Below are 72089 nucleotides of genomic sequence, written 5' to 3'. Positions count from 1 at the left end.
GTGTAAATTTGTATCAATGGCAAAATTTCCTCTCACTTCAACAGGGCCAGGATTTTCCTGTCATGTGAGTTTCTGGAAATTTAAACTAAACCTCTCTTGTTTCAGAACTGCCTAAAAGAAACCCCAAAGGAGTTGGAAATTCCCCTCTGGAGAGTGTCAGCAGATGCCCAGAAGAGATCTCCAGGGTCACTTAATTCTCTGGATCCTACCCAACTTCTATTGAAGTTAATTGAAAAAACTCCCATTGACTTGAAGAGGTTTTGGATCTGGCTCAAACAGCTCTTAGTGGCAGCAGATTACAAGAAGGAACCCCACTGTGCAATTCCAGCCATCTGCCTATGGGTAAGCATTTGATGATACAAATGTATTTGCTTGGAATACATCATGAGGCACTTTGTTTCCAATTAGGCAGTATTTCAGACTGAAGGAGATCTCTTCCTCTCACCTGAGACTTTTGTTATTGGAGATCTATTCTGAGCTGGTGATCTATAAAGTAGCAATACAAGCTTATGTACAGCAATGTCACAAGTTTCTTCTCTCTGTTCTGCATAGTACTAACTTAGTACATAGCTAGTACTAAGTTAAGCTAGTGTTCATATTCCTGTGTCTCTGCTGGATGTAGCGCTGTTTGTATGAGACAAGACAAAATGTCATTTCCATCTCAAACCCATGCTCAGTGATACCATTGTCATTATCAGTCTTTTTACTCTATCAACTCTGGGGTTACATAAGATAACTGTTTAGGAAACAAAGCAGAGAAATATGCAGAGTGTAATATATAAGGACTGTCTTAATTAGCACACACAGCTGTGTGTTGCCCTTTTCATCTAAAACTGGTAGAGAAGGGGAATGATGTGTGTAGAAAGCGTATTTGAAGGATGGTTGTCTTTAGTAGTATTGCAACATACCAGAGAATCAAATGAGGTTTGATGTAAAACACAGCCAGAGACTATGTAAATTGCCCCAGCTGATTAGGAAACAGAGAAGCTGTGAGCATCCTGGAACATGATGCGTGTAACAAAATTGCTCAATGGTGTGAATTTGGAGGAGAGCAACTGAGCAGCCTTATTGCGTGCCAGGCCTCAGCGGTGTCCTGTGCCTGCTTTAATCATCAATTACTGTAATGCTGGGGCAACCCACCAACAACTTAATTACTGTCTGGAGCACCAGGCCACAGGTGGCTCCTCTTAGGCTATGTTACATAGTAAAGCAAATCAACCAGTGTGTGGGCTAGAAGGGACTGTGCTGTAGCCTCTGTCTCAGGGTATAGGCACTCCTTGAGCTTGTGCTGAAAGTGTCTCAAGGTCTTACTCTGTCAGAGTCTGTGCACATGAGGAAGAGACATTCCCTAGTCAGGGAACTCATAGCACAAGGATAAAAAGATGGGTAGTGATATATTTTATAGACTTGGGGCAGCTGTGTACTACCAGTGCAGGCAGATGTAGCAGAAGGCACTTCTGGTTATGGAAGTAATTTTTTTGCTCAGGACAGCAAGTCTGAGAGCAGCCTAGATTTTGCACCATGATGAAAATCAGAGCAGGAAGCTAGCAATGGAGTCTCACCCAAGCTCACAGAGGCTCCCAAGACTTTTGTGATTGCTTTCAGTCAGTTTAGTCAAGTCTTTGGGCTCTTCTCCAACCAAGTGTTTGTCTGCCTCCAGGCATGAGAGTCTGCTACTAATCTCCTTTCTGCGCTGGGCTAGATTGTGCCGTTGATAGGAATTTCATATACAGATAATACAGATCTTTTGTTGCTTAGGGGTTTTTTCTTATATTGGTCAGAAACATATTCCAACATCCATGGTTTTAACCAACAGACTTTTCAGTAAACATGCATATAAGCAAGAGGAAACTTCTTTGCAGCAGAGAGCCTTTAGCTCAGCTCAAAAAAACTGTTATGATCACAAAGCCAGCGATATAATAGTTTCAATTTTTCTCTGGAGTGTAGTTGCCCTACAGTAGCAGGGCTCATAGTTCATAGGTGGGTGTCATTTAAGAAAATCACTTTACAGATGACATACACTACAATACCCTGACGTGGAGTGAAATGTTAGATTTCACCCTGTGCAGACTGTTCTTCTGGGCAGGGACAGTGTGCTCCCAGCAAGCCCTTGCCCACTCTTGAAAAGAGTTCATTAGTTTACAAAGCTCTATCTACTTTTTATTTAAATATTCTTAAGAACTTGATGTGCCATGCACAAGGTATTGACTAAAGGTGCCATTAAGATGGGCACTTGTGAAAGAGTGGCGTTGATACTGCCCCGTGGAAATGGAGTTGAACTAACTAAGGTTGAGCCAGTCTATGAAAGAGCTGAGTTCATGGGATGCAAACGAGATTGGCCAAGAGGCCCTCTGAATACACTGAGGTGGTGCTAACTGGAAAGAATAGGCTTAATTTGGAGTAATAAGACTGTGCTGCCCCAATAGGGTGCTGCTACTTGACATGTGTATTGGATAGGGACATGCACATCCTGAAATCTCATGGTAGTCCCCATGTGTGGCATGCAGCAGGTTGTTTTGTAGAGAACTGTAGCAAACTGCAGAAAACTAAGAGTTAATATGCAGACCAGCAAGTCTAAGTTATTAAAATTCCCTTCAAGATAATAGATTGGAGAAGCTTGCCCATTGTGCTAAAATGCCCAGTTAATTTGAGAGCCAAACAGATGGGAAGTTTTGAGAAGGTAGGAGAGAAAAGGAGATAACAGAAGCTGCAGTTACATACACAAGATCTGCTCTGAAATAACAGCTATATGTGGAAATGATTTGCAGGATATTGCCCATATGCTTCCCAAACTTGCGTCCTGGCTGCAGAGTTTTCGATTACATCCCCAAATGCTGTCACATCTTTTGTAGCGCTGTAGCTGACAGGGATTTTGAATGTGAAGCTGGGCAAACAACAAGATTAATTTCAATATTAAAAGCTGATAATCTTTCACAAGGTGTGCAGCAGCACCAAGCCACCATGGCTGCAGATCTCTCTGTGAGCAGGCTGCGGGAAGAGGTTGCCTGTCCATTTGTAGCTGGGTGGCTCATACCAGCCTACAGCAGTCTTGCCAGGGAGGTTGCACAATGCACACACCTGCTCTCCTAGTGGCAGAAGAAACATCAAGCCCCCATCTTCAGGGCCTTGTGCTGGTCTCCCCATCCCAGCTACATCTCCTTCCTGACACCCGAGTGACTCCATACTCCCTATTCCAGAGTCATCAGCTAGCTGATTATGAAATATCAAGATTTTAGGTGGTTGTTTAGATTTAGCTTGACTAATTGCTTTGACAGATGCTTTTGAACATCTTGGCATAAAGGACATAAACCACACCTCCTTGTAGCTGATTTGTGGCACTTTAAGGACTTGTGGCTGTTCTTCCATCCTTAAAATCTCTCGGATCTCATCTTCCATTCCCATGTTCAGTTGTGGGACTTCTTTCTTTCTGATTACATGCTCCCCACTTCCGGAAGCAAAGGGAAATGGCTGCTTTTTTGTGGACCCCCTCAAACACTGTGGGTATACAAGAACACTAAAGCAGCTTTAGAAGGAACATGTTTTCTCACATGAGGGAAAAGTGAGGATGCAACAGAACCATCTTTTGTCCTCTGCTCTGTTGAAATTCCTGTATAAGTCTTCATTCTGTTTCTTATCTGTGAACAGCAGGGGAATGTCATTAAACTCAGTATTCTGGGTGGTTGGATAATAAAATATCAAATCAAATTCAGTGCAGAAAAAACCTAGAGTGGTTCACATTGGGGAAAAAAATCAGTCCTAACTGTATACTCAGCAATGGGTCACCAGCTACCTGTTAGTCTTTCAAGAGGAAGATGTTGGAGTTAAAATAGATAGTTCTGCCACAACATTGGCTTAATGATCAGTAGCAGTCCTAAAAGCAGGTGTAAGGTTAGGAATTATTATGAAGGAAGAGACAACAGGGTAGAAGTCATTATTATAGCACTGTATAAATCCATGACTCCCACCTCTTGAGCGCTCTGTATTTCTGGCAGCCTTACCTTTGAATAACGTTACTGGTAAAGATCCAAAGGACATATCAAGGACAATCAAAATATGGAAGAGCTTCAGCACAGGGAGTGATCAAGCAGCTAAGGACTTTTCAAGCTGGAAAAGCAATGGCTGGAGGACTGTGAAATGAGTTCATGTATAGAGAACACTTGTTCAGTGTTTCTTCCAGGATTTGAAGTACTAGACTTCAGAGAGGAAATACTATCACACAGAGACTTAAAGCAATTGAAGGAAGCATTTTGTTACAAACCGTATAGTTCAGCCATGAAAAGTCTTCATGCAGAATGTTGTAACCACTGAAAGTTTACAAGCATTAAAAAAACCAAACCAAACCAAAAAACAAACCATGTGAAAAATCCACACAAGAGATGTGAAAAGCTAGCTGTTCAAACAATCATAACACTTCTGTGTCTGAGGTCTCCTGAGCTTCAAGTACTGTGCAGGGAAGGAGTGTTATGAAAGTCTGTATCTTCTAGTTGAATTTCATGTGAACCCTTTTACCCTTACTCAGGTCTGTAAGACAGCTTTTCCTTCTTCCTGTCAGCATTATGGAGAGATGGCTAGACTGGTCTTTTCACTCTGGGAAGGTCTATGTGAGGACTATCTCTCAGAGAATGACTGTCACTACCTGTTTGCAGGGTGGGTGGCAATTTCTTTACTTTGTGAAGGACTTTGTCTCTTGAAACCTTGTCCTACAGTTCATAACATGTGAAATTGATTTTTTCTGAAGGAGTTTTTTTTTTCCTATGGTTCTTGCATCTTTGAAAGGAAAGTTAAGAAGAAAAATACAAGAGATCACAAAACACTTATTACTCATAGTGTGATTCAGCAGGAAACAGAAGGGCATGAAAAGAAAGTAAAATAGACACCTCTTGAGAAAAGACTGAGGAGAGGAGGCAGGAGAGAAGCCTCATGTCTTGCAGGAAAGCCAGAATCACTCGCTTGTTTATTGATCTTATTATAACCTGAAAAGGTGAACTGTGAAGTTGGAAGTAACAAATGCCCAAGCACTCTTTGAAAACATATCAAATCAAGCTCATCTCATGCAACTTGGAACCAAATGGAGGCTCTTTCAGACTAAGGGAGTTGCAGATCCCTCATTGGCAATAGTAGCCAGTCTCCACCAAGTAGATTATGGCTTCATTCCCTCTTCTCTCTCAGATGAGTTTTATCCGATACTTCCTAGCCGCAATGTAGTATAATTAGGTTTCTGGCTGCTTTTTAGCCTGGTCTTGTTAATAAAACCCTGGGCTAGGAGTCTAGAGAACTCATTTATATGCTGAGTTCTGCAGCTGAGAGGCAGGAGGTCAATCAGTTTCTCATGGCTGTGTCTCAGTTTCTCCAGCTGCTAAACAGAAAAGAAAATGCAGATGTTTTAAAAGTGCTTTGAGATCAATGAGAGCAAAGAAGTGCTAGTCTCTGAGCTATCCCCCTGCACAACTATGTGCCCCTGTTGTTTTAGGGTCTAGACAAGGTGCTCCTGTGGGTCTGCTGGGAGTTACTGAAGATATTGTACCAGTGTCTGCTCCTTATTTTCCCTTTCTCATCCATCCAGGAGGGATGCCTGTCCTCACAGTTGTGGTGTCTCCCAAACATGTGCAAGATTTCTGATCTGCTTCACTGCTGGGAATGATTGAAATGAATCTCTGTTACTTTGCACTAAAATGAATTGGGAGCACTTGCATGAGCCCCTCAGGTTTGTTAGCTGTGATGTGTTATAGCCAGTCAGAACAGTGAGATCTTAAACTACTCTGGTGAGGTCTGCCAGAGAACATTTGCCTCAGCTTTTTTTTCCATATATCTGTTTCATTAGTTGTATGGCAGACCTCTCAGCTGATGGTGGAACAGGTTTCAGCTCTCACAGCTTTAACCCTCTACACTCAGCCATGTATCTCCAATGACAGTCCTTTTGGGGGCCTCTAGCTAACTCTTTTTGAACTTGCCTGTGCTCGTTCTATGGCAAATTCATATTTGTCCTACATATTTGACCTGCTTCCTATTTAGAAGGAGGAGAAACAGTCAAGGAGCTGCTTAGCAGTGTAGGAAGCTTTGTGAAAAGCCATCGTGTGAAGTAGCTCAGAGGAGGAGAGCTGACAAAACACAAACCTGAAATTTGCTGATGCTTCCAAATACATCCAAGAAGCTGTGGAAGCTCAGAGTTGAGTCCTCTCAAAGTGAGGGTGCTGGGACCATGGTCCAACCATAAGGTGCCAGAGCTGTCTTGAAATGTTTTTGCCTGGAGAACTAGCAGCAAAGCAGCATAGAGGTTGGTCCAGGCTGCTGCATGAGCCTGGAAACACAGGCTGCTTCTCCCTCCTCCAAGTCAGAGCATGGGGGAAGACTGAGCTTCTTGGGTCTGTTCTTCCCTCATTTGAAACTGCAAATGTCAGGGTGCAGTGGTGAGTGACAGGCATGGCAATGCCAGCACGTGGCTTCTTGGCTGTGAAGACAAAACTGGACTTTGCTGCTCCCTAGAAGAGGGATGATGGCAGACCTCACCTATAACAGACTTTTTTCTCTGCAAGAACTCAAAGGCCCATCTTGTACAATTGTTTGAGGAGACCTGCTTCATTATATGAGTGCAGCCTTGGCTTGAGGAAAATGCCTGTGATAGGCAGAGGGGGATACCTTTTGTAGCTCCCCTGGATGCTTTCTCAGTTAAAAAAGAAATTGGCTTACTCTGTCATTTATAGTCATCTACTGGAATCAGAAAAGATGAAGCTCAGTGATGAGAGCAGAAGACTGGGATTGAGGTTCCAAATGTTTTCCTGAAGATATCAGTGTCCAGTTACTGTTCAAACCTGGGAGAAGTCTTGCACAACTTGTCCATGTTGATGGGCATGCATGATATTTCTTCAAGTGTGGTATGTTCAGTGAATGATTATTGTGTCTCTGGTATTTATATAACTTCTTTTTCAACATTGGAGCTTCCTTAAATTTTTCTACACAATTATCTTTGTACCTCCCTGTGTTAAAGCTCCTATTATTTAGAGGGTAACTGAGACAGGGAGGCTAAGCAGCTTAGTATTATTCTGTACAACGTACAGCTTTCAAACATATTCTTCTGAAGTCATATATGAACACCCACCAAGCTGTCTTCATCTTCCTCTGCAAAAGAAAGAAACTACCGCTGAGAAGTGATGAGAAGCGATCCTTGCAAAGAGACAGGCTGAGTAAAATGCAGCAGGACAGGGGAGTGTGCTCACTGCTCCTCATTAGTAGAGGAATCTGTACGGCATATCACAGCACACACAGGCTCATGTGACAGCTAGTGAACCTCCACGCTATAATACAGTCAAGCTGGGAGGACACAAAAGCAAGAAATTTGCCTTTATTCTTCTAATATTGTTTTCAGCAGGTTTTAACATACGCAGTCTCTCAGAATATACTGACAACTGCTTTCAGAGATGAAATTTTAAGTGAGATCAAATTGCTTTGTGCAGGAAGATTTTGTGGCTACATTTTCAAGTCAGAATTTGAAAAATCCAAAGCCAAAAAGCATTTCTTTCCAAGTTATCTATGTTAATGTAAAAAAACCCCAACCCACCCACCAACAAACCCAACCCTGTTCTCTCTTTTCTACTGAAAGTAATAAATACTCACTTTGAGCTAGTATTTTATTTTTTCTAAGAATCAGCAGTGATTTATTCAGTTACAGGAAAGCATAAAGCTGCTGTTATTTACAGAAAAGCAAAACAAATGTTTGTAGTAGAATCATAGATTTTTGTGCTCAGAAATGTGTCCAGTAAACACTGTTATAAAGCATTGATACATACACCAAAACAAGAAAAGAATACAGGCTTACAGAGTGTATGGTATAGCTGCTAAAAAGCTTGTAAAGGGTTTTGCATAGTATACATTTGACCTTAGTAAATACATAAATAAAAATGCAATATGAAAACCTAGGAAGAATAAAACATCTACATCTTGTCTGCTCTGTTACCATGGACCTTTATCAAAAAAACCTGTGTGTTTATCACAGATTCCAATTCCTAATGATTTCCTTGGTACAAAGGACCAGCAATTCCATTCTTCAAAACAGTTGTCATCTTTCCAGTGAAATCCATAGGGATTTTACCTTTGCAAGACAGATAAGCCAATAATTAGTTCTACTAGAGTCTGCATAAGCTGTGTATCATGAGCCAGTGAAATGAGAGAAATGTAGACTGAAGTAAACTGCACTATATTTCTCTTAAAATTGGTAAGATTGACCCCAAGTGGTAAATTTGTCCCTGTATTGCATGCTTTAAAAAGTGGAATTTCTTTACCTGAACTGTGAAAGAGAGTTTTGAAAGGTTTCAGACCACTGAAGTCAAGGAATTAGTTGCCACTGACTTTACTCCGACAGGTGAAGGATGCCCCATGGTCCAAAGGGCTTCAACTTGGAAATTACTACTCAATCAGATTCTTGCCCAGAGAAATGCACTAATCAAAAAATACTTGAAGCTCTGTCTCACTAATGCTTCTCTGTGAGTACCAAGTCAGAAAGCACTACTGATTTTCATCATTAAAGATTGCCTCAGATCAGGAGGTGACAGTTCCGCTGTCAGAGTGCCAAGAAGCATTGATGACATACATATTTATCTTCCTACAAATGGAGGAAACTACAGTGGAGTCATGTTTTCCCATTTATAGGTGGGTATCAAGGTTTCCAAAACACACCGGAGAGTAAATGTGATGCATTTAAGCTACAGAGTTGAAGGTTAGTCAAGGCTAGTAAGACATAGCTTAGGCAGGAACAGAAGAGTAAGCACATTCCCAAGCAGAAAAAAGAACCCCAGCCTCATGCCTCATAAATAGGCTGTCAGTGGCCTTTGTGTGTGCGAGTCTCAGGGACCACTAAACGGGAATCCAAGCTCATATAATTTAAAAAAAAAAAAAAAAACGCAAACCCTTATGATATTTTCATGCTGTAACTCAAATGTTTTCTTCCTGATTTTTATTTTCATTTGAAGTGTGAAGCTGAAATCTGTTTTCTAATACCCTCTTGAAAAACAAAACAAAACAAACCCAAACAAAACAAAAAAATCACTCTCTCTCCAAAAAAGTAGTTCACTTTGTTTTCTCTTGAGGCTATTGCCTGGCTTGGACTTCATTCGGTGCCCTGGATTTTAACACCAAAATGCCCTGCCATTCGTTTTGATTGTTTCTGGATCAGGCTCTCAGATGAAGACTTTCAAATTGTTTTCACTGCTGGAGTTCAACCATTACATATTCGGAAACTCCACTGTGCTATTAGCTGTGAGACTAGGATTCCTGATCTATGGCTGCACAGTTATGGTGATAAATTAGCCAGTTGAGATCTATGCCTGAGAAAAAAAGGAAATGGGGTTTTGTTGGGCAACCTGCCAGTTCCAGAAAAGGATGGGGGGGGAAGGAAATAATGTTAAAAAAAAATAAAATGTTTTCTATCTCACTTCTCCCTGACATATGTTTTGCCAAAGCCCATATTGATCTACCGTGCTTTAAATAAGACTTCTGAAATATTTAAAAAGAAGAAAATTTCAAGGATATTTCCAAATGAGTAACTGTTTCAAAAGGAAAAATTTAAATGTTTTGTCACAGATTCTGAGACATATTCAGAGCAAGCAGTCTGGTTCAGAGGAAGGATTTGTGACATGCTTGCTGATACTGTGAAATCTGCAGTCTTGTGGCTGAAAAAAACCCTTTGCTTGGCCTGGCTGGAAACAGAAGCACCCTGATTTCTTGTCACTAACGGCAGGAACATTTTATTTTGTTCACATGTTCACATGTCTGTTAATGATACATGCACAGAGCTCTCAGAGGACTTACTCTTCATAGAGTATTTCTGTTACTTCTACATAGAGTTAGATTTAGATACCAGCATCCTAATATCTTACTAAACTTGGAGGTCAGTGGCAGAGTAATTTATTATTACTTAATAATTAGCATTGGGTACTTTCTTGCCAGAAGTGTTTAGAATCATACATTGGTTCAACTGAACTGTAGTCTCAGTGCATCCCAAACTGGGATGTGGCCAGCCATAGTAGCACATTTTTCAGTCCCCATTAATGCACAAAATCTATAAAAATGGAGCTCCTGTTAATACAGGTGTTCCCCTTAGGTATGATATATGAATGTGTTTGAGGAGTTGGGGTGTAGGGATGTATCTTCTGCAAACAAGTAATTTTGTTAATTTTAAAAATTTTTTAATTACACTTTTGCTTAACTTCAACTTCTGAAAATCAGCACTGGCAGATGTAGCAGTGGATGTGAAGAGTACATCTAGGTCTCTTGCCATTGCTCAGGTTTCAGAGTTGTTTGGTTTATTGGCAGGAACGGCTAGAAGGTACAGTATTTTGATAACTTTCCACTGCACTATTATCATGTTGAACCTGCCGCAAGAAAACAGGTAATAGAAATGAGATTGTAATGACAGCATAAGTGCACAAAATTGAAGAATTAATTTTTATTTGACTTAGCAGATATAGGGGTATCCCCTGAAGATGACAATTATTTTTAGCTGAGATGTTTGGACTGGATTGGTTTATTTACAGGGTTTTCTACTAAGCAAACTTAATGGGTTTAGGCCTAATATCTGCCTTAGGCTTTGGCCCATGAGTAAATTCCCCCCTAATTCTTGGCTCTGCCCCAGTACTGACATCTGGGGGGAAGTCTCTCTGTCACAGAGACACAGAGGAACAACAGTGCTAGTTATGAGTTTCAATTTGCCTGTTTACATACTGGTACTAAACTAGCCCCCATTAAACTGATTAAGTTTTTAACAAATTGTTCAGCATGCTGAAATGTAGCTACATATTAGTCACTTTTCAAATCATTAACAAGCTATTTATGACACTTTCATGTGCAGGTACAAAGCCTTCTGGAGGATTCCTCCGATTTAATTTCTCTAGCTTAAAGCCGAATGGAGAGAACAAAGGCAGAGCTTTGAGTCACTAATTAAGAGGATGAAGGAAGGCAGAGGGGATGCTGACAGGAGGTGACAGGCTCATTGAAAAGAAAAAGCTACATCCTGAGAATGGGAAGATATTATAGACAATTCTTTGTGGCTGGCTGAAGTGCAAAACTAATCCATGAGTATCTCCCTCTTCTTGTTAAAAACTGCTTTGCCCTTAACTATTTACTTAATACTGCACAAAAGCAGCTTATAATTTCACATCTGAAATAATACTGAGTACAAATCCTGTTTTTCTTTGCCAAAGGACTTTGGTAGGACATGTAGTCCCTTGATTACCAAATGCTTCATGAGAAGCTGTCAAAGTAGCCAGGCTGGGAAACAGGATTTCCCCGGTCCCATGAGCATGCTGTCTGAAGTTGACATACCACGCGTGTCAAAGTCTCAGCAAACCTTGCTGTCCAGGTGGCCTGAGTGTCCTGGCCAAGTCCTCTAGCAGAAAGAGATTTCACTGGAGCAGAGTTGGCAATGAGAGATTTTGGATGGGCTTTTCTGTCGGTGCCCAGGGGCTCTCTAGCATCAAGGGCAGGAAGACGGGAGGAATTTCTGTGGTTTTGGCAAAACTTCTTGCCAGTGTGGTGTCACCTTCTCGTATAAAAAGCCCAAATCAAAAAACCCCAAAGTAATAAAATTTAAACAATCCCCACTCTCCTAAAACAAGAAAGAAAATGGAGAATCACTGATCATTTACTTTGGCATAAACTCATTGCCAGACTTTCTACTGCCCTCAACTGCTGTTCATTTTCTCTGTGATTACTTGGCCTTTTAATTCCCCAGTTTTCCATCCTTCTTTTCCCTTCTCCCTTACTCCCCTGTTTTTGTAAATATTAAATTGCTGGGATCTGTGCAGCTGTAATATTCACCAAAACAATTTTCTCAGCTGTAGACAAGGGAGTGATTCCCTGCTCTGAAGACACATTTGTTCAGGGAGTCACCAGGGGCTTTACAGCCACAATGCAAATGTATATTCTTCAATTTAATTTTCCCCTCATTGTCTTTGCTTCCTCAGACCTGTGGCCATGATGACTTTGGTGTCAACACCAACAGAAATGGCTTGAAGCACCCAATTCCTACTTGGGAGGCTGAAATGGCCAGTGCCCCAACCTGTGTCATTTGGGGGCAATTACTGCCTTCCTAGAAGTGTTGGCAGAACAGGATACACACTGACTACTTGGCTGCTTCTCTTCTCACTGCCCTTTGAAGTGTAAATGAAAATGATAGTTTGTCAAACTACAAAAAGCACAAGGATAGGTGCCCATAAGGCAGCTAGGAGGTAGGTAATCCTACATCTCTAGAGCTGTCTTGGATGGGCTATGAGCACCCCAGTTTGATCTGACTGCCCTCCATCCTGCCGTGGGGTGCTCCGTTGTCAGCACTGCCACGCACAAGTGAGTCACCATAAAGCATGGACTCTCAGTGTCCGAAGTGAGGCCTCTTGTTGTGTGTTCGTGCACTTTGCGACACAGCAGGCTCTGTTCTCAACTGGGGCTTGGGCTCTTCAGGTGTGACTTTATTATAGTAATAGCCATAGGACTGACTTGGTTGTTCTTGGTAAATTCCTGTAACACTTCTAATTGGTTCATGATCCTGGGGAGAAAGAAATCAACAGTTGAAGTAGTAAAGCTTAAGCACTGCTGAAGTGCTGTTTTGTGGCACTTGAGTTGAATGGGAGCTGTAGCTGAAGAGGAGGGCTCATTTGTAAAGCTGTCTCTTTCTTTGCCACTTTCTAAAAATTTTTATTAACAGAACAACTGTTTCATTAGCACACTGATTAGCTGCAGAATTTCTCTGCTGTCGGAGACGTGTGAAGGACAAGCTCTTAACACAAAAGGAGCAATCAAGGGGAAGCAACTGGTTACAGAATGCATAACTTATTGCTAAATGCTCTTACACCATCCTGTTCTACTTACTCATGTACAGAGATCCTGGGCTCCACCGTACAAGGGGGACAGGACAAATAGTACAAACAGCTGAGCAAAGAGGTAGAGAGCTCTGTGAAACACATCTGCTGAATATCACCAGGCTGAGGAGGCAAATGCAACAGGGAGAATAGAGGATAACATACACTGAAAGATCCTCATTGTAGGAACCGTGGAGGCGGATGGAAAATGGACTGGAAAGGGATACAAAGGTTGGTTGTGCTTGGGCTCATTAAGGAGACAGACTCCAACAAGTATTTTTGCCCTTGTGGGAAAAGCATTCAGTCTCCAGTTAAGGAAGCCCTAGCTCCTTATTTCTGGGGTGATGCTGACTCTGACCACTGTCAGCTAAGATCATCCATGCTGGAACCCTGTGTAATGAAAGACATACCTGAGGTAGTTTTTTCCTTGCATTCACCTTCAAGTGATGACCATTGATGAGGAGCTTGGGGTCCTGCAGAACAAGCTGTACCTACTGTTCTGGTTTGAGCCCCAGAGGGAAACTGGGCACCACGCAGCTGCTCACTCACCCCTTCCCCCTCAGGAATGGGAAGGAGAAAGTAAAGCAAAAAGTTCGGGAATCAAGGTAAGGTCAGGGAGGGATGACTCACCCATTATGGTCATGGGCAAAAGACAGACTTGTTAAGGGAAGAAAAAAAATAACATCAATTTAATTTAAACACTAACAACAACAACACTTAACAGACAGAATGGGACAGTGAGAAGCATTGCCACATCTTAAAAACACCTTCCCCCACCTCTCCCTTCTTCCTGGGCTCAGTTTTGTTCTTGATCTCTACCTCCCCCCCAGCAGCACAGGGGGCAGGGAATGGGGGTTATGGTCAGTCCACCACTCCTTCCTCTTCAAGTGAGAGGACTCCTTGCATTCTCCCCTGCTCCAGTGTGGTGCTCCTCTCACGGGAGACAGTCCTCCATGAACCTTTTCCGACTCCATGAGTCCTTCCCACGGGCCACAGCGTTTCACTAGCTGCTCCGGCATGGGTCACCCCAGCGTACTGCAGTACTCCCAGTGCCGAACTACAACAGCGGGGGCTTCTTGCCACAGAGTCCCGGCCGCCTTTGGGCACAGTCACCTGCTCTGGTGTGGGGTCCTCCATGGGCTGCAGGTGGGCATCTGCTCCACTGTGGACCTCAATGGTGGCAGGGGGGTGACCATCATGGGATACAGGGGAGGTTCTCTGCTCCGGTGCACCTCCCCCCCTTTCTTCTGTTTTCTTCCACTGACCTCAGTCTTCACATAGGTGTCCTTCTCGTAACTTCTCCTCATAACCCCCCCTCCCAGGTTCCCCTCCTTAAATATGTTATCGCAGAGGTGCAGACACTGTTTCTAATTGGCTCAGCCTTGGCCAGGTGTGGGTCTGACTTGGAGCCGGGGGAGCTTCAAGAAGCTCCTCACAGGGGGCCACCACTGTAGCCACCTCTCCTGCTACCAAAAACCTGCCACACAAACCCAGCACAGTACCCACTGAGAGCAGTGGGTATGAGCCCTGGCTGGCACATCTACGGGTGTTCAGGCCAGGTGTCCATGCCCAAGCTTTAGACAGTATAGACAAACCAGGGCCTGGCACTATTCATAGCTGCTGGCCATCCTCGCTTATGCATTTGACAAATAAAATGAGTGTGCTGCGGATATTGAGAAGCTCATAATGTGACAGAGACAATATTTATGTTTACTTTTCTTATCTATCAGGCTTAGTGTAGAAGGACTATCCCAAAAGGTGCGATTTAATGCTCATTGAATTCAGTGGGATATTTTTTTTGTTCAATATGAAGTTTTTTCACAGCTTTTGAGTAATCAAAAGGGACATTTTCGATTTAATTTTTTTACAGCAGCAACTAATGCCTAATTTTCACGTTATGCAGGCGCTTCATTTTTGAAAGTCCTTTGAATTTTTTTCAGAAAAATCAACTTTGAAAAGTCATTCATTTCAAATTAGTTTGATCTTTATTTTCCAAAACTGAAATTAGATAAAAATTTTGCCCAGAGGCTATACTACATTAATTTCAGTTTTTCATAGTAAAATAACATTCTCTAAAATGATGCTGCTTATTTCTGTTACAGAATGAAGGTCAGATTCTCCATCCACCCATGTCTGCAGTGTCTTGACATAAGAGTTAATGTTATTCCTGTTCAGTACCTGTTACTTTCATTATCTATCCAATCTTTTTTTTAACACAATAACTGACTTTTCTAGTGTGTGATTAATGTCCTCAAAAAGGTACAGCTATCAGCTGGCATGTATGGGCTAGAGTTATTACATGAATTATGCAGACTGCTGGATGAAGTTGGCATTTGAATACAATTCCCTTTATAAAAATTGATCTCTCGTTTTCTCCCCTAATCAGTCATTTGTACTCTTTTTTTTTTTTACTCTGATCCTTCCTTTCTAATTAACTCTTTCATCCTCCTCTGAGAGCTTTTACTGCTAGAAGCAGATCTGCTGAGAAGGCCTCTCTACTTCTGTCATTAATAATAACTCCAAAACAGGTATCTGTATTAAGAAAATGATAAATGGGGGAGTTTGTTTCAATTAACACTCACAAGAAATGCTACATTTTGTAGGCCACAGATTTAGAAGAAATCGTAAATGCAGAAAAGTACCATTCCAGGAAATTTTCATTGCCAGTTTACAGTCCTCAGCTTTTGAACTACGCAAGTGAGTTGTATATACTATAATATACTATACTATGTTCCAGAGAGTTTGCAGTCCTTCAAGAGGAGAGGAGATGGGGATGATACGATTTTTGCTTATAGATGAACTAGCAGTTTATATCCAGGGCCAACTAGAAGCAGAGGTTTTGTTACCTGCTGATCCTTGTGCCCCAGGATTAAATAAACTGTGCGCTGCAAGTAGAAGGCCTGTCATTTGGAGGAGGAGGGGGGGTCATAACTCTTTCTCACTCATTTTGCACTGGTGTAAAATGACTCCAAGGCAGTGACCAAGATACTCAGAAGACAGCTGGAAATATTGTAGATGTTGTTTAATGATGAAAGTACACTTTGTCTTTGTAACAAAGAAGTTTTTAATGCAATGTACTTAATATTAGTGAAAAAACTTGTTCTTTTAGCAGCAGCAGTATTCTCTATGCCAAAGAAATGCCAGGAAGTGTGTTTTCTGTGAAGTGGTGGTATGTGTGTGTCATTTTTTTTTTTGAAAACTGTCCAAAACAAGTTAAATATATGTCTATACTCATATTTAAAGCTAAAGCGATCATTATATTTGCAGTGTAATTATGTTTTAGTTACAAGATAACCACTCAATTATACTTTTTGTATTTGTAATTTGCTGTAAATAATATAACCAAATATTTTCCTACATGTTTTATAACAATTGTAAATATACTTAGCTATTAGCCGTATATTCTTAGTTTGTCAAAAGAGTAATATATACAATGTAGTTATTACCTTCAGCTTCATGTATATCACCTTTAATTACATGATGAAAAGCAAAACTTTACAATAGAACAAGTCTGTAGTTACGTAAATCTATGGAAAAATATGATCATGTATCTACTAATGTCCATAGCTAATCTTTACTTTCAGCTGATATAAATTTTGGCATATCTCTAGTGACTGCTCTGGAGTGTGGGTGTAAGGTAATAAGCTCCTTTGCACTAAGTGATAATCATTATGAGGTCCTGCCCTAAATTGTCTCTCAGCGCTAGGAGATTATGAAATGTTAAATAAATGCATATAATGGGAGGAGAACTAGACCCCGGGGTTTAAATGAGACATGCTTACAGCAAATGAATAGTTATGTTGTGTTTAAAGCAGATTAAAATACTTTATAATGGATTTCATTCTTCTTATAGCCTTCTCTTCATAAAGTTGTATTTAGTTGTAAGTAGGGTATGCACTGCAGGCCTGTGGGCATACAGAAGTAACCTTGTGCTCTTAATGCTGTGCCTTCTTCTCTACTGGTGAGTCTCCATTTTTCCTTTTCCAGAGTCTATTGTTCTTCCACCTGCTCCCATTTTTGCAGGCATAAAAAGAGGTGAGAATCTGGTCTGGCATTTTGTCTCTCTGTTCCCTGGCTCTAAAGAGGGAATACTGACCTCATGCCAATTTTTTTTTTGTGTGAAGATAAAGTTGTGGCTGTTTGTGAGGCTTTTATCTATTATGATAATGAAAGCTGTAGTACTTACAGTAAGTGGAAGATGAGGGGACACATCTGTAGGGAAGTGTCTTGCATCACAGGGGAGCTCTGATTAGAAGTTTTGGATGAAGGAATGCATTTCACCATAATGGTATTCTGACCCTGCTAATATTACTGATGTATGTTATTTAATATCCCTACACAAGATAATTGGATATAATTAACGTGGGCAGACTTGTCAAGTAAGTCAAGATCCTCTTTTCAAAGGGTGAATCTAGCTGAGTAATCATTGCTGTTCAGTGCTCTTAGAAATTAAATCAAAATGTGGTGCTATAAAACTTACACTTCTGGTTTTTGCCCTAAACTCAGTAGAAGAGAAAAACTGTGGGTAGAACGGAATTTGTTGATCAGATCTGGGAGAAACTGTGCTAAAAATTTTTAAAATAAAATCCAGCATCTCTGTGTAGACCTTTTAATTAGTCCTGCTTTAGCTGATCCTAGTTTTGTATATGATAATCCCATGTGCATAACCTTGGAGGACATGTTGTGAAAAGGAATTGTACAAGTCTAGATAATGCGCTTTTTTGTGGTTCAATTTCAGAATGGTTGATAGAGCTTTTCTTTCTTTCTTTCTTTGACCCTGTATAGGAGTGAAATGGCTTTGCTCACACTAGATACAGGGAGTCAGTGACTGTAGAGTGTGAGTGAGCTCTAGGTGCCTTTTTTTGTGGTTGAAGACCTAAGGTTCTTATACCTGCTTATCATTTTTTGGAAAACTTTCTCCTTTCTGGAGTTTGGGGGACACACCAATGTTACCCTGCATGGGTTTTCCACAGAATCCCATTTCCCTTGCTCCACAGACCTGCTATCTCTATTCCTGCCTCAGCTTCATCTAGTTTGCATCCTCAGTGTAGTGGCGTGCTTCTTTCCTGCTTAAAGTGTACATCCCAAACAAGTTACGACACTTCAACAATGTCTGATTTTGTAGAGAAATCAGGATGTTTGTGTGTGTTTGAGCATGGGAATGGGCAAATGTATTTTGCATGCATAGGTGCAAGAAGGAAAAAGAACAGCAACTCATTAATGAAATGATTCTTCAAGTTTGTTGTAACCTTTTAAGCCCAGATTTTCAAATGTGCCCAAGGTTTTAGGTAGTTGAATTTTAGTGGCCTAAATTAAAGAGGCTCTGTACTTACTCTGTGCTTTGATATCGGACAATAAGTCTGTTTGGAGGGCAAAAAGGGAAACAGCTGAAATCCCAAGTCAGTGCTGAACCGCCGGACCATTAGTTAATTTTTAACAATGACACGTTATGATATTTGGAGAGGCAGGATATTCTTGGTTCTCATGAATACAGTGGTGCTTAACTTTTGCTTGCTTGGGAATAATTATGCCAGTTTTGGATGTATGTTTTCATAACTCCCTTCACAGTGCTTGATGACTGTCAGATGCCGGTATCTGTCAGTAAGTCACTTCTTTTTGAAAACCACACAGTTAATTTCCAAAGGGTTCTTTCATTGACATGGCATAAATGTGATTAAATATACTATAGTTAAGTTACAGAATCCCTGAGCTTTTAATCTCAGTAAACCTGAAAAGTTAAACACCTCATATTGCTTTTAAAGCTTTATTCCATCCAGAAGAAACCATCTGCTTTCCACCAGAAATCACTCTGTTTCCTTGATCTCTTCAAATTAATCTGACTGTGATTAAGTTCAATCCAATTAAAAAGAACATGTAGGCAGCTGCACAGGTCTGATTACATGTGGACATGATAGTAGGGCTTCTCATAGGGGAACCAGATTAAGGGCCAATATGTTAGGCTAGATGAGGATGGTAGCAATACTTCAAACTCTGGTATCTTGGCATGACATGCAGTATATAATAGTACCATACTTGCTAGCTATAAAACTCCTTGCAGTCAAGGAACTCAGAGGTTTTCATGTGTATATATATCATTACACATCCCTCTAAAGATGCTATGAGACTGAGCATTTACGTCTACAGCAAGATCTTGAAATATGACTTTATTTAGTGAGGAGGGCTAAAGCATGCCACAGGGGACAGGCATTCCCCGGTTGCATTTCCACAAGCCTGGGGCAGATTGCATCTTCCTTGTTTATTCTCAGTGAAACTGCCAAAACCAGGGGGATTCGGGAGCCTAAGAGTTGCTGGAGGTTTTTTTTTGTTTTGTTCTCATACAAAAGCCTGCAGAAAATGGGCAGACTTTTAGGCACAAATTCAGAGAAATCATCCTGTACTTTGGCCTTTGGGCTCGTGCTTCTCACAAGCTGCCTCTGAGTCTGCCTGCCTCTGCAGAAAACACGAGACATGGAGTTTGCCATGGAAATTTGTCTGTCTGAGCCTGTGTGTTCCTCTGCACAGCGCTTAGCAGGCTCCCGGCATTACAAAGGCTTGTTCCACGTCACGGAGAAACTGCCATCAGCTTGTGCCGATAATTTAATGAGAAGCACTTCAGAAACATTTATTGTTATGAATCACATTGCCATGAATAGCCCTGCGGTTGGTGGTGGGCCAGACTTGGAAATGGCTCAGTGCCCAGCGCATCTGCTTTCAGATACCTAAGTGGGGAGTTTGGTAGCTGGGATTTGATTGCTCCTGGGTGGGACTGTTGAAGATCATCCAGCCTTGAAAACAGAAGGAATAGCAAGCCCAATTTGGGAATTTTTTTAGCATATGTAAAGAAAGGAGAGAAAATGCCACTCTCAATTTGATCTTTGAGACATCTTTGAAGGACCTGACTATGGTGTGACCAAACCTGAAAGCTATCCCAGAGGCATGATTATAAGACAACAGGAAGAACAGAGCACTTTTAAGTAATGAGACCAGCATTACAAATTAAGGCTGAAAGCTTTTATGATTTAATTACAACCTGGGTGTTGGGCTGCTTTTCTGTGATTGGAATAGAGCTTTTTTATTAAGGCTGTTTATATATATATATATATATATCCATAGCTTGTCATTAGTGGTTAGACACTGATTTTTAGAAGCACAAAATTATTTCATTGAATGTCACTGCAGCTCCTATTCTTTTTCAACTTCTGTCTCTTTCTTTCCTTCCCTCCCTCTTGTTTTTTAACTAAAAAAAAGGCGGAGAAGACCATTACCACACCGATTTACATAAATACAGCCCTAATTCAGACTGACGTTCCAGCAGTCATATAAAAATGATTCAGTGCCAAGCTGTTTGTATCTTTAATAACTTCTGGGATGGAAGGAATCCTCTTCCCAGTAAGGCCACCTGAAGGACTGGAAATGTTGCAGATTTTTCAGCAGAGCTACACTGAATACTAGGATGATGAATCAGTGACTGCAGGAACATCTAATTCAATTAAAGCTCTGCATCAAAGAACTGTGGTTGTCAACATTAGCAACCAAGTAAGGATCCTGTTGACCTGAGTATTTAAGATGATCTTCAGAGATTTTGAGAACAGGTGGCCAATATCCATCTACTATTGATCCAATATTATGCCAGGTAGAAAATATGTAGCTAACTAATTGTTACCTGATTAAATCTGATGATTAGTAAGAAAGCCAGAATGTGCTATTTATTAGTCTAGCTGTCCTGGTTTAGCCAGGATAGGGTTAAGTTTCCCCAGCAGTGGGGGGGAAGCTCTAGCCGGGTTATTCATATGCCATGCTGACATCTCGTCCAGGCGCCAGAGCGCGGGAAGAATCGGTGATCGCGTGGGGTTGGCGCAGCCGGTTCTCTCACTGCTGTATCGGTATATACCTTGCTCTGTTCACTGTTATTACTGTTAATCTTATTGTTATTGTTTGTTGTTTGCTGTGTTGCTGTTGCATTGCTGTATTAAACCTGTCCTTATCTCAGATCGGGGCTTTGTATTTCACTCCCTTTGTGGGGGAGGGGCAGTGGCCGCGTGGTCTCAGACCCCGGCAGGGATTAAACCATCACACTAGCATATTTTTGTCTCTTTCCCACTATACTTTTATGTGGCTTTCTAACATGTGTCATAACCTTCATTCTCTGCGTCACTTCTGTGTACAGAGACTGTAAACAGGATACACACAAATGAAAAATGCAAAGCATTACTTGTAGGCTAATGCACCTGATAAAATGAGTTGGATAACAGGCTGAGCATTAACCCACTCACTGCCCCAGAGAAACATTCAGACAGTCTTTACTGGCCAGGCCAGAAGGGCAGGGACATATTTTTCCATTGCTCCTTGGATCAGGGCTGATCCTTGATGCTGCAGTTTCCATCTCCTGAGTTTTCCCATCTCACCACCACCACCACCTTCCTCTGTCAGTATTTTTCACGTTCACTCTCTGGACTGCTTACTGTCCTCAACTCTAAAATTACACTCTGTGTTCCACTTTTCTGACCTTGCATGGCTTTAGGTTCTCATGGACTTTCTCACACCATAAAAATATCATGCCCAGTAAAGCGCACCTGAAGTAAAACAAGTGCAGGTGCTGAAATACAACCTTGCCATTAATATTCTCCACCTCTTCCAACTTTACTCAAGCGCTGATTGCACACTGAATCAAACAATTTCTGGGTGCTCATAAGAGAAAGAAATGAGTGGTCACCTCTCAGTTCCCTCTGCCTCAGAGTTTGTAAGTCCTCTGCCTGGGCACTGGGCTGCCAAAGCAAAGTCAGCTCTGTCTCCCTCAGTTTTAAGTATAATTGTTCTGCCTTGTATGTGCTGTTAGCCTAGAGACATCTCTGTTATCTCAGAATAAGGGATAATAATGTTTCCCTGTGGAAATCAGCCTTTCTCTCCACCACTAGTGTCTTTATAGGGATATATTTCAGCATGGGAAGGTTCGCATGTAGAGGCCTAAATAGCCAGATTTCCTAAAGCACTGAGCAATAATATCATCTGAGATCCCTTAAGTAAAAGTGATAGAGAGATCAGAGAGAATGCATTATTTCTGGGTTGGTTTTGGAGTTTAGGTTTTTGTGATGGGGTTTTTTGGGGTTTTTTTTTCCTCAACTGGTTCAGTTGGGAGATACTGGTTGGTTAACATTTGTAATAAGAACTTATCTTGCCTCTGAGCCTTATTTAGACTGTTTAAACAGCCTGGTTACAGACACCAGGTTTTGTAGTATCTGGCTTCAAAAGTCATTAGATGAGGTTCCGTGAAGGTGGAAGCTGTTCAGACAGTGCACTAATGTTATATAGCTGGGACTTTGTAATGCACGTTTGGAGAATGCTTAGAAGGTCATATCATGCAGAGTATAATATTTTAATACAAATTTTGTTCCAAGAAGGACATGCAGCTCAGAGTATAAGCAGTTCAGTGTCATTCAGAATCACCTGAAGAGCAGGCTTGGAGACCTTAAACCCTGACTGTTATTAGCCCTTTTTAAGAACAGTCTGGATAAGTGTTTATCCTGCACGTCTAGTCTACTTGATGCTGTTGTGGGCAGGTGAATTGAACAGATATTCTCCTGAGTTCCCTTCCACCTCTATTTCCTAAGATTTTCTAAAGGCCTTTCTAAAGGTAACAGCACTTACAATCATGGAGAAAACAGATAAGTGAACAGGTATTTCTATGAGAAATTAATAATCTGTGATGTTAAGTAGCACGACTTGTAATGCCAAAATATACAGCATGGTCTGACTCTCCTGTTCCACACGTGGGAATAAAGCAGTGGTAATGCCACAGGAGGCTAGAAAGTTACAGTGACTTAAAACTGGTGTCGAAAATAATGTGGATCAGTGTTTTCCCCTGCACAGACAATAAAGTGAACAAGGATCTTTAACCTTAAACATGGTCTTTGCCAAGTAGGTGCAAGTGATACTTTGCTATTATTGAGAGCTACGGAAGGATATTTTGCAAGTGTCATGTATGAAACTTCTCCATCACCTGTCTGGCAGAACTGGTTTTAATATCTGAGTTATTTAGAGGTTATAAAAAAGAAGGTCATTCTCAGTGGCATTCTTTTCAGGGTCTGAAGGATCCTAAGCAAGGGCAGATAAACCAAAGCCAAAGTCAGTGTTTATTAGCTAAGGAAAATGTTCTTTTCTGATGCTGTCAATCACGTGCACAGAAAGAGATTCAATCACAGTGAAGGCATTGGACATTCAGCTCAGCTTGATTTTTCAATTTTATAAACAGTAGGAGGCTCAGGAAGAAACAATGAGGAAAAACAGAGCTATAGAATCAGCAAATAGAGTCAACTTTTGATTCCTATGCCATTTAAATCCAAATTATAGTAATTTACTCAGTCCAGAGAGCCTGAATTTTCACTGTTTTCCAGTTTAAGCATCTGTGACAGCAGACTCCATGAAAAAGTCCTGCTTCAAATTTAATTGATAAATTCACACCTCCTTTTTCTCTTTTTTTTCCCCCTTATTCTGCTATGGCAAGTGTAATCCCATGTAGTTGTTTGGGTTAGAAACAGTACAGACTCTGTAATAACCTTTGCAGTTAGCAGGATAAAGGACGTGTCATTAGTAAACTCATAGCCCCAGATTCCCATCCTGCAGGATCTCACATATCAACATTGCAGGGACACAGCCTTTGCTTGGAGACCTTGTTCCTGTTCTACTCCTGCAGAAGCTGTTTGGACAGCTGAGGTTTTGTCTTTCTTGCTGAAGAATAATTTTTCAAGACAGTGACTATAATGGTGGTATTTCTAATCAGATATTTCAATCTGAAAATAAATGTTTCTTTTTTTTTTTGTCTATTTTAAAAACTCCTTACCAAAAGGTGACATTTCTTATATTTAAGAAACACTACCTTATTTATCAAATGTTGAGTCCCATTGATTTATTCCAGTTAGCATCCAACTAAAACAGGTTATTCAAAATTCAAAAAAAAGCAGTGAAAAGTTTTGCTTGACCAAAATCCTTGGGCAGTTCAGTATTTCTGGGAGTTAGGATGTAATATTTTGTCTAAATGAGTGAAAGCACAAATCCAGCTAATTCATATTCCTCAAGATCCCCATGCTTGATGTTTCCTGTAGACTGATTGGAGACCTTCATACTCATTGCTGGTAGGACACATGGGCACAGGGATTTGGGCGAAATTTTAACTGTTTGTGCCTAAAGCCTGGCAGGCAGACTTCCACATTTTAAAAATCTGATCCTGTGGATTTTCCTGTATTAAAAAATGTTTTTGAAAGAGCTACATTAAAATCCCTTTCTAAAATTAAAAATATGAATTAGGAAGTGCTCTATTCTTCACATTGGTTCTGGCAGTTCCATGTAAATGGCTGTGTGCAAGCATCACTGTTGCCAGGGCATAATCAGTATATAGGACCTCTTCTAGTTATTGTTGAGCACCCTCTCCTGGCTCTCTGCTATTTGCACATAAGTCATCTCATGAATTGAGTGTTCTGGGATAAACTGCAATGCCCAGTTGAGTTTAGGAGGATGCCTTTACAGATGGTATGAGTTGCTGCTCTCCTTTAAGCCTACCCAATTTTTTAACAGCCTCACTGGTATACAGTTGAGAAATCCTTCTAGTGGTGAAATTCCTCGGTAAGGATTTTTTCATTCCTCTAATGCTACTACTAATTGATCCCAGAAAAGCACTTGCAGACTAGAGAATACAATGCATCAGGCATAATCTGATAAAGGGATTATGCCCAGTTGGTAAAAGGTGGTTTATTGGGTGACTGAGCCTACATTCACTTCTCTCAATGGATCTTATCTTTCTGTTAATACCTCAGGAGGCCTAAGGCTGAGTCTAGGGATGAATTGGTGTGTCATAAAGCAAGTTTATTTGCAGGGATTATGGCAATAAGCAGCAGCTACAATGAAAACAGAAGGTGATGTTGGGGGATTACCACTCAGTTAAGAGTTACAATGTGAGAAACAGTCATCTGATTTTTGGACCTCATAATAAATAGAGTTGGGGCAGATGAAAGTTTTCTTGCACTGTGTGACTATCCGCTTGCCATGACTAATACAGTCCAAAATTATTTGCACAAGTCATAGCAGGAAGGGCAAAAATCTTCACTCTTTATTGCTCTCCTGTTATTCCACAGTCATGCAGCCAGGCAACATCATTGCTAAATTTAACAGTTCTCAGGCACCTATTCTGGATCTATCCAGTAGTTTCAGATATCTAATGAAGGCACCTACATTGGGTCTTGACCCATCATCATCTTTATAGTTTGTAGGAGTTAGGCATCCCTAGAGGGCCAAGTTCATGCTTTGGAGCGATCGCCCTCTGCTGAGTACAGCAGGAGCCCAGGGAGATTAAGTTCTTAATTTTGGTCCGTGATGGATAGGTGAGGGGCTCTGCTGTTCTTATCAGCCCATGTCCCTGCTGGCTTCAGAGAGTTATTTGCTCTTAGTACGTACGGTACCTGGAGGCAATCACCACTGCACAGCATATAGAGTTCAAGAACCAGGCTCCTCCTAAAGGTGCTAATAAGAGCTTCAAAACAGCATCATAGGCTCAGTTCCCTGAGTGCTGACAATTTTAAACATGCAATTTAGGTATTTCCAGGCTATCTTAAAGTTGTAACATTGCCCAAAGTCTCTGAGATATTTGTTCTAATTATCATGTTAAATAAAACATTGATTTAGCAAGGAGTTTCTAACATCAGTCCCTCTCATCTTACTCTCAGGCTCTGTTCTTGCTCAACCCGAGGCATTCTCAGAGGAAAAGGACATTTCTGAGCACTGGGAACATTGTCACAGAGCCTGCACCAAACAGTAGGTAGTTAATTTGCAGTAGCCAAGGATTATGCTACATCATCTTTTTATTGCACTGTACTCTGTGGTTTTGTATTCCTATACAACGAGTATGACCCTGGCTTTTATGGAGGAAAGCAATCATCCTCTCCTAGATGCTATCGTGTTTGGTGTAAGTAAAGATATCCTATTCGGCTCTTTGATTTCAGCCTTCTAGCCAGCTTTCATTTTGGATTACCCTCAATTAGAAGGTGCTTTGAATTTTTCTGCTGTTTAACTGGAGAATAGGAATAAAGAAGCAGGTAGAAACAAAGAGAATACAGAAGTATTTTCTGGTCATTGCAAAATCAGAGTAGCAGTGTTACTGAATTTGAGTGGATGTGAGCAGGGGCTGTTTCAATTTGTGTGTGACTTTGATACAAGCAAAGAGACCAAAGTCTTACAGTTTTTAAGTCAAGAGGCTCAAAGAATAAATTGAGTGCAGCTGAGATCTGAAGCAAAATACTTTGTTTATTTTCTTTGTATGTGTGAGAGTACACCTTTTAAACTGCCAGAGAAACTCCCTAATTTGCAATAATGAGATTAACTGGAAGAGAAAGAACGGCACAAGAAGAGTCATCATATCACAAAATATTCATATTTATTTATTCCATGCTGAAAACAATCATCTCGGCTTTCTTTTGTCTGATACCTAAATCACTGGGCCAGAGTTTCATCAGGAATAAATGCAAGCAGTTCCACTGATTACAGAGCTGCGTTCACCAAACTATCCCTGTTTCATGCCAGTTTGAGTAAACAATGAATTCATAATATGGGGCCTCACTGTAGATGTAGCTTTGCTAGACAGTGTTTATTGCTGTTGATTATCATTTTTGTCAAGTAACAGAAGCAGAGGGAGGCTATAATAGGCATGGAGCAAAGATGGCTAGATAGGAGGCTTTTGGGGTGAAGTTCAGGATGGGAGCAGGTTACTTGCCCAGCTGCAGGGATGGTGTTGACGACCCTGCAAATTTTTTTTTTTTTTTTTTTTTGTCTGGGATGCAGCATTCCTGACCAGGGTTCCCTGTGTACACGCATGACATCCAGCACAAGTGAAACAGCACCTGCTGCTGTCAGACCTGGCCAGGTCCCTGTTGTGATGTATCTTCAGACCATTTCTAGCACTAGACTGTCAACAGTGATGCACGATTTTTGCCCACACTAGGCTTTCAAGCAAGCAGAGGAGCTTTGTTACTTGTACCAAATCTACTCCCCTGTGTCTTTCCCATCTCTGTTATTGGGGCTGGCTGGATTAATACTACCGATTAGGCCTGCGTGGGATGGAGTCCTATTTCCTCTCTTTACTGTAGGCCTAACAGACTGCACCAGTACCCTCCACAGGTGAAGAGCAGTTGCAGAGAGAAAGGTGCATTATACTTTCCGATACACCTGTAATCATTTGCAAGATCACACTGCGGAACAAGGCTTTCCCGGCTTCCTTAACACCCACAAGCTAGACCCTCGTCTGGAGTAACTTGGCTGTACTCCACAGAGTCAACAGAGCACAGCCAAACTGCAGCAGCCGAGAGCTGGGCCCTGCATCTTGAAGTAAGTGAATTTGCTTGGCTAATTGCACGCAAGTGCTCCCTCCGAGAACCTGTAAATTGTTGAGTTTAATAGGGTGGCAGCTGTTGCCAGCTGCCTGGGTTCTTGGTATCTTGGAAGTAGTTGGGAGATGAGAGCAGCAACTTGCAGCGTGATTATCTTTTTCTCCATTTCCCCTCAATTTCATTGTCATCTTCTTCTCTCTTAAGAGCGCTTAAAAGCATTTGTTGCTCCTTATAACACCCACAGGAGCCGTTGTGAAGTGCACTTTTTGTGCTTAAGGTTTCAAAGCCTAAAAACTCTGACTTTAAGGGGTCTGGAAAGAGGCTTAGTTTGAAGTCTGCTGCTATACGGACACCTGCAAAACACTGAGCTTAAGCTGGCACAGCTGGAGGGAGGGATGGCTCATAATGATGGGTGGTTATATTACTGTGTTTCAGTGCCCTCCTTCTTCTGCAGGGATTAGTTTGTTGCTGACTGAGCAGGAAGTAGGTGCCTGAATATTTGGATGGAGCTGGCCTTTAGATCTGAGAGCTTGATGCCTGTAGTGGGGCGATCGCTTTTGCAAACTGTAGCAACAGGGATGTACAGCTGCTAGCAATGAATGAGAGATATTTTTTTAGTTGCACAAGATGAGAAAACCAGGGGCAAAATCAAAACTTTCTGGGTGAGTTGTTGTAAATAACCTGTCTGTGCAGTGGAAGGAATTTGGCACATTTGGTCATGGGCTTTACCTGGCTGGAGTAACCCTCAATCTGCAGATAACAGAAGGAACTGATGCTCTTAATGTAGGTACCTTCATCAATCCTTGAAGTGCGTTGGGGGAATCTTCCTTGTGATGCATTACAGACAACCAGGAAGGACTCTGGCAGGAGATGTACTGCTCTGAAGCCTAGCTGGGCTTGTCACAACCCCTCCGCTGCTCCTGAAGTAGGTAATGATTGTTGGCTCTGCAGTTATAATGGTTGAGTGCAGGAAACTCAGCTAACTCAGTTAAGAGTTAGGATGCTATGGACTTTCTAGTCTTTCTGTTTTTGCAGGATAGAAACCTGTGTGTGTGTGCCTGGAGTCCTCCAACAAGCATTGCTTTCATGTGTAGTTTTGTGCTGCTGTGTCTCTTCTGTCCTAGGTTGTAAGGCATGTGTTGGCCTGGGCATATTTCTTTGTGTTGCAACTGCATCTGGGTGTGTGACCTATACATATAAATGAGTGTCAAGGTGTATGGTGAGATCCTCATGTATAGAAGCATTACCTGTAGTCTTACTTTAGAAAAATGAACTTTGGTGTTAATGTTCTGCTGGTAACAGAGGGTCTCTGACCCTGAGCAGTCAGAGCAATCCTCAGCCAGGGAGGCTTTGCTCCTCCCAGGAATAACCGGGCAGAGCAGGCACATACTCTGGTGTCAAAGTGATGCCATGGCACAACAGAATCCTCAGGAGTCATTTGGAGGGGAGAGGAGGGGGAAGGGGAAGGCCACGTTGAGGACCTGACATTGTAATGTGGTAGATAGGATGCTCCCCTAGCAGAGTGTGGTGAAGCCTGTATACCAGGCCTTGCTTTACAGCACCATCAGCATTTTAAATTCAGCAGATGAAACTAAGAAAGTACAATAGGTCTCATCCCTTGATCTGATACCAGAATAAGGTGGCAACCAACCAAAGGAAATACCCAGGCTGGTGAGCTTTTGAAAACCTCGCTGCTGGTTTTGGAATTGGATTTCTTCCCTCTCCCATCCTGCCCCTGCCTTCATTTATTCTTGTACTTGCTGAGCAGCCAGGGACTCCTCTGTTCCTGACCACAGATTGCCTTTCTTTAGCTTCAAAGAGGGGAATAAGTTTAACTGGTATGTTAATAAAAGGACAAGGCCTGTCATGATTAATAGTCACATGAAATCATATGTGAAGAACATTGTTATAGCTGTCCTTAGGAGAGAAGAGTTTCCTAAATATCTTAACAGAAAGGAAGAAAAGAGACAATTTGTCTTTTTCCCCAAGTACTGTTTGGATCAGCTGAACTGTGCTTGGTTATTTACAGAAATCTGGGCAGCCCACATTAGGGGCGCATCAGTTACAAACCTGCTAGCCCACCAGCAAAGACCCTCCAGGACCAAGTTCTTAGTTGGTGTAGATCTAAGAAAGCCCACTTGTTTCTACTACAAATCTGGCCCCATTGCTGTCCTTCATTTTTTTACTTCAAATCCGGAGTTAGCTTTGACATCAATCAGCCAAAGTGAGGGGCACCTCTTAAAGCAGACCTTGTTTTGCACACAGGCAGACAGCACCTGGTGAATCATATTGTTGCCCACAGAGGGAGTCCTGGGGGGACTTGGCAGTGAAAGGGTTGAAAAAAGTTTCTGAAACCATTAGAAAAAGTTTGGTTTTTGCTAAAACTTGGAGTGGTGCTCCACCAGGAGCTCTTTTAGCCATGGAGCCATTTGGTTTTTCGAGATCATTAATAGTCAGCTTAATTTCCTCCAGTGTGATTGGCTGAGCTGATATATTCCTATTACTTTGACTGAGCTCGAAGACAGAGAAGAAATATAAAAACTTCTTCAAGTTGCTGGTACCTTCTGGGATTTCAGGCATACAGAGGTCTTGAGGAATCTTGACAAGTTCAGACTTGGGGGTACATTTTCTAAGTGGTTCACAGGGGCTTAGCTGCATGTTAATAGGCAGCGTTTGGGTAAAACATTTCAGAATGGTTTCAGCATAAACCTTGTGGTGTCTCGTCCTGGTTTTTAGAGGGAGCGATGCTATCTCCAGGAATCATCTAGCCTTTTGTTTGGGCTTCCAGAGATTTTGTTGATATTCTGCCCAATTTTTACAGTGTAAGTAAAATTGGTTTGGATGTTTATGGCCCAGATCAGCAGCCGCTGTAAGCTATATAGCCCAAATAATAGTAGTGAGATCTACTGAAATGCCACTGGGCTATAACCCACTAGTAGCTGCCCCAGCCTGTTTCCTTCACCTGTGTTTCACTGAGTGGTTAGGAGCACTTGTCCATTGACTAAGCTCTTTTCTTTGCCTGAGATTATTTAAACCCACCCTAAAAAACCCCATGTGAATTAACAAAGCAGTAAGGTGAAAAATGACCCTTCTGTTCTCTCAATCATTGTGAGATTTGGTACCTGGATCTTGCTGGAGCCAAGTGAGGCTTTTGAATTGCTGAATTAGAAAAAATATTTCCCCACTTTATCTGTCTCTGGGTTTAATCTGGAATTCTGTCCTAGCCAAACTTCACAGTGATGTCCCTGTCTGTTTCCACAAAGCCTTGAACATACCAGCTTAAAAGCAATTTGTATCTATCGTTCATCCAGGTGCTTTCATGCTTGACTATGAAAGTGTAGAAACCCCCAAAACATGGTTCCTGCCCAGGGAGCTGCTCTCCATGTCTAAGATGCCAGGCAAGGAGTGGATTCAGGTGCAGACACATAAACAGCCAGAAGAAAGGTAATACCAGGAGGCATGTGGCACAGCAGCCTCAACACATGGGCTACTTCATTATTGCCAAGGGTGTCCTGAAATGATGTATGTGCCAGAAACCAGCGCATCAGGATAGAAAACAGTTCTAGTATGGGTGATACTGCATTTATACTGCATGTAAAAGAGCTGAGATGTACAGGGTTTAGCTGTCTACCATGAGGAACTAACTCCAGAGAGGACAATGTTTCACTGATACAAGGGAGCATTATAGTTTGTGTGTGTATATATATGTATGCCTATATATGTGTGTGTGTGATTCAGTTAATCAGCAAAGTATGCAACAATTTGCCTTAATGTGAAATGTGTACCTTGATCAGCAAATTATCTGCTTGCACATTAAATTATGCACTGTGATCTCTGAGGTGTATTAAATATTGAAATCAGAAATTTTATCATTAATGGAAACCTAATGAACAACAACGACATTATGCGCCTCAGTTTTTTGTCAGAAGCAACCCATTGTAGTTGGAAGGTGACTTTTCTGAGTCTCTGGTGGTACTATGCCAATTATCTCAGTTATCAATGCCCCTGGAGGCTCCAAATGCCTACCACGACTGTTATACCTCAGACATTTTACCTCAGACTGTGTATGGAGTAGAGTTTCTCAGTATGTAGATAAAAGCCAATTTGAGTGGACTGGAGGAAACAGAGATCAGTTTTTACCATGCAGATTTATAGCTAAAGGCATTCTACCAGTTTCTGTATTTCAGCTTCTTTCATCCTATGAGGTGACTTTTAGGATGTGCAGTTTCTTTGGACTTTGGGTAATAAATGCACAAGATGATGCCTTCACCTACAGTTATGTGTAGGTGCCTAAATTAGAATATATACATATGCAATGCAAAAAGTGCCTGAGGATGACTCTAGGTAATTCCATCTCTGAAATGTTTATTATTGGGATTATTGAGCCATCAGAAATCTCAGTCAAGATCAAGGTCCCATTATAGCAGACTGCCTCTCCCATCCTTGCTCTAGAGTTTGAACATAGGGGTAGGAAAGCGGTGTGACTTTTTCAAGGTCACTCAACTTGTCAGTGACAGACCAGGAGCTAAATGGGAATTTTCTGCTGTTTGGTTTACATTGCAGTACAGGTGTTGGATTGCAGGTCACATATATTTATGTTTGAGTTAGCTTTTAACTAACATTATGGGCTTCATCTACTATAAAGGGTGTCTGGGTGTGCTTGTTGAAGCCCACATCACTGCTGTGGCTACCCATACTGTCCTTTCAAAGTATCTCAGTATGTCCACATCATTCCTGTTTGCACCATGAAGCCTTGCACTATAAAACTGGAGGCTTTACAAAATGCTCTCACTGATGAACTAATGTGCTTTCTTTCTGCTCAAGTGGATAACTTGAAGCCAGATTTGGATGCAACTGCAATTATCCACAACATGGCAGGTGTCATGGGCTCACAGCTTGATGGACAGCAAGCTCCAGTTTCTGGTCTCTGTTCCTCAGCTGGTGTATTGGCTGCATAGCTGGTTCCCTCCCAGGTGCAATTTGATTAGGAGTGAGTGGAGCTGTGTCTCTCCCCTTTCTCTGCTTGGACCTGTGAAGCAGAAGTGGGTCCAGGAAGATGATGGACAGTGTTCACCCCATTGTAACGGTGTCAACTACTGGGTGCCTGCCTAATTGGTATATGCCTGTTGGGTGAAGCTGGGTATTGGCTTCCCTGGGAGGCTGTATGCACACACTACAAACACAAAGTCCAGCCTGCTGCTGGATGAGACTATTTGCAGGGCTTAGAGATGTCTCACTTTTACACCCTTTTCCATTGCTGCACACTATTAGACTCCCTTTTCTTTTATGAAGGTCCTAAATTGCTAAAGAAAACAGTATTGTTTTCTGCTGGCTTAACTATTGCATTCCTTAAGGCTTGTTTTTCAATGCTACATTTTACTGCCTGTTAAGTTAACTGAATTTTTATCTGCTCTGCCTCTGACTGTCTTCTGTAAAAGCCTATAGTAAGCCACAGCTTGCCCAGAGGAATATTCCAGGAGAGGAAAGGAAGAATTCAGGAACAATAATAATGCAGCCCTGGCAGCGCTATTGCAAAATAATACTACAAAAACATTTAGGCATGAAAGAGTGGTTTCCCCCCATAGATATCTACTTACAGTACAAAAGAAATAGCTCCCCAGAGACTTTCTACTGCTTGGAAGAGATTGCAGGTCTAGTTTATCCTCTGTAGACACAAGTGCAGCTTACAGGTATCTATGAGGTGTGCATTAATGGGGGTGGTATCGTCTCTTCTTCATTGTTCCTGACCCCTTTGTCCCCAAATATTGGAGAAGAAATGGATTATATTTCTTGGGTGTGATAATTACCCTTCTGTGTGTAGAGGTAGGAATCTGCCCCCTCTTCCTCTTAGTTCACAAATGACCCATGTTTGATGTGGGAACAGAGCAGAGATGCACGAAGGCAGAATCAGCTCGGCAGCAACATGGGTGAGCAGGGGGCAAACATTGTTCCCCACACCCTGTCTTGTAGAGGACAGGGCTGAAATGCAAAAGGAGCATTTGATGCCCTAGCCAAGTCTTTATCCCCCTCAATTCAAAGATTCTGGGCTGTGTTCCTCCCTTATTGGCTATAGTTTGCCTAAAGGCTTTGCTAACTTTACCCTGAAATATGTTCCTACAGACTGTTTATGCTATTCTGAGCCAATTAAATAAAAGCACTGTTAAAATATTTGTGTTTCCTTGTGTAGCAGCCACTGGGCTCTTTATCCTACAGCATTAGCAAGGGATGCTTTGGGAGGGAACTTCTGTGCCCACGCAGAGCTGATCCCACCAGAGCCTACCCCCAGACACAGAGACAGACTACTCTTTACAAGGCTTGTTGAACCAAAGGCAGGGATCTTGAGAGAGACATCTATATAGCTTGTCAGGGTCTTGTAATAATTTGAATAGTTCAGAGTAGTGAGTGTTGAATGAAGGTATCCTGGTGCTGCTTTGATGGCTGAAGTTTGCCGTGATGAAGCTAAAGGTGCTGGAGAGCTGTTTGTATCACTTCTATGGCTAAACACGGCAGTAGATTTTAATCTTCTTTTATCAGAAGTTACTTGTGAACTATATGTTGAGGGCTGATCCAAGCAGCAGGCAGCCTGCAGAGAGGTGATGGTGAAATACAGCTGTTGGTTACTCTACAGCGTGTGTTCAGTCTTTGACTGGATGATTAATGTGAAGAAGAATAAAAGATGGATTCTGATATCATGAAATTTAGGGCACAGTCAGAAGTATTACTGAAGGACTTGTCTTATTGTTACAGGAGTGTGAAGGATTCATTACTTTGCAGAGCAAATAATATTTCACACAACAAGTAATAAATGAGGAGAGAGAAAGATCTTTAAATATCAATGGACTGTGTTCACGGTCAAATTGCATCACATGGAAGAAGAGACAGAAATCAGTGCAGGACTTTCAGGAACATTAAAATAAACAAAAACTCAGTGAAGGGGTACAACCAAGGATAGTCCTAAACCAAGGCCAGATCTCAAATTAATGTCCCTAGCAATGTAGAGGGACTGTCATGATATTTTATTTTATTCTGCTTCTGATAGAAGAACAAGAATTATTGTGGGAAGGAAAGGGCAATTTATATTGCCAAACGCAATCTCTCAAGTAGTAGGAGTGAGACCTAAATCCTAAGATTTCTTCATTTTTGTATATTTTATAACTTCTAATCTTTAGCAGACGCTTGCTTTGTGTGTTTCAGTTTTTAATTGCAGCTCTCTGAGTTAGTTACAAAAAAGATTAAAAAAGAAAGCTGATATCTCATAATCATGAAAGTTAAGGATTCATAGAATAAATATTGTGAGTCTTACAATGAAATGATGTTACTTGTTCACTGAGAGGGTACTGTTTCTGCTCAAATAAATAATGAGGAGGACGACACTGTGGCTGAGCGAACACTGTTGAAATCTTGCGCATAGACTTTCATGTGTTTGGTATACAGAGCCAGAAAAGTGCCTTTCCACCATGTAAAGGGACTGTAATTGCATTTAAGCAAGTTCAAGTATGTATTCAGCAGGTGTGTGCCTTCAGACACCAAACTGCTTTCTGGAAAGGAGCAATCGATAGCTGATAATATTCAAAATGGTATTTTCAAATATCATCTCTGGCTATTCAAGAGTCAGATGTGCATTAGTTTATCAATACCCTGACAGTTCAGGTTGCCTTTTTACTCACAGAATGTGTGTGGTAACAGATGGTGTCCAGTTAAGCTGAGTTGTCCATTCCCATCCTGTCATCTCCAAATTGATAATTGTGATAATAAGATACTTTCTAACTTTAAATAGCCTGGAACTTTGCATCTCATCATGCATTTCCTGCAGTTCAGCCTGCTCTTGGATGAAGTATTCTGCATCTTTAATGCTGAAGAAATCTTACTCCTATTATATCTTGAAGCTGTTAATAAAAAATATTAGTATGAGATTTTTCTACTTATTCCAGATGTTTTGTTGTAAAGATGCGTTCTTTCTTCAATAAAAGAAAAAGCAGTAATAGATGACAAGCAAAACATTCAGGTGACAGACCTGTATTTAATCCACTGTTCTCATTTTTGTGGGAAGCTCTATGATTTTATGAATGTTGGGATTATGAGAATGCAATGAAAGCCCAGGATACCTCAGGAAATAAATGCTACTTTTCTTTCTGCAGAGCAAATTCATTCACCAGATAGCTGGGAGAGGATGCTCTGCCCTTGGACTTCCTGCCATATGGAGGACATCAAGCTGGCCAGGCTCCAGCTAAGACAAAAATTGTTAATTTGAGAGCTGTTTTATGAAGCACCTTGTAAGATATGGGATGTTACGCCTTCCCTTGACACTGAGACTTGTAAGTCAATTTGGTGCCTTGAAAATTGTGCTGATCTATCATAATACCAGTGTAACAACAATCTGAGTATGTCAGGTGCCCCTGTCTTGTTTCTCTATTGACTTTAGAGGGAGCTAGGCAGATCTCTGAGGCTCAGTGTCTGATTTTTACGTGCAAGAACCTAGATCCTTTTGAGACCTACCCTGCATGTGCAGTTGCATCACTGAAATCTAGGCTTTGGGTGCACTGACCCAAAACAGCTCAGGAAGGCTGCAGAGATCTGAATGTGCCCTCCCCTGTGTGCCAACTTGATCTCTTCACCTCTTTGAAGTGAGTAAAGCCTTTCCCAGCCATCAACTGTATGTATTTTTATTGAAAAGTTCTACTCTTCTAAATTGCTGAAAAGGGAGCAGAATACTCACTAACCGTGAAAGTGAGTCCTATCCTCAAACATGCTGGTGGCAGGTTACATGTTTTTAGCATTGTGCTTCAACTTCTTTCTAGCTTCTCTGCTCCACAGTCTGTGTGTAGCCACATGCGCCTCTCACACAGCAGGCCCACCCTGGACAGGCTTCATGACTGCTGTGAGATGGTGGGGCTCAACTCTCCTGCTGCCATTGACTTGAGGACAAACTGGTGGCATCATACCAAATGTGGGCAACTGGCATCCAGCCAAGGCCAACCCACCACAATGTGATAGAACAGAAAATTCTTAATCCTTTCACTGGTAAGAAGCACCACACATACATGTTTTGCAGCACATGGCAACTGGAAAGTAGTAGTTGAACTGACTGGTTGAGCTTCCCTTGGTGTTCCTGATGACATCTCTGTCCTTGAAATCTAGAACTGCTTCCTTGAAGCTTTTTAATAAAAGCTGCCACAGGCTTGGCATGTTGGTATTAATTCAGTCTTCACACAGGAATGACCTTTACAGACTTGCATAAAACACTAGTTGGAGCTGACTGTGATATGAATCTAGCAATTCTGCCTTGGGAGAGAAGAAATCATTAAAAACCTGTGCTCCTGAGTCCCTTTCCTGCCTCTGTCCTATGATACAAATGTGTCACTGAGGTCCACAGAGCTGGTGAGTTGTCACAAATTCCCCAGCCAGGACACTCAGTTTGGTTGGCTCTGCTTCCCTCTGAGCTGGCATTTGCACTCAGCCCTTGCTCTGCTAAACATCACCTTAATTTCCCAAAATCCAGTAATCATGTTTCTACTTCACATTCAACAGGTGCTTTGTGGCTGGCCTTCTCCCAACTGGATAAGGGCTGTTTTTGGCCAACATGCCCTTTTTATCCCTGGGCAGTGTATTTCAAGGAAGAAAGTGTCACCCATTTCAGTAGAAACTTGCCTGTTGTCCACAGTGTGTAATTCAAGGTAAGCCTGCAATGTTGCCTCCTTGAAGAAATGTGTCATCCTCTTTGTGTGTGAAATGGTGTCTGGGGCTGTCTGTGCAACCACCACTTGCAGTGATATGTGGAGGAAGCATGCCATAATACAAGTCTTTCCTGGAAATGCTACAGCCAATTATAAAACTGATGGAGGCAAGGATATTTTCTTTGTAGGCTACAGAATACACAAAAATAAATATTCAGGCTCTCTAGCTGCAAGTAAGCCCTAGGGCAAGGTCAAACACAAACATTTTAGTGACTGGATAACCTGTAATGGCCTTTTCTGCCTTCTAGCCTATAAGAGTCATCAGGCTTCTGGTCAGAATATTGGGTTGTGCTTAGAGCTCATGTTATTTCTTCCCTTAGGCTAGATATTGTGCTTTGTGGTTATTCTACTACAAAGGTCAAGCTGCTGAGGCATTAAGTGCATCCCTCCTTTTCCTGTATTAGCTGTTTTCTCTTTTTTGGTCTGCTTCCTCATTTGGGGTTTGTGCCTTCCTTGTGCAATTACAATGTGTATACATCAAAAGCAGGTTAAACACCTTAATGTACTCTCATTCTGTCTATTTTTTTTCTCTGGTTTCACAAACTGTTTCCTATATTGATATCCCCAGGAAGGCATTCTTTGTCAGGAAGCAAATTAAATTGAGTGGCAATGCTTGACACCAAGTTTATGGGTAATCAGTGATTAAGTTAGCTCTGAGAATCATTTGGCTCCCAAAGAGAGAAACGGTATATTCTAAATATGCTCTAGTCTACTTCAAGGTTTTTTGATGTGGGAGGAGACTTTCAGGATCATAGTTAATACCTTATGATTATCTCAAAGTTTGTCTTTCAGAGAAAAAAATCTCAGCAGGAGCAGAGATAATACGGCAGGAAATACAATTATTGTGCTAGTTTGGGGGGGGTTGGGGAGGGGGTGGCTTGGTTTGAGCTGTGCTAATTTGGGGTGTTCAGGGAGAGGGTGGCTTGGTTTGGGCTTGGTTTGGTTTGGTTTTAGGGGTGTGACAGTTGGAAAACAACAGTTAATGGCCCATGTAGAAGATGATGCAATTGGGATCTTGGAGTAACTTTGGCACCACCCAGCATGGCCAAGGCATGGTCAAGAACTGTCAGCCAGACTAGGGTCATTAATCACGTATGGCCAGCAAGTCGCTTTGTGAGGACAGCTTCATTTTCAGTAGCGTGGAAAGGTTCAAAACCAATCAGGTAATGAGGGTTTTATTAGGGGGTTTATATGTTTTCCTATGTGGAGATCATCCTTGTCTTTTCCTGCCTGGCCAGAGTAAAGACAGAAAAGCTATTAACTACTTCCTATACACCTTTTCTGGCTCATCAAGGCAGAATAATGTGTACAGTGCTTCCAACCTTTAATCTCATGATTAGCCATAGCAGGATTGCTTGAACCTACATTTATTATTCAAAGGTTCACAATTTTAAGACTGAATAGCTGAATTTCTTCTGCCTTGAGTCCTGATTCTCAAACAGTTTTTCTCAAAAGGGGATTTTGTTCAGGTCAGGCACTTGACTTGCTTTTCTATCTTTTAGTATAACCCTGAAAACTGTCTTGATGATTATGGCCTTGTGATACAGCAAAGTGCATCAAGTGTTTGGGTTTTTTTTGAGGTTGTTTGCTGCTTTGGTTTTTAGTTTGGCTTATTGTCTGGAAGCTACTAGCCCAAATTGGTTTGGGAATTGCCAAAAGTCTGCTTTAGGGCTCTAAGCACCAAAGTCTCAGTCCAGCATAGATTTAACTTTGAACATGTGTTTTGGTTTCCTTTATGCAAGATGAACTTTTGGGAACCCCTCAGGAATTTATTGAACTCCAGCCACATTTTGGGGCCAGTAGCACACCTGGAAGCTGTGTATTTAGCTATGCATGGCAATTCTGGGCTGTTTTCTTTCCCTTAAGATGGGGACTGTGACACAATTTTAGCTAGAAGGTGTGTTACTCTTACAGGCTGTTTACAGTATTTAGGATTGAAGGGAGCTGTTCTCCCTATCTGCTGTTTATTGGCAGTGATGCTAATGCAGTTGTCTCCAGCTCACCAGTGAATGTATGAGAAGAGCTTGGAAGTGGTTTATGCCCACTCAGCAGCTCTGAGATGAGAAAGAAGGGAAGGAAACATACAGTTGTGGAGCAGTTGCTTTGCACAGATATGAAAAAGCTGATGCAGACTATTCTGTCCAGGACAGGACATGGCAGTCTGAAAAAGCAGAAATAAAAGTAGTTTGGGACTTGGTTTCATTTCAGTTGGTGCCAAGATAAGTGTTTGGATGTGAATGAGCAATAGCAGGTCTTATATTCCTGCAGAAAGCATTGGATGAGAGATTTGGAAAAGCATGTTTCTTTTGCTTTGTTTAATAACAAAAGCCAGGTTACAGAATCTCTCTGTGCCTCAGTTTCTCACAAAATAAAGGGGAGACAATACTACTTATTGCATTAATGTGGTCTTTGGGGTTGGATTTACCTCCCATAACACAGGAGTTAGTCATGTGGCAGTCTCTCTGTAGGTAATAGAGACAGAAGAACCTCCAGAGAGCAAATGAGACCAGATGAGATCTGATTTGCTCTCTGGACAAACTCCAGTTTCATCTCTGTTCGGTGGCTAGAGAAGACATTAAAGACAACTGCACATACCTTTTAGGCATCTTGATTAAATGCCTGCAGGACAGTGGAATGAATCACGATCTTGAGAGCTACAGATGTTACCAAATTTACACTGCCTGAAATATTTTCACTGCCTATGCAGGAATTTTGCAAGTGTAATATGTGAAAGACCCTTTTCTTGGAGGCACCCAGAGAGAGTGCCATCCACATGGTTAATCTCTCCTAGTATCCTGTTGCTTCTGGAGACTTATGCTAAAATCATCATAAAGAGAATTTTTTCTATTAACATGCGACCAGCATTGCATTTTCAAGTGCTAGGTGTCATTTGGGGTCATTAGACTGCTCTTCTGCTGCAAACTTGGGGAAAATTGTGACTGACCTCATGCAAAACTAGGGCTTGGATATTAAAGATCATAATTCATAATTAAGCAGTGACCTGAGCACTGCAGTTAATTAAAAGGTGTTTTTATTGAAGGGGGGGTTTGTTATTGTTGTTTTGGCTTTTTGTTTAAAGAGTCTGAAATCTATTTCTTTTTGGAAGGCTTGCCTAAGCACTTTCTAACCATTATAATGTCATTATATATGGGATTCATTACATGAGAGGCATTAGGGGAGATTAAAAAGGATCTATTGGAGGCATTGGCTGAAAAAGAGAGGATACAGACTAGTTGCAGTTTGAGCTTTTATTACACGGCTTGAAACAAATGCTGAAATATTGTATTTAACTTAAGTGTGTTTGTTGGAGGGAGCATTAGAAGGGAAAGCAAAGCAGCAAATACCACTCTCACCATTAAAGAAAGAAATCACAATGGCTGGGAACAGTGTGTTAATTAGCAAGCTAATTTCCTTGTACTTTAAGTGCATAACAAGTTTTAAATGCCTTCTGAATGGCTTGATATCAATTGCATTTTGTTCTTTGAATGTAATTGTTTCCATGGCAATGCTGAGTTCTGCTGTACACGGATTATGTGTGTAAAGACTTCCAGTCATTTACAGGAAGTCTGTATTAGCTTAGCAGCTGACCTGTATTCAGGTTATATTTTACTTTTGTTGCAGTTGTTTTACAGGCAAATGAAGGGGAAAAAAAAAAAAAAAGTCCGTGGAAATGGGCCAGATCCTCAGCCCATCCATGTGGCTTTATTTCACTGATTTTAGTGGAGCTGTGCTGCATTACAGCAGCCCCTGTTCTTTTGAATATCTTGTTTACATATGCAGGAAAAAGGGCTGCAAATGTCGTTTCCCTGCTATTATAGGCCATGGTTCAGATCACTTTTAATTTGCTGCCTAGTGAGATGCTATCAAGTCAGCTTTTATTCCCCAGGGAGAGCAGGCAATGCCAGGGCATTGCTGTAGGGCTGCCAGCTGCTGCTGGGCAGCTGGAAAGGGCCAAGCAGGGACTGTTGTTTTTGTGGGGCAGTAGTCACTGATTGCAGGGAGACCTTAGTGTTCCTGTTAGTGTGAGGGAAAAAGTTGTACAGGAAAAGGGCTAACCCACCGACTTCTCTAGTCTCTTTTTGAGCAAAGAAAGAGTACATCCCCTTTTCTCTGCCAACTGTGCCTTTTTTCCTTGACTTTTACACAAGGTGTTGTACTTACACCTTGCTCAGAATCCCTTTACTTTTTCCCATGCTCATTAGATTATTTTTTTTCTTCTGCTTTCAGAAAGAATATTCTATATTCAGGAATTCACTATAAGCCCATGCTTTTCAGCTTGGCATTTGTTGGATTTCCCTTTACCCCATTTTCTAATGTTCATGAAGTCCAGTGTTACAGAATACACTGTCTACTTCAGGAAGAAGGACCAAATACCTAAGTTAAGATATTGAAGGGCTGAGTTCAAGTCCTGGCTCTGGCACAAGCTACTTCTCTAGCCTTGGATAGATTAGATAGTCTCATAGCCTTGGTTCCCATTGTGTAAACCATTAATTTTTCATTTCCATCACCATTTATCAGTCCTTTCTAATCCAACGAGACCAATTGTTTACTACTCTATGTTGATGCAGCACTTAGTAGAAAGGAGCTGGAGATCTTAAAACTGTGGTTCTTGACAGAAAAAAATATTCTGTATTAGCATTTCATTTACTCGTTTCATAATTTACAGGCTTCACATAAGATTCAGTCTCACAAAATTGGCACCAACTGGACACTATGGTGTCTGCCATATTTTGGCTTTCTCTTTTTAATTTAGAAATGTGAGGCGCTTGGTTTCATCACTTTATTTATATAGTTATAAAAGATTAAATAGAGGAAATACATAACCAACTCAGGGAGCAAATGAAAATGTTTATACAGAAGGCTCAGCAGTTTCTAGTTTAGTGCATGTTTTCTCTTTCCCATTTACCTTTGTTTGCTCAAGACAAAGACATCAAACAAAATCCTGATCTTGAAGAAAGACTGATGTGTGTGACACGGCATTCAGGAGAAATGTACCCTCTAAAAAAAGTGTTGCATAAATGCTTGTGTCAGCGAGGAATTAAACTATTTGGGAGTGGAGGAAAAAATAAAAGAAACTCAATTTTACCCTTGCACCATGTAGCTCCTGCACTGGCATGCACCCTTGCATCAATAGCTTTTAATGTTTATTTGCATTCAGTTGTTCTGTGTGTAGTGTGTTGTATTTGTCTTTTATTTAGACCCAGGTGCTCATGTTTATGACTCAGCTCTACATGAGGTGAGGCATAAAGATATAATAAGGACAGTCCTTGCCCTCGAGCATCTATTAATAAGACAAAGTAGAGGGGGACCAAAGTAAAGGTTATCTCTGTTTTACACATGGGAAACTAAACTATGGAGAGATTGATTTGCCCAAGGTCCCATAGGAAAATTATCCAAAGTTGGGAAGACAGATTTCACTCACTGGGTGGACTGCATTATCACAATTTGTAGCTAAATATTCAATATACTGGAGGTTTAACATAGGCAGGCAGTGGTGTCCAGGCACTAAACTGCTAAAAAGGTATTTATGCTTCGGTGACATGAGTGTGAGGTAGAGCTGGAGGCTCTTTTTCACCTTCCACCAGGTATTGTCCAGGTGTAGAGTTCAAAGCCACAAGAACTCCTGTAATGCCTGAAGACACAGCACTTGGTAATAGAGTGAATGAGTAATTTTCAGCAAGCAAGAAATCTAGCAAACGGCTCTTCCTTTTATGCTTGAGTGAAATATTGATCATCTCTAAAGTATGAGGTAGAACCCAGATATTCCCCAAAGGATGTCCCCTGGGGGTATTTCAGGGCATTTCTCTCTGCCTCTGGAATTCTCCCTGAAAATGCTCAACCTGCAATCAAAAAAGGCTCCATTGTGGGAATAGACCTGACTTTCATCATTTCTCCTAGCTGGCAGTATAAAAAAGTATTACAAGAAGAGAAATTGAAGAAACCTTTGGTTTAAGAGCTGTTTATATGGCTAGGCTCTCGTTAACTATGCTTAGTGTAAAGACAAATGAGAGCTAGCATTGTCTAAGACCATCACTCTGGTCCCTCTAACTCAACATTAGCCAGGTTATGTTAGCTCTTATAGTACCTGGACCTAGGAAGTGTTAATGGACTGGCAGCCAGTGAAGAGCTGTTGAGAAAATGGATTTTTAGTTCAGCAGTCAAAATGGTTGTCCCAGACAATTTGTTTTGTTCTTTTAGGAGAACAGAGAGAAAAAAATAGGAAAAATAAAATGTCATATTGACCTAAACATTTCATTTGTTCTATTTTTAATGCTTTTCCTTTTGAATTATTTAAATTTTGCTCCAAAATGAGGAACACCTTTATCTAAATAAAGGTAAGACAATATTTCACATGTGGAATTCATACCTTCTCTCTCCTCCTCTCCGTACTGTTTTTTGGCCATAACTACCTGCCCTGTTTGACCCAAATAGTTTCAGTTGCATAAAACTAGATTTTTGACATCATACTGCTTGGAGAAATTCTTGCAGCATCATCCCTGGCCATACTTTTTCTTGAGAAAAGCCAAGTGCTCTGTTTCCATCAGGTTCTTCCTTTCTCCATGCGGCCAGCCCCGGGCTACCTTTTCCCTTGGAGCTGTCTTGATCTGTCCCCATTACAGCATGTGAGTTTGAGCTCATTTAACTGTTACAGTGACCCAGAGCCAAGAGCAGGCAGAGTAAAGCTCCAGGATAAAAAACTTCAAGCACTGTATTTTTCTCAGTAGTTTATCCCACTGAGATTGTGCCCTGTCCCAGCTTGGTCTTCCCCTTCAGCTAGTCCAGGTACCATCCTTTTCATGCCTCCCTCTACCTTGGCTTCGTTCAGTTAAGAGACATTGCCTCTTGCTGCTCCAGATGTATCCCTGAGGCTACAGTCCTATTGTGGAGTGAGTTAGTCTGTGTGGCATCTAATTTCATGTACTAACCTGTAGTGTTTCATTCACCATGGTCTTTTCTTTCTCATCTTTCCTGCAGGTACAAGCAAGAAGTCTCAGCATTTGCTTCTCCACTGCTCCCTGTGGGGTTCGCCTATTCAGCCTTATCCCTACTAATGGCAATAAGCAGCTGTCAGGTAACCTAATGATGTGTAAGTCATTACAACACCTGCACCTCACCTCCAGTCGATTAAAGAAGCCTTAAAGTTTAAGACCATTTCTCCTGAGTTAGTACATTAACACTTCTGCCTGGATGTGTCAAAGCCCTCTGGCTCTCCAACATCCTGCAGAACAAGCACGTTAGCACAGGGGGATGCTGGCACCATTTTGAGTACTTAGACTTAGGTAAGGTATGGAGAAATCAGTTCCTAGGTCTTTCTGCTCACTGCAAGGATATTTTCTTCTGCTTCTTCACCCCCTTCAGTACATCTTGTTTGGCCAGAACAGCTACATTCACTCACTGGGCTGCACTCTCACTCCTGCACACACTCCTGTGCACAGTCACACACATACAGTCACATCATACACAGCCATTCTTGTGTGTACTGTGCACACATACACCCTTGCATGCATATGCTGTCTTCATGTACACACCTGGTATAAATTTAATGTTGGGGGTGTTATTCTGGGGTTCTTCAGAGATCTATCTCTAGGTGTGACTTGGAGCCTGTTAATGTACTGAAGTAGTAACACATTTTCTTTGCTAAAAATGTTGCTAACCATATCATCCAGTCCTGTTTTGTACCCATGCTCTCACAAAGCTGGAGGAACCAAATACCTTACAGACTCTACTAATGATCTGCTCGATAAATCCCACTCTCAAAGAACCTGGTTTCTTTCAGGAAACTGAGAACTCTGTTCCCAGCAGGATGTTTCGGGCTCTGTAACTGAGAAATTTTAGATTTATAAGGAGAAACAGTTAATATATTTAGAAATTCAGAAGAAGAAAAATTGAAGTTAAACTTGTACCACGTAACATGGAATGTTTCAAGCTCCTGATAGTGATGACCTGAGGTATTAATGTACGAGGGACTGTGATGAGTTGGGAGAATCTATTCTAAATCCCTTTGAGTGTTAATCTGGGGCAGATGAGAAGGGGAAAAAAAAAAAAAGAGGATTTAAAAATAGCTGTGTGCCTTCTGCAGTCAATTCACTCTGCAGGAAATCTGAACAATATTCAGGAAATAGTATAACTCCCAGAAAAGCCTGTTGTTTCTAAGCAGAGCCAGTCTGGTCTTATCCACGCTGAGGAGCAAATGGGATTGACAAGCATGTAACAGAATTGAGACAGAAAGTGTGAAACTGTGTTTGAAAGCAGAGAGAAGCTTAGAGACAACTTTAGTTTCAGTGTGATTGAGAAAAGGGGGGGGGGGGGGGGGGGGAAAGGGAGCTTCCTTAAAGGAATTGGGTCTGCATTTGGAAAAGGCAGTGGGCACCTGGGGGGGCCTAAAGAAAACCAGACTGAAAGCTAGACTTTTGTGCCAAATAACAAGAAGTTAGTGCATATCATTAAACAGAACATGGTTAGCTTGGTGGAGCTGAGCAAAAGCCATTGACGTGGCAGCAAGTGACATTCACTTTGCATCCCTTATATGAGTGAGTACATGAGGACTAGGAGCTACAGCAGAGACACATGAGCAGTGGGAGGAAAGTCCTGCCAGCTGAACACAACCCTCATGAAATAACTCTCTGGCTGAACAAATTCATCACTGACTTGAGGCAGAACATCACTCAGCTGAAAATTGAAGGTTTAGTTGCTTTGCATGACAGTGGGACCTTGTCCATACATGTGCATTTCACTACAATAGCACTGACATTTATGGCTCTGGATTTGTCTCCTGGATTTGGAGGGGTTTTTGTGGGTTGATTTGTTTGTTTTTAAAAGCCAGAACAAAATTTGTATGTTTACTTGTCCTGTAGGGTGGGATTTTTGTCAGTCTGAGGCAAAGCTGTGCATGCTTTTTAGGAGGTTTTTGTGATTTCTAGGAAAGGAAGTCACCTTTGTTAGGAAGCTCTCCCCTCTTCTCTCAGCAAAGGGGAAGGGATTTGGCTTTCAGGTAACTTTCAGACACCTCAATACCACTCAAGGAAAGTATAATAGAAAGAGATGGAAAAACTGGGTAGCTTTTGTCAGAAATGAGTAATTTGGTGCCTTTCAAGCAGCTCTGTTACACTGAAGAGTGCCTATGTTGGTAACACAAAGCTGTGCCTGCAGAGCTGGTCATGCCTGAGCTATGGTTGGAGCTGCAGCATCTGCTCAGGCCCAAACAACACCTGTGAGGGGTTTTTTTTAAAGCTGAAAGATGAATCTTCAAGGCTATGACCTGCTCCTTCATTCCTTCTATCATCCCCAAGGCTGAAAATACCACCTGTAGATTGTATACTTTCCTAGTCCCCTCTGAGAAATGTCACCCATGGTCTGGCATCCCAAAACTTGCCCTATTCTTCCTGCTGGGCATCCCTTTGTTCCGGATTTAACAGCTAGTATTGGGAAGCAGGAAAAAACTTGGCTAAACAGAAAGGATTTGCATGCAGAGCACCTGTTTTCATGAATGAGATGAGCGTGTAACCTGCTCGCTGTTCACAAATATTTAAATAGTGGTGATTTGTGAAAATCCTGCAAAGTGCATCATCAGTTTTTCTTCAGCTAAAAAGAGAGGGTTGTTATTTTTCAACTTGGTTATTCTCTTGATTTAAGTGCGCTCAGCCATCTGTTGAGGGCACAAAAAAACAGAAGCAAGTAATTAAGCAGACCAATTGCACGCCAGAAATAACAAATAGTTGAGATGAAGTGTTTAGAGACAGTTCGTGGGCTAAAAGTAGTTTTTCATTACTGGTGAGTGCTTGTGAAAAATATATGCACTTGTGAGAGAAAAGGGTGGCTCATGAGTAATATGCAGAACAGAAATAAGGTGTCAAATCTGGAAAGGGATTTTTTGGGACTTTTCTCACCTTGCTGGGTTGGTCTAAAAGTCTAACTAGAGCTGTAGGCACTCTCAAGTAGTCAGCAGAGAGGTCTGTACACTTATTAAATGAGTTGCCTCTCACTTTGGAGATGCTGTCCTTTCCCATTGCTCCCGGAAGAAGAACACACCCCAGGGTTATTCAAGATATCTTACTTCAAACTGGGTAACGTCAGGGGGAAAGTACTGCTCACAGAGTGAATTCCCAGCTCTGTTACAATCAAGGGCAATTTTGTCTTTGTTCAGTATTTTCTGAACAATAGTCTTCCCATTTAGGAAGCAACATACCCCAGAAACTTAGGGTAAATGTACAAAATGATAGGGTAGGTTGAGTGCTAAACTCTAAGTTTAGAAACAAGAAAAAAGGACAGCAGATAGCCAATATTTCTGTGCCTTCCCAAAAGCCTCTGTTTTTTTTCCATAGTGGGCAATATTATTAAAACTGGCATAATTCACAACCTAGAACAGACTTTTTCAGTGAAGTGGTTGAAAACAAAGTGTATCTAGGTTGGTGGGTTGTTTTTTTTTTAATAGTGCTTTTTGGTAAAGTCAGCCATAAAGTAAGTCATCTAGTTTTGCCACAGTGGATATTAAATTTTATGGTATTTGAAGTGGGCCTCTGTGTAGCAGCACCATTGTGAGCTTGTCCAGAATGTCCCAGTAACACTGGCTGCAACTTTCTTTACCACTTTCTTAGCAAATTTACCCATCCTTAGGTTCCTGGCAGCTGGTAGTATCCTACCCATTCACTGTATAGAAGGGGCATGGCAACAGTTTGTGGAAGGCTAATGAACCAGTACCATGCTGGGAACTGTTATAACCTGATTTAGTTGTTTTTATTTGTGATGCATTCTCATACCACTTTGCGAGGTGTTGGTGGGAGGCAGACACTTCTCACTCATGTTGTTACCAAATTCTCCAAGAGTGAACATTCCCCACCCTGGTTTGGGTGTAATCTGTTCCAGCAGTTCTTGTGGAGCTACATGTAAGTTTGCAGTATTTCAGACGTTATCAACTGACGAGCAAAATGACTTATCAACCTTATAGTGGTTGTACTTTGACAGGTATTCAAACTGAAAGATCAATTTACATTTTCTGAAAGGAAAGAATATGCAGTAGATTAGTTTTCAAATGGGTTTTAGTACAAGGAATGAAACTACTTACATCAGTGATTTTCTAAGGTTACTTTTGGTTTTGCTGTATTTTTTTTTCTCCTCTTCTAGATGCAATTCCTATTTGTTAAGGATTCTGAGCATTACGTTAGAATAAGGAAGACTTGGAGGGCAATTTTAGAAAGATAGATATCCAAATCACTACCATAATCCTTATGGCTCTTTGAAAATGAAAAGTAGAGTGTTTCAGAGAGCTGTTTATTGGAAAGATTAGTTTTATCATGAAATTATTACTTCAGCACATGGTTTGAGATTGGCCATTACCTTAGAAAGTTCACAGATGAAAACACAGGGAGAGTTGCCAGTAAAAAGGACCTAATGACTGAAGGAGTCTTTTCCTTGTGTGCTTCGTTTTTCCACTATAGCTATGTATTGGCTTCACCTGGGAGAAGTAAACAATCTGTTAAAAACCCAAGGATGGAAAACATAAGTTAAAGCTCTACTGTAAATTCTGTAAATCAACTGATTTGTTGGGAGAAAGCAGTTTTACTTATTTATTACCAGTGCTAGGTAAATGTTGAAAAAACCCAAAATATTTATGAGTGATTTTTAAAAATAAACTTTTTTGTTCTTTCTTCAGGAGCAATCTGGCTGTAAGTGTTTACATGGGAGCCTGTAAAAGAGATCTTAATCCTTTTGAATATGTGTGTGCATATATGAACAGCATGCAGTGATGTAACTGTCCCATTAAAGGGAAGACCTTCCGTGCAGAAGGCAAAGACAGTTCCTCTGAAGTTTACTAATGCATTTAGAGCCCTAACCTAGCTGCTTCCCCTTAGGTGATGCTGATGAGGTCTTCCCCAAAACCAGAAGCCAGTTGCCAATTGAATGCTCTAAATAGGAGATGACCCTGTTTGTTTTCTTGCAGCACCACTTCACCATCTGCCTAGTTTAGTTGTGGAAGGACCCTAGAACCAAACTGTCTTTCATTACATAATGGAGATGCAACTGCTGTTACTGAAGCTCTGAATTCGTACTCCTTCCACATGTGGAAAACTCTGATGTCTGTAGTGATGGACCTCGAAGAAATATGTGAATGGATATGTACTCATGTCCATTCCTGATATGGAGACACATATTTTGGAAGACGACTTCCACTGTTGTAGTCTTTCATTGTATTTTCTTGTTCACTCTTTCATTTTAATTTGATTTTGGCCAGTGTGGGAATTTTCTTGAGTAAATCCTAAATACTTACATCACGAATTAGTTCCCCTGTGTTGGAAAAAATTGAAGTTAATGGAAAGCAGGTTTTGAAGTTCAGAGTCTTATAGTGAATTTTCATGTCAATATAGTATTTTCATGATGAGAGGAAGGGATATTATTGAAACTTCAACAGAGAGGGGCGAAAAGAGAATGAGGTTACTGTCCCTTTAAATGTCTCACACATGTTGCATGAAAGCAGGATTATATGTCTCAGGATGCCAAGGTTTTATTTATAAAAATAAATTCTTTCAGAAAATGTCCCAAACTGGTGTCATGTTGTTGAGTGCTAATGGCTACATTAGCAGTTAGCTGCGGTTGTACATATGTCCATCCATCTGCCTTATGACTTCGTATCCAAGGAAGGTGCTGTGCGTTAGTTATTCTATGTAGAAGTCTGCTTTTAATGTGAGTAAAGAAAAGGGATTGCAGGTGGTGATAATATGCTGGGCTAAAAACACTCATTGGTGGCCAGATTAAGCCACTTGCTGTAGACACACTTGTCCCTGGGTAGAAGGAAACAGAGTTAAGACCAGGCCATAAAATGGATTTGATGGAATTATGGATGTGTCCTTTTTCAATTTTTTTCTCAGTCAATCCAACAATTTTAATTTATAACTAGAACACCTTTTAAATTGGTAAAAGAACTCTTTTCTTCGAGTGGGTTGGTCTATTTGTCTTGCACAAGGCACTGGAATATTCTCATTGGAGGGGTCAAATGCTGAAAAATGGAATTCTCATTGGAGTTCAATTGCAGTTTGTTTTGCCTACACCTGGGGTGGTTCTTTACTTGCCCCAGGTAAAAATTTCCCTTTTGGCAGGTAGCCAGTGTGAGATGATGCGGATTCAGATCTTAGTGGAACTTTGCATGGAGTCTTCGTGTGAGGCTAGAATTTATAATAGAAGACATATTGTTGCAATGGGAAGAATAGAAGTACCTTGCTTGATAAGGAGGGGTTACTGTTATGGGGCCATGTTGTTTATTCATTTTTTGTTTAGGAAGTTTCAGTCTTCCAGTCAGGGAGAAGAGATACAGACATGTAAGACAAATGCAACTTCAGTATAACACATTGTGAGTAGCAAATGACTGCTCTGAAAACATCTCAAATTCTACATTGTGTGAAAACTCTTCCTCATAGCCATCTTATGAGCATACATGGAATTGGGCATGCAAATATATTCTGATTTCCAATGGTCAATGAAAGGAGATAAATTTACACTTAACGCTATTTTCCATTAATAATTCAAGCTTGTCTATACCAACTAGTGTTTGTTCCAGCAGCCTGAGAGGCCACAAACATGAGCCAGTTTGCTCTATGTGGTGATTAGACTGGACATTAGGAAAAAATTTTTCACAGAAAGAGTGGTCAGACAGTGGAATAGGCTGCCCAGGGAGGTGGTGGAGTCACCATCCCTGGATGTGATTAGGGGTCATTTAGATGAGATGCTGGGGGATATGGTGTAGGGGAGAACTTTGTAGAGTAGGGCTGATGGTTGGACTCAATGATCCGAAGGGTCTTTTCCAACCTGAATGATTCTGTGATTCTATGATTTATTTCCTCAAAAAGTTTTTGTACGTACATCTTTGATTCAGCTTCAGTTCTCTGGTCCTCTTCAGGAGAACATCTGAGCTGGAGCACAGATTTTAGCTATTGGACAGTCATTATTATCCAAGAAAAAATCTGCTTTCTTCCAAAGATTTCCCCTTATGCCCCATGCTTTTTGGAAACATAAAGCTTCTAAGGACAGGGAAAATGTCTTACATTCACTCTATCAGCAGTTTCTGTTTGTTCAGTTGTAAACTGATTTTGCAGCGGTGGAGAAGAGAAACAACTCTGTGGAAGGCATTGTTGCCAGTGGTTATCTTGCCTGCATCCTTCACAATGTGGCACAAGTCTTTGTCTTCATTTCCCATAATGGGATGAAGTTCACCCTCATCCCTTATTCCCAGCATTGCCAGATGGCAAACTTCTTTAGTTGTTTATAAAATCTGCTTGTTGTCTGGTGGTATCTGGCTGGCTGGTTGGCTGATCCAGCTGTTTTTCAAGCTTCCCCGTAAAGTGGAGTTTATCTTGCTTTAGGAAATAAAATGGGAAAATTATCCCTTTTTGCAGAAATACCGGTCGCTAACCTGTCTTCATGGCAACGTCACATAGCTCCATCCATCCAGGAAGATGTTTCCCTGTTGATAATCATCTTTTATGTGTTGTGGGGTTTTCCCTTTGAAAAAAAAAAAAAAAAAAAAAAAGCTGAACCAAAATGGTCCAATTTTTTTTCTCTTATTTTTACTTAATTGCTCCTCCCAATCTGTTGTATATCTCTTGTGAAAAAAGGAAGAATATTTTATGTGATGGAATGGCCTTTGCTAAATATAGTGTTAAATTTAGTATAGGTACTAAATATACTTATGCCTTCCAGTGAAAGCTGTGAATCTCTTGACGGGAACAGACATTTCCTGACTCTGGCCACAATAAGATGTCTGCTACTTGTAACACTGCAGTCCTCTCCTCCATCAGATCAATTCAAAATCAATTATATGAATCTAAGGCAAATCCAACGTAACAGGCAAGCTGCAGATAAATGTGAAATGAGCATGCAGGATTGCCAGCTGTGGCACTTAAATATCACAAATATGTGCACCTCTCCACTCACTCATCCCTGCAAGAATATATTTGGCTGGAATACTGTAAGAGTAGATGACCTTATCCCAAATTTACCAGCAGCTTGAACTAGTTAAAGCTCTTCCAATTGCACCTGTGATGCTTCATGTTGTCATTGATCTCTGTAAAGAAGGTGCTTTGGTTGGTTTGTGCTTCCCATGATTGACCATGGATTCACCTGGTCATAAAGGAAAGTCTCAAAGGAAAGCAGAAGGGAGCCAGTTTGGGGCCCACAGCTTCATTAACTGCAAAGTTAACAGATGTGGTGCCCTCCACAGACAACCAAACCAGTGAAATTTGTGCAGATTGGTTTTGCATTTGGTTCAGAGGAGTTTGAATTCAGTTGGAGCATTAATACATTCAGTAGCTGAATCTCACAGGGTAAAAGCATGTGTTGTAAGGCTTGGGGGATGCAAGCCTTGCCCGGGTAGCTGTAAGCTGAAAGCCCTAAAGTGTGTCCCTAGGTCTCACCTGGCATCACTGATTTGTGCCCAGTGCAGCAATGTGGTTTCAACAAACTGTGAAGCGAGGACTAAACTTGTCATTTCCAAGAAGGACTTTCCAAGTTCCCAGTACAGTAACTATTTTTGGGTGGATTTCTGCTGTTCTCACTCATTTTCTAAGCAGCAGCTTTGAAAGTTGTCTCTCCTACTTTTCAGAGGACCTTTTTAAAAAGCGCCAAGTTTCATATGGTATGGGACAGGAAGGGAAATCCACAAAAACCTCAAAAACTCTCCAAAACCAAGATGATTGTTTCCTGCTCAGCACTAATTAGGTTAAAGAATAGTAATAGTGGTAATTTCAAATTAATTTCTGTGCGTACTCATGCATGTAAGTTGGAATCTATTTCCTGCCAACACTTCTGGTAAGATTTCAGAACTTGCATCTTTAGAGAGAAAAAACATGTCCAAAATGAATTGTTTTAAATGTTCAGATGTACAATTGTAACAGTCTTTCTGCATTATTTGCCCTTAATGAAACCAAACTGTCCATTGGCACTGTTTCCAGGCAACTACCAAGGAATGCTTAACCTTACACGGGGGTCTCACAAACCACGTATTATGCCAGGTAAAGGATGACTTTGCAATGAAACAAGCTCAAGAGATCACATAGAAACTGTTTATTTAATCTTATTTTTAATTAGCATTTTGTCTGATTTTCTAGGCAATTATTTTTCTGTCAAAGACTTGCTTTCCTTAACTAGTAGAATCAAGTAAAACATATTTTTCACATTCTGCTTATAATATTTAATAAGCCAAGAAGTACTCTAGGCTACAGTGGTTACTGTGGGATCATTTGGAAAGATTTTGACATTTTGAGAGTGTTCCCTCATAATGAAAATGGGAAGAGCCAGTAAGCAAAGTATGATGGACAATTTTAGAGGCTTCCGTAGAGACTGGAGCCTCATTATGCATCATGCGTACTGCAAATGCCCATCTCTCTTAACATACTACAGCCTGAATAAATAAGATATTGATGGAGAAATGGGGGTACGGTAATGAGTGATGCAACTTGCAATAGGCTATGCTCCTCCCAAGTCCCAAACAGCATCTCGTGAACTGAGAGAGGCTTCAAAAATTAACCCAGTCTGGCAGTGACTGAAATTACTTTTTACTTAACAAAAAAGCTTATATGTGATATTGAATGTTACTGTGCTTCATGTTTGGAAGCATCTTAAATCAATTTTTGTGGTTATATTAGAATTTGATCATCAACATGTTTTCTATCCACGCTTCTAAATGGTTCTTGATGACTAAATTGGCAAATAACTTGAACCTTTCTTTGACAATTCACTAAAGTTTACATTTTCACATCACAACACTGTTCACCTTGAAAGCTCTTATTACCTGGTATAAAGACCTGATAAAGCAATAAAATAGCATGCAGTGAACGAACCCTATCTGCTTTTTACAACCACAGTCTGAGGATGGCTCACCCAACTCTGCCCAGGGTGCTTTGAACCTTGATGCAAACCCCCTGAGGAGTCAGGGAAGAGGCACGTGCACTGGCTTTCACCAGTGGCAGGTAACACTTCACTGAGCCAAAAAGGTGCCATTTCTCTTGGTGGGTACTTGGTTTGAAAGCAGGGCACACAGGAATGGGAAGCTTTGTGGAGTGTGGCCACAGCATCCCTTCTTATACCAGTGGATCACAAAGTTAAAAATCTAGTGAAATACCTTCCACTCTTTGTGATCAAAGTGAGCCTGAGTGTGCTCCTGAATTTTCATGTTGGTAGTGGGAATGTGGATGGCTTTCTCATGCAAGGTGGCACCCTTTCTGTCTGCCCGGGATCATCTGGTCCCCAAAACCCTGGGTGAGGTCAGCCATCAAGCCATTGTAGCTTGGACTAGCACCTGTTTACATGAAATCACTGTTGAGGTTGAGGTTGTCGTCTGTTTCCCTGTCATAAGGACTGGCTACTCTGGGAAGGCAAGCAGGGTAACTGGTGGGGTATTTAATATTCCAAAGTGGAAATCACCAACAAAAGCTCCAGTATGTTTTCTTACCCAGTTCCCTCAGCCTCCAGGGGACATGGAAGAAGAATGGATAAAGGTTCAAGAGAAGATATTCTTGTTGACAGTCGTGATTAAGTTATACTAATTGACATGTTTTTCTAGCAAGAGAAAATTTTCTGATGGCAACAAGTTCCCCAAAACCTGAAGCCAGAGCAGCCGTGTTCTCTTAATCTCTGCAGAGATGGGCTTTGCTGTCCTATCTATGCCAATACACAGATGTGATGCCTTTTTTCTTCTAGCAAAAGAAATTCATGTAAGGCATGCACAGTGTAGTCTAAAGTGAGAAAGAGATTTGTCATTTTTTGACAATAATTCACTTAGACTCCAAAACAAATGTACTTCTGAGCAGTGACTCCGTGAACAATAAAGCAAACACTCTCGACTACCTACCAGCTCATCCATCTTTTTAAATCATGTCAGCAGACTTCAAATTGTTCACCAAGTTTTATTGTTTCATGGAGAAGGAAATAATTTGTGGTGAAATACACTGAGCCATTGAACTTTGCAATTGTTTATTACTTGGTCTTGATTTCTGGCACATTGCTGCTTCATCATTTACCTGTCATTTGTTTTGGATGATGTGGTTTATCCTCTCTTCATAGCTATCTAGATTGCATAGGTAAATTTTTAAGTTGAACTGCTTAGCCTTTCTGCTTGTAATAGCATCCACCTACTGTCTGTAAAATTTGCAGTAGTAATGTGTGTGTGATTTTGTTGTAGGCCAGGTGTGAATTCTTCCTTCTATCAAGAAAAAATAGGTTTATGCAGCCTGGTGTGAAGCTTGCTGGCAAGGAGATGAGTCAGGCTTTGTTTGAACTGGAAGGCTGGTGAACAGACCTTTTAGAAAGTGAGAAGGTATGGACAACATAGCAAATGGATACAAAGCAGCTGACATGGCAGGTAAGGTAGGCTTTCTGCCATAAACAACATCTTATGGTATAAGAACCACTCAGATATGGGTCACTTTTGTGACATGAGGGAGAGAGAGGTGACTGCATCTGAGCTAAGTCTGCTGTTATTTCTCCTGTGTTGTTATTGCTGTTATAAATGAGTGCCCTAATTAGAACCGAGGGAATTTATGGGCAGATATGAAAATGTGGTTACTATAGTTACCAGGTACTCCAGCTAAGTTGGGAAATGTCACTAATATAATGATAGCCCAAGGGTAAACACATGAGGTAAGTGATGAACAAGCCCCTCTGCTCCAGGAGAAAATCTTTTTCTTCACACTTTGTTTGGTACCTTGTTCAGCAAACTAACATCTACCACTACAGCTCCTTTTCTGTCCTTCCCTTTCTTTCAATGGATTGGTTTTGGTTAGACTATAAGGAGCTCTGAGGAAAAGAAAGTGCAAAAATGAAGTAGCATTTAGAGCAAGGATAAAGATCTATGTACCTGTCTTTCAAAGCACTCTAATAAAATCCCTCCATACTCCTCTGTACGTAGGCTGGACAGCAAGGTGATCCATGCATATTTCCACAAATTCAGAAATAGAACTTTTCTTGTGTGTGTATTTGTTCTCTCCTGACCCTAATTCCAGCAGTGACCCTTGATGCCCTTGATCTCAGTCTGTAGACAGGAAAGGAGAATGAGCAGGGATGCTGTTGGCTCTCCCCTCGTATCCCTTGGCTGAGATGGGGGACACCTCAATGCCTGACTGCTTCAGTCCAGCTGCTAACATTAGGTGCCAGGTGTGGAAGGATTCAATGAGAAAAATGGCATTTCAGAGGGATCAGGCCCCACAGATGTGGTTGGAGTTGCCTCTTGCTTGGTGCTGCCTACAAACAAGATCTACATAGGTTATTCCATTTGTTACAGGGAAAGGAAGAATTGTGAAGTCAGATTAATTCCTGCTGCAATTTCTCTGATGTCAACAAGGTGACACTACTGATTGCTTTGACATAGATTTTTTCAGTCCTGAGTAATTACCTGGCCTTTTAGAAAAAATACAGGAGTAGACAGAAAATCAGAACAGCTGCTGCTAAGGGAGCTGATCCCCACCACCTTAAACAGTGCTGACCGTGAGTTGCTCTCTGGTTTTGGAGGAGGCATGCAAGAGGAGAAAGAAGCTTGAAGCATCTATATCCTGCTCAACTAGAGATAAACCGCAGCTATACTTAGCAGCATCCAGCGTGTTGCCTCCTGCTACTTATTGATGGAGACTGCGAGATTATTGCTCTGTGATGCCTTATGTGAGTGTAGGGCTGGACTCTGGTGGTGTATAGAAAAGCAGAGCCATGGCTGCAGCAATGAGAAGGTCAGTGTTAGCGCTGTCAGTGGCCATGCAAGCTCCAGCTACTCTCTGGGATCATTTCAGGCTGATGAACACTAAGATCCTTGAGCTTTCTAAAACCAGAAAGCATTGCCTGTCCAGTTTAGTCTCAGAAACCTTATTGAGGTGCTTTACTCAGATGCGATAACCTCTGTCTCAAAGCCTTAGAGAGAGACAGGAGCTCCAGAGCAGTTTGTCTCCCCTAAGGTCTGCAGCCTGGCATCTCTGCCTCTCCCTTGGCAAAAGATGAAAATGAGCTTTGAATGTGATTGTTTCAGCTAGGGTCTTAGTCACAGTCATCACTGCCTTGATGAACCTGGTCACCCTGAATGGCTTAAATTATTTTGGATGATGGTTTTTCTTCATTAGCAAGAAGGTGTGACACACCACCTCTGTCACAAGTCTTCCTTCAGGAGGAGTAGATGTGCTGAAGTGCAATGTCTGGGCTTCAACATTAGTGTTGCTTTACAAAATGAAGCAAAGTTCACATGAAAAGGCATCTGATTAGGCAGTGTCTCATTTCTGCAAACACTTTCTTTTCTACCCAGAGCTTTTTGGTGTGCTGTGCCTGTGCCAAATGTAGTTGAATCAGGTTCTCAGTGGAAGTAGCCAGGCAGAAACTGCACATGGATCTATGTTTGCACATGGGCTGCTGCTTTGCTACGGGCTATGGGCATCACTGTGGCTGCGCAGGGCTCATCTGCTGTAGCCTGCCATCCTGTGAAGAGGAATACCAAGCTCATCCTCTCTGATGATGGTCCTTCACTAAATATCCTGGGGTGTGAGTGGCAACCTCATGGTCTGTTGTTATAATCTGGCTGCTCTTTGTTGTCATTTGCAGTGAGGCACAGGTTGTCCACTGCAGCTTGTCTTTCCTGCAGTGGGCCTACCGCAGCTTGCCCAAATGGAAGAAATAGAAAATATTTAGAAAAAAGACTTTAAAAATTACTGGGAAGGGGAGCAAACAGGTGAGATATGAACTAGTGATGAGGATGAGGTTGTTTATACTTTTCCTGTGATACAGGAGATACCAGTGAAGTTAAAAAGCCTCAAAGATCCCTGCTGTTGCAGTATTACTTAGACCACTGGTCTGATCTAGTATAGCATGTTTCCTTCTCTTTGATTTTAGAAGCTGAAGAAAGTTTCAGTGCCCTGGGAGTTTGGGTTTGTCAGCATGGTATTGCTGGGCTGGGCAGTCATAGCCTAGATGGGGCACAGAGAAACAGGAACCATTAAATCAGATGTTTCCCTAGTCAATGAAAGGCAATAAGCAAAACAAAGACTTTTTATGCTTCAGATGGATTTTAGGATTTGTCTTCTCTGGACCTGATTTTTGTTTGATCTCTGTCTGGCTTAAGAAACAGCATGAGAATCCCATCCTACCCACTTCTCTGTCTGTCTCTTCTGTGGACCCCCTACCCTGTAGTAAAGTGCTTCACAGCTTATACATACATTTGAATTTTTGGTCAGATTTAAAAATATTCTGTTTTCCCCTAAACCCAGAGTAAGGGAAATTTGAGTCTAGTTGTTTACTTTGGGTTTTGATTTTTGCAGGTTTTAGAATGCACACTAAATAGTTAATTTTACCAAAAAATGTTATTTCAATCTGAAAAAAAACCCAACAGCATTTGCTTTTGCAAAATCTTGACATACACTCTTTTGAACTTCTTAAGATCTTGAATCTGAATGAATTCAGCAGGATTGACGTGTGTATTTTGTGGGAGGGATAGTGAGCAGGGGGGAAATTCTTTAAAAATGTTCAAATAGAGAAATCATGCTTGGCTGCAGGAATCCTTAGTGATCTGTACCCTTGTGACAGCACTGGAGAAATCCCATCTTCCTCACCTCATTAAGACCAAGGACAAATGCTGTGTGCTGAATTTCAGAAAAAAAATGTGAAACCTGGTATTTCAGAGCTCCCTTTCTTTGCTAAGATCATTACATAGATTTCCCCCCTCCATAATTTAATACTATGTTAAAGATACTCTAATCACAATGCTGTTTGTTTTGGGTTTTTTTCTGCAAGAATACAGCATTCAGCCTTTGCCTGGTAGTAAGTTTCTCCCTAATTGCCTAGGCTAGTTCCACTGTCTGAATTTTGGTTTGGGCAGGGGGCATGAGCCAAATTTTTTATGCTTCGGGGTTTTAGCAAGGCCCAGCTGCCAGACTGCGGGTGAGCTGTGAAAATACTCTTCTGTAGAGCTTGGCTATTTATCTTGGCCACATCTTTAATGCCAAAAAGGTCCAGGAGCATCTAGCTCTCCTGTGGTCTATCAGCCTTGAAATAGTGCTGTGGCTCAGACTGCAGAGCCAACAGAAGCACTTCTTTCTGTACAGTTTCTATATATTTTGCTCTTGTAGAATTTTTTTGGAAGTGTGGTTTATGTGGCAGCCTGAACCAGCAGTCTGTCTGTCTATTTTCCCTCTTCGGAAAACAAAACCAAGAACCCTTCAGTCCTTCAGGACACAGAAAACAGGTTTTTGCTCTGATAGATGAACTGGTAGTATAATACTGTGGACAAGGATTACTATTAGAAGTCAGTAAGGCAGATTTGCAGCCTGCCAAGTCTTCTGGGTTAGCATGGAGTACAGACTGACAAGCCTGATCACTAAGATTGGATAAGTACATACCTCATTTTCACACCTCATGCTAGCAGTAGGATAAACAAGCCTGATTTTGAAAAACAATAAAGCTAGCTGGGAAATGATCTCCCAGCTCTAAAAATGTTCAGGATGTCAACACTTTGTCTCTTGATCTCAGCCAGAGCTAAGGATACTGCAAAATCCTCCTTTGCATCTCCTTAAATCTGCTTTTTCTTATGTGGTGTGGGCCACATGGATTCTTCAGCTGGAAGATGGAGTTGCTATGAGTATTATTTTCAAAATCAAGCCAGTTCATGCTGTAGATGTACTTAAAGATCGGTGATTTTGAAAACTACTGTGAGTCAGGGATCTGATTGAACACACAGAATGACCTGGGTAGGGCCAAGAGTTGTGCAGGGCTCCTGTAGGCATGGTAAGGACCTTGTGCACCAAAGTATCAGCTGTTGTGAGATTAAAGAGCAAGTCTTTCTTGCCTTTCTTCTGAATGTTCTTGAAGAAATGAGCTCAGGCAAACTGAACTGTCATTTTCTTCAGTCTCCCTCCTTTAATATATAACTTCTGAGTTCTTTTGCCACTTTTAACGAAATTTAACACAAGGGTGCACAGAAGTAATTAAGCTCCTATGAGAAAGGTGCTCAGACATCAAGTGAGATCCAGTATCTCTCCCACTGCCCAAAAGGACCCGCCACTGATTTCAGTGAATCAACATTGTACAGAGGCATCCTGACAGTAAGAAAACTTACATCTTATCAGACATCAGCAAAGCAGCCGACGGGGTGGAACTATGCAGGAATGCAGTTTTTCAGTGACGTTACTTCTCATTGAATGACTCACTTTCAGAAGAGATAATTAAAAATAAGAAAAAACTTCTTAAAATAATAGTATATGTCATCTGTGACAACACAATAACTGAAGTAATACACTCAAGTGAACTATGAAACCAGGTATTCACTTAGGGATGCATCATAGAATTTCTTTTAGAATAGACTTTTTTTTTTTTTTTTAACGTCAAATGCTGTTTTATAAACAAGTCAAGAGGTTGTGGGAACATCCTCAGCATGTATGTCATTCTGCTCAATTCCTGTTCCTAAGGAATAGCCCTGGTATCAATACAGGCTGGGGGATGAAGGGATTGAGAGCAGCCCTGTGGAGGACTTGGGGGTACTGGTGGATGAAAAGCTGGACATGAGCCGGCCATGTGCGCTTGCAGCCCAAAAATCCAACCATGTTCTAGGCTGCAGTAAGGGAAGTGTGGCCAGCAGGTCAAGGGAGGTGATTATCCCCCTCTACTCCACTCTCGTGAGTCCCCACCTGCAGTCCTGTGTCCAGCTCTGGAGCCCCCAGCACAGGAAAGACATGGGGCTGTTGGAGCAGGTCCAGAGGAGGGTCACAAAAATGGTCAGAGGGCTGGAGCACCTCTTCTATGAAGAAAGGCTGAGAGAGATGGGGTTGTTCAGCCTGGAGAAGAGAAGGCTCTGAGGGGACCTTATTGCAGGCTTTCAGTACTTAAAAGGGGGCTAATAAGAAAGGTGGGGATGGAATTTTTAGCAGGGCCTGTTGCAATAGGACAAGGGGTAATGGTTTTAAACTAAAAGAGGGTAGATTCAGAGTAGATACAAGGAAGAAATTTTTTACAATGAGGGTGGTGAAACACTGGAACAGGTTGCCCAGAGAGGTGGTAGATGCCCCATCCTTGGAAACATTCAAGGTCGGATTGGACAGGGCTCTGAGCAACCTGATCTAGTTGAAGATGTCCCTGCTCATTGGCTTATTTATCATTTTCTTGATTTTTTTTCTATTCTTTGAGTGTTTAATATCTTTTTCTGATGGTGATCCTATATATACCATACTGACTGTTACATATCTGAGGTAATTAGCAATTGCTCATGGATCCATAGGAATTGTAATGAATAGCATGAGCTCAGTGGAATGATGCATCTTATCCATGTACTTCTAAATTGATGTCATGCACAGTCTAATCTGAAATCTGGTCTCAGCTTCCTTATCGATGTCACCCTCTCAAATGCAGCTGCATGACGTGAAATGGAGGTGTGTGCGTTTGTGTGGTGGGGTTTTTGGTAGCAGGGGAGGGATTATAGTGGTGGTCCCTGTAAGAATCTTCTTGAAGCTCCCCCGGCTCCAAGTTGGACTTGCCTTTGCACAAAGGCTGAGCCAGTTAGCTGCACGTGCACTCTGTGATAAAGAAGGGAAAACAGAGAGGGAGCTGGGGGACTTGTGAGGAGACATTATAAGAAGGACACCTATGTGAACACCGAGGTCAGTGGAAGGAAGGAGGAGGAAGGGAGGGAGGTGAGCTAGAGCAGGAAGCCCCCTTGCATCCCGTGGTGAGACAGCAGGGCCACCCCACCTGCCACCATGGAGGTCACCGGAGGAGCAGAAATCCACCTGCGGCCTGTGGAGGGATCCCACATCGGAGCAGGGGGCTGCACTAGTCTGGGACTCTATGGGAAGAAGCAGCCCCCACTGTTGTAGTTCGGCGCTGGGAGGACTGCGACACGTGGAGGTGACCCATGCGGGAGCATCTTGAGGAGAATGCATCCCTTGGGGAGGACTAACAACAGAGAAAGTTTGTGGAGGACTGTCTCCCATGAGAGGGATGCCACGTGGAGCAGGGAGAAGAATGCAGAGGAGTGCTCCCCACAACCGTGGCGGATGAAGCAGCAGACTGACTAGACCCCCCCCATCACCTGCCCCTGTGCTGCTGGGGGAAGAAGTAGAAATATTGGGAACAAAAGCTGGGCCCGGGAAGAAGGGAGCAGTGGGGGAAGATGTTTTAAGATATGGTAAGGCTTCCCACTGTCCTATTCTGTCTGTTAAGTGTTGCTTTTGTTAGTGTTTGAATTAAAGTGATGTTCTTGTTTTTCTTCCCCTGAGTCTGTCTTTTGTCTGTGACCCTTTAAATGGGTGAGAGACCCCTCTCTGTCCTTATCTCGAGTCCTGAGCCTTTTCGTTTCATTTTTCTCCTTCCCAGCACTGAGTGGTGCTCGGTTGCCTTCTGGGCCTAAACAATTATAGGAGGTTAAACATATCAAAATATTTAATTTTTTGTTTGTTAGGATTACTGACTGCTTAGAGTTCTCTGTAAGCATTAACCAGTGGTGTCTAGCTATACCAGGTTGCACAGTTATTCTTCGGAACTATGACCAGCAAACTTTCCCCCTATGTGTGCAAATCTAATTAAAATACAACGAAATAGAGGCATCTAGATGAACATGATAGTAGACAAAACAGCAGCATCTCTGTAAAATGTTACCTACAATGTTTGTAAAGGGAAGAACTGGGAAAGGATTGGTAATTACCAAGAGATGAATTTTTCAGTTAGAGTTGTGTTTTGGGATGTTTTTATATATGTGTTGGAAGGGTAGGACACTATAGGATGGTGATCCTTAAAGAATGGGACATCTTTTCAAGGGTTCAGGTTGGAAAAAGTAAATGTTGGATAGCATGTGTGGAAGCAAGCCCTGTCACAGCTCCCATCAGCTGTGGGCTACATCTGTGCTAGTAAATTAAACAGTAACAGAGAGTGGTTTTTGGTTCTCAGGCCAGCTGGCAGGACTTGACCTTGTCCATATGTGTTGGATTGGGGGTGTGGGGTGGTAGTGTGGGAGGGGCTTACAGGGTGGCTCCTGTGAGAACCTTCTGGAAGCTCCCCTGACTCCAAGTCAGACCCACTTCTGGCCAAGGCCAAGCCAATTAGTGACAGTGGCTGCACCTCTATGTTAACACATTGAAGAAGAAGAAAAAAGCTGCTGGGAAGCCTGCAGCAGAGAGGGGAGTGGGATGTGAGAGAAACAACTCTGCAGACACCAAGGTTAGTGATGGAGCAGGGGAGGTGTGATGAAGCAGACTCCCCTGCAGCCCATGGTGAGAGGGCAGACTGTGCCCCGACAGTCCCTGGAGATGCACCATGGAGCCAATATCCACCTGCAGCCCATAGAGGACCCCATGCCAGAGCACATGGCTGAGTCCAAAGAAGGCTGGGACTCTGTGGGAAGCCCATGCTGGAGCAGTCTGTTCCTGAAGGACTGCACCCTGTGATAGGGACCCACGCTGGAGCAGTTCATGAAGAGCTACAGACTGTGAGAAGGACTCACATCAGAGAAGTTCGTGGAGGCCTGTCTCCCGTGGTTGGCAGCCCACGCTGGGTCAGGGGAAGAGTGTGAGGAGTGCTCCCCCTGAGGAGGAAGGAGTGGGAGAAACAATATGTGATGAACTGACCACAACCCCTATCCCCTGCCCCCCTGTTCTTCTGGGGGGCAGGAGTTAGAGAAATGGGGAGCAAAGTTGAGCCTGGGAAGAAGGGAGCGGTGGGGGAAGGTGTTTTTAAGATTTGGTTTTACTTATCATTATCCTACTCAGATTTGATTGGTAACAAATTAAATTGATTTTTTTTTCCCCAAGTCAAGTCTGTTTTGCCCATGACCATAATTGGTGAGTGATCCTCCCCTGTCCTTGTCTTGACCCATGAGCCTTTCATTATATTTCTCCTCCCCATCCCACCAGAGCAGAGGAAATGAGCAAGGGGCCATGTGGTGCTTAATTGCTAGCTGGGCCTAAACCATGACACCATACTGTTAAACTCCTTCAGCTGAGCTGTGTGGAAGCTGCCTGTTGGATGTAGCTCCTGGTCTGTGCTAACAGCAAAATTTGGGAAATGCCTTTCTGGTGCAGGGTGAAACATGCTGGAGCCAATCTGCCGATGTAGCATAGCCGACTGTCAAGTTCCTGTGCCCAGAAGGGGTTTCTGGCACTGTTTTTGACTTGTGCAGCTTCAGCCCTCTTGACTGCCTCTGGATACTTGTATTTACCAGTGTGTTATTTCAGAGTTCAGAATTATCATATATGCAGAAATGTGGTGTGGTGCGAGAAGCACTTAGCATTTGTAAGTACCTTAAACTCTTCCCTGACTTTCTGAACCTGACTTAGGCAAATCCTCATTAGCCCTGTTAATGACATGAGATGCCAATGGAGCTGGGAAGTTGTTTTGCAATAGTGATAACTCCTGTTTTGCAAGTCAGACGTATCACTGAAATGTGACCCTTTGGAGCTGGCAGCTCTTTTACAATCGGGAGAGGGCAAGCGCTTTATGAAAACTTACAGGTAGTGTGGAAGAGTGTCATCAAGCAGACGGTTTCTGGTTGCCCCAGTCAAAGAGTTGTCTTTCAAGACGTGTCCTAGATTTTAACCTATTGAACAAGAACACAGCAAATCAAATGGAAAACACATGGTTCACTGCTCTCAGTTTTGATAGCATCAGGAAGGTCAATCAAAGATTAATGGGTGTAACTATTTTCTAAGCCTATCTGTAATGCTTTTAGCTTGGTTTCCAAAGGAAACAGCATACGTGGTAATCCTCTTCTGTTTTTTTTTTTCCTTCCCAGTAATTCTTACCCTGACCAAATCTGACAAGTATGTCAATTCTTACAAGTTTTATCTAACCAAGTATAGGAGAGAGTCTCTGTCAGTGTCCTCAGTGAGGAAAGACAGTGTTTAAGCTCAGCAAAAGACAAGCAGAGATTGCACAAGAAACAATACTTCTATAAACACCACAGCTGAAGGAAGAGCTTCATCCTGAGTTTTCTCCTTCATTAAGGGAGATCTATAAGAAAGTAGGGCTAAAAAACTGCCTTTCAGGTACTGTCTGTCATACCTCCATCTTTTTTCCAGATTTTGTCCACATTTTGCAAATAGGACAAAGCAGATAAAAGCAACTCTGTCTTAGAAGGTAAGAGCAGTGCTAGAAAAGGATGGTGGTATTATCAGGCTTTGCTATCTGGAGGTAGCACTGCTCAACATAGCAAGCTGCAAAGAGATCCAGCTGCCTGGTCCTGCAAAATGCTGTGTGCTCAGAAAACTGTGCATGCTGCAACTTGTCTGCAGTGGTAACAGACATGAACAAAGAGGTGTATTTTGCCCAGAATGGGAGATTTTAAGACACCACTTTTGGATGTGCCTTGTCATTTCTGTGACTTTTCATGTTTCATTTAGTACAGCAGCTTAAATGCAAGGCCAGGGTAACAGAGCTGTATGCAAAACCTCAGATGGGTTTCAGGAAGGGAGAAGGCAGTAGTCAGAGGTATGGCTTGTTTTCCAATTTTTTCTAAATTTTCTCTTCTTTTGTTCTTTTTCATATGTGTCTCGGCTTTCTCAGTGCCTTCCAAACATCTTCCATTCCCTCTTTTTCTGTGAACACCTTTGCTGTTCACTTTGTAATTTTTCTTCTCTTTTTTTCTCCCCATTGCTTTGTTATTTCAGGTAAATCTCATTTATCTGTTTTGAGCCTTCTCACTCCATTTAACTCTTTCCTGAGACTTTTCCTTCCCTTTTTTAGCCCTCTGTATTTTGTCACCTTTGCCTCTGCTGATACTGCCTGAATTCAAACACTGTGACTCAGCTGGACAGCAGACTTTCCTGAGTACTGAAGAGACCCTTTGTTTGATGGGGATCAACTAAAAACCAAGCACGAGCATCTATATTCTAAGTAAAACAATACCACGCCTTTCCCTGATCATGGCTGACTTTTTTACAGCCCTAAGGGGTGTGGAGAATTGGGTGCCGTTAGGACCAGTTGTCTCTAACTGGAAATAAAAGAGCTGAACTTTGTCAGAGCAGAACTATGGCTGCCCAGTGTCATTTGACACACGCATGTTGCATTTGCAGTACAGTGAACCCAGGAATTCTAATGGCACTCACATCCAAGAGACACAATGAAAATGAGCGCTTGCTCTCAGCTATTTCAGTTTGTTGTTATTTTGGACCATTGGCTATGAATGAAGTTCAAGCCAAATTGAACACAAATCACCTAGAACTGCATGTAAAAACTCTCAGATAAAATTAGCAGTACAGCCGCTAGCCTCATGCAGCTTAAGTGAGCCATCATTGCATATCTGCCCCTAAATGTCAATACGACTCTTCCTGCCTCCGTGCTGCTCTACATTTGGGGGCACGTAGCCTTGGCAATGCTTGATTGCCACCGTACGTTCAAACGCTGGCTATATGGATTGCCTTCCTGTATGGCATTTTGTGAGCATGCCGAGTGACTGCTGAAGATTAATAGGACTTGTGACAGTGGGGACTGATGTTTGTTCTGTCTCCAACAGCATGCAGGTAGTGATGGGGAGGCTCTTCTGCACTGTCCTTCAGGTGACCTTTCTCCTTTGCACAGGAGGGGAAGGCTCGTTCTGCTGGCTAGTTTTCAGCAACTCAGGAGGGCTCAGAAATTACAGGCATTGGCCACAGGGACTCCATTTCAACTAATTTCTGGATGTGGGGGGGAAAGGACAGTAAAAAGAAATGCAGGAGTTTGTATGGGAAATGTTAGAGGACTAGATGACTTCTGTTCGAGACCCTGGAGCTGTGTGGCTTTGTGTGTCTGTCAGTAATCAGGAGCAGGAAAGAGCCACTTCTCCCTAATTGTCCCTCTAATTTTCTTTAATTGAGGAAATGGCTCTTTTTGTGGACATTTCTCTCTGTTGGACAGGTTAATGCTACCAAAGGCTGCTTCAGGCATCTTGTGCAGTGCTTGAATGAATGGGAGGAGAAGTGCCTCTGGCTGCATGGCATTTATTCATTGCCTCCTCCTTGAGAGGGAGGTTAGTGTATCGCAGCATGATTAAGGGCAACAGAATCTTGCCCTAAATCAGAGAAAGCTTAGGAAGAAATTAAAATTGACTTCCTCAGGCCACATATATTTGTTTTCTTTCTGCTGTCTTTCCCCCATCACGGAGCTCTAGCATTGTTGGCACGTACGATCTAATGGGTACACCAGGGCCAGCAGTGTGATGGATTTTAATGTCACAGAGAGAGTACTGAGTGAAGCACATAGAAAAAAAAAAAAAAAAAAGAAAAGAAAAGATCCTTGGATTTCATTGCACAAATAAATGTCAGAATGAAACAGGTCTGGCATGACTTCAACTCCCTGCTACCCAAAGTCAATCACACTGAAATGCTCATATAAGCAAGAAATACTGTACTGCTCTGGCACAGGTGAAATATGGGGTCTAGAACAAACCTTGCTGACCACTTAAATGCCACTTAAAACTTAAGAATAAGTTTAGTAGGACTTTAGTGGAGTCTGGGAATTTCCACCCCTTTTCACAAGGGTAACCAGTACTGCAGGTTATCAAGCCTGGGTTGGAGGGGTGAGTCTGATGCTGTGCTCTGGGACCCCAGTTGAAGTTTCCCTCACCCCTTTTAAGTCTCAAGTTGAAGACAGAAGGTGTGTGTCTTACACTGTGCCATCACCAGGTTTTGAGCCTGTGTTTTTGTGCAGCACAGGTCCACATTTCCCAAGCTGAGCCTGGGCATCACCAGCTCTTCCAGTCAGCACCTTCAAGAACCAAGATGAGCAGGAGCACATCTCTCAAAGGCAAAGCAAAGGTGACTTGGTGACTTGGTGTGATGCTGGCTGAGATGGAGGTAGGGGTATGGTCATAGAGAAATTTAGCAATGTGTAGTGAATTCAGATCATATATATGGCTGCCTCCAGATGTGCTGCTTGCAGTTCTGCTGTGTGACAGCAGCTCAGGTCAGCTCCATTCGGTAAAGATTTAGCCTGGACTTACTTGGCTCAGGAGACTAGCTATTGGTGTTTAATGGTTTTCACTGGAAATCCTGTAAGTAGAAAAAGGCTGGGCTTGCTTTACTTTTTCCCTTTTCCCTACCACTTTGCATAGTCAGGTTTTTTTCTCAATTGGAACAAAACACTACATCTTTAAGGAAAAAAAAAAAAAAAAGCCAGAAGAGAGCAAGATTTAGAAGTACAGAAAAGTCTTTCTTTACAGAACAAATAGCCCTTAAGACCTGCCAAAAATATTTTTGAGCTTTTAGTTAAAATATTGCTTGTTACAGCAAAATCTCTTGTGATTGCAGAGTCTTTCCAGAATCTGTGGTTGTTGGAGGGCAGGTATCTAACAAAGAGCGCAAAGCAGCAAAATATTCATTAAGTATCCTGGCAAGGGTACACTTGTGGCCAGGTCTAGATCCCAAAGATATCTTTTCCTTCATTAGTTTCTCCATTTCTGCAGACATTACAATTACACATCCACCTTGGTCTGGAAATAGTCTAATCTTTATTTGCTAAAATGATAGTTTAAAACTAGAAACTAGCCTAAGAGGCATCATGTCAATTGAGCAAATAATCATAACAGTTTCCATGTCTCCTGCAAGATTTTTCTTATTTAAAAAATAATAATAAAAAAGCTGAAACCAAGCACTGAATCTTTGTGTAACCCAGTGAGTGCACAGACAATAAAACTGTTGTATATGTGTCCCTCTCTTACCCTTATCTTTCTTCAAAAGAGGAAGACAATAAAAACAAATACTTTATAGCATGGTGACCTCTGAACTGCACTGTTTTAAATGAGTAGCCATATGATCTAACACAATGTGACAGTGCTGTTTCCCTTGCTGATGACAGGCTGAAATGTAAGGTGAGGGTTGTGCTCTGTATGTAGCTTTTGAGCTGCTACTTGAAAATTTGGTTTAGTTAATGTGGTACAGATGTCTGGAGTTACTTGTATGGTGATGCCCTTAAGGGTTGTTTCAATTAAAATACTACAGTATAAAATCAAATCATTAACTGTTTGGGATGGAAATCCCAGCTCCTAAATAGTTCATTAGTACAAAACTTTAATGTTAATCAAAACTGTATGAATACCATGTTTTTTAGTTCACAGGCCAAAAGAGGAAAAAAAGGTAATTAAAACCTCTGGTTGTTCTCATGGAAAGAAAAGACAACCCCAGTGTGTGTTGAAAGAATTTTATTTGATTCAAATCACTGAAATTTTGACTTTTAAGCATAACGTTTACCTTGAAATTTAAATTTTATATTCAGCGATAAGAAGCATTGAGTGGAAAACAATGTCCTGATTCTTTTCAAATATATCTAAACACACTGGGCACTTGCACTACTCACCCATTCCTCTTCCTCCCTCCCCCTCTTGTTTCTGTCAGCATCATCATGAGTTTGCCAAGTTGCCTATATGGGGCACCCAAGAGAGCCTGGCTCTCTTTAGGTAAAACGTGGCATATCTCAGAAGATACCCTTTCAAAAGTGCTTGTGATCACCTGGTCATACTTTAAAAAGTCATTCTTTTCTCAGTTCCTTAAACTGTACACTTATTCTTGTTGTTCTTTCCTTTGGAAGATCCATTAACTTGTACACACTGTAGGGATAGAGCAATGGCTTCCCATGAGGTCATGAAATCCTTCATAAAAGAGTTTGCCTCTAAATTGTCTGATGAGCTTTGCTAGGATTATTCTTTGCTGTCTGGGTGAGTTTTTGCAGCATCATTGCTGATGAATCCCTGGGTGCCTCAGACGTGGTGCTCTGGGACATGAGAGGTGAGGGCATATTTCACACTCTTCTGGAAGCTGTTTTGGTGTGAAAAGAAATGGGCCAGATTTACCCATCGCCACTATTTTATGATCCTTTATATAGGAAAAGAGGCTGTTGATAGCACAGCTTAAGAGAAAAATAAGTTCCTCGGTAGTGCAGTCCTTTAACATCAGGCAAGAGTTAGAATTGAGGACATTTCCAGGGACTTGCTAACAACTTACCTTCAGGGGAGAGACATGTTATGCCCACACTGCTGTTCCTGACTGGTGGAGAAACTTTCAGGCTTGATTTTTTTTACTCTGAATTTGGACAAAAAGTACTCTGGCACAAACATCAACCTGGAAGGAGTTTTGGGGGTGGTCCCTTAGATTTCTTACATTTCCCACAGAATTTTTAGCAGAGATGTCAGCTGCTTCTGTGGCAAAAAGCAGAAAGTTAGGACATGGCAGTGCTTGGTTTGCATCTGATCTTAGGTCTCTCTCTCTTTTCTGGTAATGAAAGTCAGTGAATTTTCACATGTCTCTGGTTTCATCGGGTGATTCTCAGTCCTCTGGGATGCAGGCTTCAAACTGGTAATCCTCTAGCAATAGAGAGGTTCAGTTCATCCCGCAGAGGCAGATCTAGCAATATCTTTTTTGCATTTGCTTTGGTGACAAGATGGCATCTTCACCTGTGGAAAACAACCTAGAAAGTCTCCAGCATGGTAGTGCAGAAAGGAATCAAATTCATGGTTGGTACTTATGGACAAGTGTCAGTACAGCAACCTATGCCTCATTGATAGCAAATTAATGGTAATCATTGTGAGTGATGGGGTTGTTCAAAGGGCTGAAATGAAACTTTGCTCTGACTCTCCAACGTGCCTTAATTTCCAGGCAGAGAAAACCTTTGCCCACCTTGAGCAGTGCACCAAAAGCAGCTTAGTAGACTGGAGGGAAAGCCAGCCTCCAAACTGAGGTTTTGTCACTCGTAGGTCCATTCCATGAAGAGGAACAGTAATCAGAAGGTGATACTGGTGTTTGATGGGATGGCTTGACTGTGAGCATCTTAATCCTGCTGTTGCTGGATCCAAAGCTGAGTCTTGCAAAGTTCTTCCAGCAGCACCACAGCAGTTTGAGTGATTTTTAAAGGAGATGTGATAGAGTAATAGCATCTTTGTTTGGCACATGTCTGTGGAACAGATTGCTTCTGCAACCAGATCATTTCATTTACTTGCTTTCAGTCCATGTTCTCATCTCTTTAAAATGGGCATTATAATGCTGTCTCATTATGCACAGACTTTATGGGAGAGGTTCAGTAATCATTATGAAAAGGTCAGATGCTTCTGTGAAGGGCACCTATAAATGAGTCTATAAATAAATAATCTGGAGGCCTTTAGGAGAGGCTAACAACTTATTTATCTTTTATCCTGCTGGTTGCAGGGGAGGTATAAAAGCACTAGCATACTGCTAATTAGTTTAATGTTCAAATTTTGGTTTGGGGGCACTGAGACACTGCTGGGTGTAGCAATTGGCTTGATATGAGACCTGACCAGTGCTGAACTCATACCAGTGCAGACTGCAGCTCCATGAGATCTGTTCTAAGCCTTGCTGGGGACCGCGTTTCTTATTTGGGACACACGTGTGTTTTATTGAGATGATGCTAGCTGCAAAAGATGTCCCCGGCAGCAGTGTAGCACCATTTTTTCCACTTGGCTTAGAGGAGAGGAGCGACTGTTAGTAATGCTTTTTATTGACTAGTCTGAGTGCTGCTAGTTGTTCAGGTAGAGTTCAATAACGTCGAGTCTGGACTTGAAACACTCAGCTGTCTAGCAATGAGCTGGTTTCATTCCACGCTCTAGTGGTGTTTAAGGCAGGTAGCAAGAAACACCTCATTTTCTTGGAGGTCATGCCACTTTTTATGGGGGAAGACACTTCTGATCTGCCTGTACACCAATGGTGTATTTTTGTTTGCCATCTGCCTCTGTAATGGGTTCTGGCTGTGGTGGAGCATAAAGAGAGTCCCAGTTCTGACAGATGGCAAGAGATGGGGAAAGTCTCAGGGCTACTGGGTGGATACCTCTTTGAAAGGCTTCTCTCCTGGGCAGTTCATTTAATCACTTCAGTATTGGTTAGTTTTTTGTCACCTGAGATTCAGTGCCTCCATCTGTAGAGAAGTCAACAGTCTCAGTGTGGAGGTTTTCAGAGCCTCTGGCAGCTGACCCTTAATACACAGCTCCTTAGGACACCCCATCCGACTCCTTGATCTCTGGCTGCAGACTGAAGCACAGAAAAGCCACTTTAGTTTGATTGTAGGACATAGAGTGTCCCCCCTCCTTTTCCCGCCAACCAAGGAATCTGGAGTTATGAAGGGAATTCAGTCTCAGAACATCATGGTGCATCTGAATCCATCTTGCTCCAGGTTGCAAATCTGCTTAGGCCTCTGACTGTTCCCTGTGGACAGCCTGATCCCACCTGGGTTTG

The sequence above is a fragment of the Strix aluco genome, chromosome 4, assembly GCF_031877795.1.
Source record: "Strix aluco isolate bStrAlu1 chromosome 4, bStrAlu1.hap1, whole genome shotgun sequence".
Lineage (NCBI taxonomy): Eukaryota > Metazoa > Chordata > Aves > Strigiformes > Strigidae > Strix > Strix aluco.
This window is presented reverse-complemented; position numbering follows the sequence as displayed.